At 40.0% G+C, this 64692-nt stretch overlaps 3 protein-coding genes and 1 non-coding gene across 10 annotated transcripts; 3 read left to right on the forward strand and 1 right to left on the reverse strand.

Annotated features, from left to right (window-relative positions):
• Positions 1–5324: 5324 nt before the first annotated feature.
• Positions 5325–33991, reverse strand: XPOT (exportin for tRNA). Of its 6 annotated transcripts, none has more exons than XM_048301111.1 (26): positions 33521–33990; positions 30415–30523; positions 29328–29461; positions 27431–27513; positions 26320–26376; positions 24795–24864; positions 23500–23718; positions 22725–22909; positions 22199–22367; positions 20716–20952; positions 20357–20395; positions 17681–17743; positions 16573–16697; positions 15553–15697; positions 15281–15400; positions 15009–15103; positions 14176–14245; positions 13638–13876; positions 12868–13153; positions 10926–11115; positions 9603–9719; positions 9402–9517; positions 8853–8900; positions 6971–7042; positions 6376–6432; positions 5325–5905 (listed from the first exon to the last, which is right to left on the reverse strand). In XM_048301111.1, exons 3-26 carry the CDS (start codon positions 29385–29387, stop codon positions 5879–5881), a joined length of 2889 nt encoding a protein of 962 aa, XP_048157068.1. In that variant the 5' UTR covers positions 29388–29461; positions 30415–30523; positions 33521–33990; the 3' UTR covers positions 5325–5878. The 6 variants fall into 6 exon arrangements, with proteins under 6 accessions (XP_048157068.1, XP_048157073.1, XP_048157070.1 ...); XM_048301116.1 differs by lacking the exon at positions 33521–33990 and adding an exon at positions 32904–33489; XM_048301113.1 differs by lacking the exon at positions 30415–30523.
• Positions 33992–34197: 206 nt separating this feature from the next.
• Positions 34198–37791, forward strand: RPL18A (ribosomal protein L18a). The gene is made up of 5 exons (XM_048302344.1): positions 34198–34302; positions 34702–34881; positions 35468–35597; positions 37111–37220; positions 37643–37791. The coding sequence occupies exons 1-5, from the start codon at positions 34285–34287 to the stop codon at positions 37733–37735; spliced, it is 531 nt and encodes a 176-aa protein (XP_048158301.1). The 5' UTR covers positions 34198–34284; the 3' UTR covers positions 37736–37791.
• On the forward strand, positions 36203–36334 carry LOC125325611. The gene has a single exon (XR_007203438.1). It is a non-coding gene; the product is annotated as a small nucleolar RNA SNORA68 (small nucleolar RNA).
• Positions 37792–38627: 836 nt separating the features above from the next.
• KICS2 (KICSTOR subunit 2) lies at positions 38628–48257 on the forward strand. Of its 2 annotated transcripts, XM_048301845.1 has the most exons (4): positions 38628–38917; positions 40979–41052; positions 41131–41267; positions 45551–48257. In XM_048301845.1, the coding sequence occupies exons 1-4, from the start codon at positions 38683–38685 to the stop codon at positions 46365–46367; spliced, it is 1263 nt and encodes a 420-aa protein (XP_048157802.1). In that variant the 5' UTR covers positions 38628–38682; the 3' UTR covers positions 46368–48257. The 2 variants fall into 2 exon arrangements, with proteins under 2 accessions (XP_048157802.1, XP_048157801.1); XM_048301844.1 differs by having other exon boundaries at positions 40979–41267.
• The last annotated feature ends 16435 nt before the right edge of the window (positions 48258–64692 follow it).

The raw sequence follows: 64692 nt of genomic DNA on the forward strand, positions 1-64692 counted from the left end.
TCCGGGAGGGTGCCGTGGTGATTTTTTTGCTGCGTAATGGGTCCGGCGGAGGTTTCGCTTCCTCGGCTCCCCGAGACAGAGCTGCCTCTGTCCCTGCCCCGGGCCACTGGGCCCGAGCTGTGGGACCCCCGCCTCCCCACGGCGCGCTCAGCGGATACCCGGGAGAAGTGTTTTCCTGCCCCGTGTAATTGCTCTCTGTTCCACCTTGTTTAAACCTCACGAAATACTGGTAGTTCTCACATCCCTGATCCCGCTCAGTTGTTACTGATACGTTTTAAACCAAAGTTCCCGGCTGATTTATCCCTTGCTATGTGGTTTTTTGTCTGCCCTATAATGTTGCTGTTCCAATAAGCGATCTTTATAATGAAAAATATTGATAATTTTATAATATATACATAATGTAATCTGATCATAATTATAGCGGGAAAATAGTGAAAAGATTTTTTTTTTTTTTCATCCCACGGCGATCCCGGTTTTGATCCTCTATATTTCCTGTTTGCAGTTGCCATCTTCCCAAATCTTGGAAGCCTAGTGTCTTGAGGAACTGACAGCAGCCTCTTGCTCACAGGCTTTGTTTATTGTCATTATCTTACCTATCGGTCACATTTGTAATTTTTATCACAAGTTCAAACTTTCTCTGCTTCACTTGTTACAGGGCACTAAGCTTTTTCCAAAGTTCTCCATAGTGAAACTGATAAATTGACTTTGATGCATTTATGGTCTTAATTTAAATGCTTAATTTATTTCCCCCATTTGTTGGCATCTGAACTTTGCTTTATAATGCTATATTGTAGAGGGAATAATTCCCTACTACATTTCTGTTCTGTCCTTGCATCTTTCAAAACACTGCAGTGTTACATGGTTTATTTCTGTTACCCTTTCCTCTGTACCCAGCTTTGCAAGCCGTATTTTTCTATCAGGTGGATACCCATGAGCCAGCTTTGTCTTCTTCAGAAATATTCATCAGATTGTTAATAAGGATTTTAGCAAGGGCCCCCACAAAATCAGGAAAACGCCTGTGAACTTCTCTTTGTGAATATGTATTTGCTTCCACTTTTGAATAAAATGAAACTGTTGGCTAAGTATGATGATGCTTTGTAAAACTGATGTTTTAAATTACAGTCTCATTCACAATGGATGAGGTCTCTGGTTCAGTCACCTGCTCAAAGCAGTGTCAGTGCTGACTTCAGACCGGGTTCCCCAGGACTTTGTTTATTTAATACCTAGAGTATCTCAGATGCAGTGTCATCCAGCCCCTGGGGCTGGCCACTGACTGCTCTCACTGCAGTTACCATCCATGTGCTTTCCCCCGTTCATGAAGCAATGAGAAAGATTCATACAGTTCACATGATCCAAACGGTTCATTTTTTGGGTATGTCTGCAAGATAATCAGTGATCCTTATGCACCGAAGATCTTCTCTAACCTTTAAATGTTTAACAGCATGAATCAGAGGAAAATGTTATGCCCAATTTAAGAATAGGAAAAAACAGACACCAAAAAGGAAAGTGCCATTGCAGGTTTTTTCTAGATTTTTTTTACCTTGCTTGTTTCCATTTCTTTTTAACATAAAAGTAAAACTTTTGCTATTTCTCACCTCTCTGGTATTTGGATTCTCATTCATGTTCCAAATTCAGCAGTCTGTAGCTGTACACTGTTGGAACTCCAGCCTAACAATATGTCTATGGGAATTGCAGCTAAAGCTGGCATGTTGCAAACAGTCTTCACACTTGTAGCTGTGAATGCCAGAATTCCAAAAGAAAAAATGCTAGGGAGACAAAAAAAAAGTCAAGCTGAACATAGTTAATTAGAGCTGAAGGCACTAAAACAGGCAAAATACAGTATGTTCTTCTAATATTTTTCCTGGGACCCTCTGGGGAACCTAGCAAAAATGAGGTAAGAACAGGGGAGAGTGGAAATCATACTAGATATTTGCCAAGAAAGAATGAACATCTGATTGAATTATTTAACTTTTAAAAATTTTGAGTGAGAAATTGCATTTTACCAACCTTACCAAAAGGACAACCACTAACTTTACCAGTAAGTGGGTGAGAACAGTAACACTTGAAACTCATAAGCAAGTTAATAATTGTTTTTCCTGTATTACAAATTCTCTAAAGAAAATCAAATATTTTGACCCATTTATGCTTGTAATCTATTCGCTTTCTATATTTGATTTAAGTACTTAAGGGGCATCACAGCTGAAGCAGAATAAGCAAAGCTGTTTAGCAGCCAACTTCACTTCTGCTGGAACTGCCTTTCATAGTTCCATTTTCTTCTGTAGTTTTGCAGAGGGAAGAGGTGCAATTCCATGATGTAAGACAGCTCTTTCCATCTTGCCACGAGAGAATTCATTCCAAATCTGTTTACAACATATACAGATTAATGTTCCCAAGCAAACCTCCTCACACTAATTATACTCTTCCTCTTGTTGCATAGATACAAAGCCATCTAGGAGAATTCAGTGGAATAGTTGCTTGCATTGACAAAAAAACCCGTTCTTAGATAAAAAACTCTTGCTCTGGAACCTAGTATTTCCTGCTTTTCTGAAATGCCTGGAATCTTGAACAACCATTTTATGAAGGAAGAAAATTTCTTTGCCAAAAAGGTGGTAAAGCAGTGGAACAGGCTGCCCAGGGAAGTGGTTGAGTCTCCGTCCCTGGAAGTACTTAACAGATGTGTTGGATATGGCACTTGGGGTCATGGTTGAGTGGTGGGATTGGCAGTGCTGGCTTAGTGGTTGGACTTGAAGGTCTTAGAGGTCCTTTCCAATCTAAATGATTCTGTGATTATCATACTGTATGTCTGTATAACTTGTGTAATTCACATCCCACACAGGTACCCAACCCCACAGCTAGTCAGAAACACTGTGTACAACCACCCAAGACAAATTACAGCCAAATACAACTGCCCATGCATCTGTCATGCCATGAACATGAGCAGCCAGTGAAGAACAGAAAGATACACTGGAGGAAGAAAACATTTCCTATTTACAAGAGGAAATTTGCGTTATATGCTAAAGGAGTTACCACATGATGATGATTTTAAACATCTTCAGTCTAGATCTAGGGGCATTTTGACCACAACAATGTTAAGTCATAGAGAAAGGCTGCAGGTGTTGTGTTTGGTGCAGCTTTTAAATGCGATCATTAACCTTTGTCTGGAAAAGGATATTTTGTGATTGTCAACCTAAATGAGAGCACTCCTTGGAGAGATTACCTCTTATCTTCTTCCCCTTCTTCTACCCCACAAGAAATATCACAGTCAGAATAGGCTGAGTCAGAAGGGACCCATGAGGATCATTGGGTTGCAACTCCTGGCCCTGCATAAGACCCTCCCTGAGAGTCATACCACGTGCTTGAGTAGTTTTCATATTATGTTCCAAGTATCTAAACATTGCCTGAAGAATCTAGTTCACACTCTTGATTATGTGGTGCATCACTAGATTTCTCTTTGGATGTAGGTAGTGAACTTCTTAGTTCAGATGCTAAGAAAGACCATGCACAGCAGGAATCCACTTATTCGAAGTAAAATGTAGAAACCCAGCCATTGCCTTTCTAAACCTTGATTCTTTGCAAACATAGTTACTAGGTGCTGCCTACTCACCACATAACACAACTGTCATAAAGCAGCTGCAGACTTGCCATCTCTGCACCACTGAAGGAAATTACCAAAAAAAAAAAAAAAAACCTGCTAGTAGCCAGAATCAGTAACTACATGTTAATCTAAAGATACAGAAATTACCACCGAGGTGCTGCTTTAGAGGTCAGGTTGCATAAGCCTGATTGAACAAAGCATACAAAAACAAAAAATCCTTTTTTACTTCTTCAGGCTGAACCAACTTACACTCTCTGAAGATCCAGACCACTCATCCTACAAGATACTCATTCAGTTACGGATGGGAGGGCAGGGTACAACTTCATAATAGAAGCAGGCTAATGGGTGCCACACGCGGCTTGCTCCTACACTTGGTGCTCTCTGCTTTATATCCATTCTCACCTGCCACTACCAAAGCAGGCAACACACTGTGAGGGGGAAGTGTTTCTGCTGCTTCAGCTTCCTGGATAGCTGATTATGGGCATAGATGAGCTCCAGACTTGGCACAAAGGGACCTGTGGGATGGGTGAAGGATGGTGGGATTGAGGAAGGAAAAGGGTCTCTTTTGGCAGTGGCCAGTTTAAAGAATTTGCTCATAAGGCTCTAATTTAATAATAGCTAAATCATCCTCTTAGCAGTAAAACCCTACATCATATATAAAAACTAAGAGTTACTCCATTACACTGTGACTTAAACCCAAAAAGCTTTGCTAAAGATGGAAGCTTTATTGTTCGCTTCATAATCTGCCTAGTGAAAGCTCTGCCCTCTGTGTGGTAAAACTTCCATAAGGAAGGAGGCCAAGCCTGACACAGAAGACTGGCAGCAAATGCTCAGCCACAGCTACAGTGTCAGGGGTGCAGCCTTTGTGCTGGGGAGGTGCAGGAGAATGGCAACACCGGGAAAGCACCAAGTCAGAGAGGGAAGGTTTCTAGTACTATGGGAGAAAATGAAATGGAGCATTGGTATGGCAGCAAAGGGAGGGAAACAGGACTGTGAAACTAGGAAATATGAAAAGCACCACAAGCACTCATTCTGTGATACCACTAATCGAATAACAAGAAACTTTTGATTAAACACATATAAATAAGGAACAAAATCTTACAGAAGTGATACTGTCTTATTGAAGGTAGTAAAGGTATTTTCTTCCCTGACTGAAAAATGAAAATGGCAGTATCCTCAAAACATCACCACACTCTTGATTCCAGATGCTGCTTCTGACCCACCTTCCCATTTATTTTCCAATTAAAGTGAATGAGGAACACAGCACCACAGAGTCTAGGAAAAATGCTCATCCGATTATGCTAGAGGTAAGTCAGCTTTTTACTATGGACATCAGTTCATGAGGAAAGGATTATAAATCCCGTGCATGGCAAGACTCGAACCTTCCTCTGCCCCTATGAAATAGTTACAAAAACTTGTCATTTTAGAGAATTAAAAAAATAAAACTAGCAGCATTCTACTAAAAATCACTGTATAGACCACTGACGCTACTGAAATATTGCAGTGAATGCAATTCTTTCTTTCTGCCAGCATCTTCCACATGCAAGGGAGCAACACAATTTATTATCTAAGCATCAGAAAAATTGCCAGGTTCTACTCAAATATAACAGCCAGTAGGTTCAAGAATGCTGTAGCTTCTAAAGATTCAGCCAAAATGATTCAGAGAGACTTACACATTTCACTGGATAAAATTTTATTGTTTTTATAAAAAAAAGATAGAACCAGATGCTACTTTTAAATGAAATCATTTATTACACCAATCTGTTTTATAGGAGGTATATATATATTTTATCATTAAGACAACTTCAATAAAATGACTATCTACAAGAAGGACTTTGATTGTTTTATTTTCATGTCACCATACAGGAACAAATGAATTTTATGTCTTATTAAAACATTTTACTCCGTATCAAAAATGTACACATTTTAATAACCATTGCTATGGTCTGAAGGTATTTTTACATTTAATTCATTTAATTTAAAAAATAAGTGTAATTTCATTGCTGTATGTGTTACAGTGTAAGCTTAAATCATCCTATACATAATAAAAGTTTGTGTATACAGATAATTTTTCATGTTGTCACATACCTTCATGTCTGAGACACAGGTGGGGAATTTGCATTTCTTTTTTGCAGAAGGTTAAAGTACATACTGATGTGAGCACAAAGCAACATTTCTTAAAAACAAAACCAGTTTGAATGGCACAAGAGTTAGCGTTTTTTATAAATTAACAACCAGAGTTCTGCTTTATGGAAACAGGTACATGAGATTCCAGTACTTTCCTTAGGGCTTGGCTCGCTGGAAAAATACCTGTGAAGAATTATTTTTAAAAAATTAAAGGAAATATAAGACATGGAATGCTTGAGGTATAACAGAATTAGTTTGAAAGAGCTAACTTCTGGGTTTAACATACAGGTTAACACATTAAGTTTAGGGATGCGACATGCTATTTGGTTACACTCACACCCTCAAAAATGATGCAATCTGACATTCTCTACAATTAGGCACCACATTTTTGCTTTTTCAGATATTAAACAAAAGCCACAAGAGTATCAAACTACTGAGACAGCAAGCTGCTAAGAACGAGTGACAATTTTGTAGATTTATGGCTGTTTGCTCTGTCTTTCCAATTAACTGCTTTACTACTTGGAGATTCCCAATAGCTAAAAACTACTAAATAATTCAGTATTTTGATTTTACTTCAAGTCACTACTATGACTGAATTGTATGGTAAACTTCAAATGGAACTAAAAGCTATTCAAAGAAAAAAACCTTTATACCTTTAAGTAATTTTTAAAAACTTTAGCATCAGGCTGCTGAAGTGCTTGACAGAACTCCTGTGAGAACAAAGAAATACAAAGTAACTAACTGAAGCAATAAAACAACCTGAGATATATTCATATGCAAAGCCATTGATGTTAGCTTCTGTTTTCCCTAATGTACAACCGAAGAAAAGTGTGTTATGGAAAAAAACTTGTAGAAGGCTATGACAGCCCAAGTGCATTCTAGGGTGAAAAGCAATTTGTTTGGTTGGTTTTTTTTTTTTTTTTCAAATACAGGATATCTGATTCACTTTTAGCTGAGGAGAAAGAAACATGACTATCTACAAGGAGATCTTCAAGTTAAAATTTGAATTAAAGTAGGAAGATTGCTTAGCCAGTTACATACACTGGACTCTTTCTTTTTTTTTTTTTTACAAGGTACCTTTACAGTGTCTTTATTCCTTATGATAAATTAATCCTACTCTCATATGCAATAACTGAGTAAATTTTACTGTGGGATAAAAGGAGGTTAAATTTGTAAATATCCATTTCTCCCCATTTAACATTTATGGTTGTTAAAGAGTTTTCCAAGTATTTGTTTAGGAGTTCCTACCTGGATTATCTCAGGAGCTACTTGCAGAGAAGGCAAATACTCTTGCTGAAGATACTGAATGCACTCAGGACCCTAAAGAAAAGCAGTACACAATTTTTTCAAGCTTACTTTTTTACAAATGGAAAAATCACAGCCTTATACTGTATGGTGGTCTACATGACCATTTTACACAGAAGTAATGCTTTTCAAATGTTTATGCTATTCTCAGCTGTTAGCAAATAAAAAGATTTCTCAATCTTGGTATTAAAGGTTTGACTGCAATTTGGTTGGTACCTTTTGTTACACAGAAGAAAAATGCACTAAAAATTGCACTGAAATAAGAATTACTATAGAGTTAAACAGTTTGTTACATGTGAACTATAAGAGTCAATTAATTATAGAGGCAGCTCTAATTTCACTGACATTTGGAAGAAATAAAAAAATTAGGTATTAGTATCTGCCTACTGATCCCATTGCAAAATTCAGTAGCCAAGTGCAGATGAACACAGTATTTCTCCTCTTGTAACACTATGTAATCTGCAGTGAACTAAGCAGTAATAAAATGGACTGTCCAAACCTTTGAGCAAAACAAACATTTTGATTAACACTTCAGTATTTGTTTTCTTTACCTATATTTATCAGATAACTTTCATCACAGAAGGGATCACTGCACAAGCTGGCAGAATACCAACATAACCCAATAGATCTACCAAGGGAAAGTGAACCAACTCTATTAATTCACAAAAGTGACCCTGGAACTAGAACATGGTATACACCTCACATGAGGGGAGAAGACTTATGATCATTTTTTAGCAGTAGTGTTTGTCCTGGTTCTGGCCCGAACAAGGAAAATTTCTGCAGTAGCCAGGAGGGGTGCTTATTCTGTACCACCTCTCCAGGGCAGCGTGGCAGCAGTTTGAGTATAACTGGTTTTCTGTGTGGAGCACTTTTTTTTCACATGTAAATAGTTTGCTTTTCTTGTAGCCCTTTATTTATATTGGTGCTGTTATGCCTCTTATTTCACTGCTGTTCCCAGTAAATTGTTATCTCAACCCATAATCTTCATCTTTTGTGCCTCCAATTCTCCTCTCCAGTCTGACACTGGGAAAGGGAATGGAATGGGAGGGGGGAGTGAGCAAGCAGCACGTAGTTTGGATTATTGCAGTGGGAACACTAAATTGGGGAACATTGGTCCTAAACCATGAGAGAGCTAAAAGAAACAGTATTTGCACTAGTAAGTTACTTCCTTTACCAAAGCTTGTTTTCCTACAGATTTGTCTCTTCCTTGCTTTTGGGGAAAAAGGACTCCTCAGTTAAAACACAATCTCTTTTCTACCAGTTCAAAATTTCTTACAGTTTTCTGTAGTTGTGACTTTTACTTGCATTTGACAGAAAAGATAGCCTGTAAGTTAAATGATGTAACAAAAACAAACATGAACATAGAAACTATTTCATCTCCTATTAAAACCAGAATACACTACACTCTTTTAGGCATTAGACAATGCCACATTTATTTTTTCCATAAATGTTTTTCATCTAGTCTCCTACACATCAACATATACTTTATTCTTCACACAGAAGTGCTCTACAGTACATCATTAATTGCTCTTTTATGTCAGTTTAATTATACACTGGAAAGTGAAAGAATGCCAACTGATTCGTTTAACACAGCAAAAAAGTGAGCAAATTTTTTCCTTAATGAAGAATCAATATTTTGCATTAATTTACCAAGAGGTAGAACTACTGGATCATGTATCCATGAACAGAATTATGATCATCCTTTTATTTTATATAACAGTAGAGTAGGAATTCACCCTAGTAAGTATCTAACTTTTAGAAATTGATAAAACCACTAGAAAGAAACCTGTGACAGTTATTCTCTGTAAAGTATCATGACGCTTACCCTTTTGAGATGAATTGTTTTTAACGTCACTGCACATTCTGATAAAGCCTGAAATGTAATACAGAGCATTAGACTGTTGCACTGGTCTACTGGTTCACTATTCAAAGCTAAAGAACCTAATGAGACCCAAAACAAGGGCTAGTTCATGCCATTATCCCTTCATTTTCCCCTCACACAATGCCAAGTCTTGACCTTCAAGGTTTTGTTCCACTCTAATCAGAAAAATTTCTGCACAGCTGAATCCAAAATGAACTAGAGAACAGCCAACTCTGTATGTTCGCTTTCACTGAACATTAGTTAATAAGTAATGCAGGTCAATGTTAAATACTTAGATCTCCAGTTGATTTTGAGCCTAGGTAAACGACAGAATACACTACCCCAGTATTTAATAATTAATCATACAGATATCTAAATTTTAAAAAATCTCACAAAACCTAAGAGATTTTATTTCTGAGATGACAATCTTTAATACCACATGGCTACTGTAGGTTTGTTAGCTTGAATCTGCACCACAAGAATGAATGCAAAAAAACCATCCATAATACATACCAGTACTGTCTGGGCATCTGCTAAATCAAATGTTTGCTTCAAAGGTGCTAAGAAACATGCAGGAACAATGTGCTTGTAGACAAAGTCTGCAAAACCTACTGGTCCATCTTTACCTCCTAAAAATAAAAATAATATTTCAGGTTCTATTATTGCTTCATGGGTAGTAGCAGATGGAAAGGAATTCTGGAAAGACATTCTTACCCCAAAGCTCCACCAACTTAGAAAGAATAATAAAACAAGTCTTCTGTGCAATAGGATCTGGGTAATCCACTGCTCCTTGAATGACAGTGAACAACACACGTTCCACATTCTCTGCACCTTAAACACATTAAAATGAGCTTGTCACTTCAAATTGCAGCCTAAAATGTTTTGGTACTCTTACACTATTTTATATAAATACTGACCTGGAAGACATGCTTCAACTTCAAAATAGCTCTTTTTTGCACAAATCTCAATTATTTTTGGGAAGTTTCCCCTACGATGCAAGACAACTCTTATTTAGGTTATATTTTTTTTTTTATGTTGGAAATTTAAATTGCTCTTCTGGCCTTTAACACACACAAAGGTGAGGGCAGTACTTTGACCTGTTTACAAATACAGATTTTCTCCTCCCTACCTAAACTTGGAAGAGTTAATTAAAACTCAGCAGCACTGAAGTAGTTATCTTGCAACATATGGCAAGATATTTTTCACACATTTAAAATTTCTGTGCTGCATCTTTGTTTATTTGTTTGATCCCTTTAAAAATTTCTTGGCCCATCGCAACTACCAAGTGTGTCTTTCAAGAAAGCTCTCATCACTAAATGCTACGTTTTCCTTTCCCAGCAGTATTACCACCATTTTAAGACAGGGGAAAGGAATTCTGAGCTCCACTTACCGGATGAGTGACCTTAAACTTTCTGAAGTCCCTAACCATTTTGGTGGAATTCAAATAGAAAGAATCACTTAAAGTATCAAGCGACTAGATATCTGACTTCAAATTCCCACTATGAAAAGAACTAATTTGCATCTGGCCAGTAAAGGTGAGGAAAACCTGGTAACTACATACATACTAAGTCACATGATGCCTTCTACCATAGGTAACAAGACCAGGCAACAGTGATAAAAGTTTACAGGATTTACTGATGTGTCCTTCCAAAAACAGACACAATGAATAGTGGCAGCTGTGAGTGGTCTTGCCCAGCAGTCTGAACACTGCTATACATTGTATAATCTCCAATTCACCAAACAAATACAATGACACATGAAGATGTGTTGTCACTGTTCTTGTCCTAATAGACATGGTGATCACATAAAGCTGAAAAGATCAATAGGAAGAATATGCCTATTATAGCTGGATTTCACAACCCCAAATTCTTGTACAACAGGTAATTTGAATCAGCAAGTTCAACACAGTACTTCCATTAATCCATTCTGCTGTAAGATAGTTAATAGTACTTGCCAGGAACTAGGCTAATAATTTTAGTAGATAAAATGTAGGTAAGAATAACCATAGTATTATCCTTGAGAAACTGAATTTCTTACCTTGATTAGCTATGACTTCACTCATTCCACTGCCAGTTACTGTCTGCAGAAAAGCAAAGTAACTCCTCCGTAACATTTGTTTTTCTAAAGCAGCAGACTGGTCATTTTCTTCTGCTGGAAGGAGCAACACCTCAAAAATAGCATGAAGTAGTGGCATAAACATCTGTTGCAGAAAAGGTGAAACCTGTGTCTGTGAAGATCAGAAGAGGGTGTCAGCTCAAAAAGAGAACTTCAACATTTAGAAGTTAAAACTTGAAGGCTCACTACAATTCTCAGCTTGGATTCACTTTTAATGTTAGTAATTTCATATAATTACTTACAACAAAGCAAGTTGCATCAGGGTCACCATAAACATTACTGTACCTTGACTTACACATCACCTATTTTAAGCCTTTTGCACAAAAATAACTAGTCTGGTCTAGCCTCATTTTGAGTAGGAAAAGGTTTTTCAGGATTTTTCATCCTTCTGTTCAGACAGGCAATTTCAAATTTCCTGGAATATCATCTCTAAGATGTTAAAACTGGCAACAGGCCAGCTTTTATAGAACTTTGCTTTAAGGATTACTAAAGAAAAAGTTTTCCCACTGGCATGACAGAATAAACTTGTCACTTACAACACTTTTAGTGAGAAATATACGTAAGGGCACTAAATTAATTATGAATTGAAAAACTGAAGGTGCATGCTATTCAGTCACACCCTAGAATTCCACAAAGAGGCAACTCATACGTTTATTTCTTAATGCTTAAGGGAAGATTTTATCTTTTATCTTCTCTTTCTTATGCCTCTGAAGTATTAAAGGTGAGACTATAGAAGCTAGGATCTTTATTTTACCATGTTATAGTAAGAATAGTACTGTATCACACAAACTTAAATATTACACCTGAACACGGTATGTGTCCAGTCTTGCCTCTGTGACTTTTATCTTCCACATCTTTCACAGACTAATTATCTACTGTTATCCCAGATTGCCTTTAGCATAACTTGCTAAAAGGACTAAAGTAGTAAGAGTCTTCCTCCCTAGTCTCTTAAATACTTGATTTTTCAAAATTCCCTCTCTGCTCTGAAGATTAGCTACTCCAGCAGTCCATCCACACGCTATCACAAAATGCACTTCTCTTCACTTGCAGCAATTTTAATTTTGCATTCTGCTGGGAAGTTTATTTAAGCTTATTTAAGTGGCTTCTTAACCTTTTCATACAGCAATGAATTTCCCAGACCATTCACAGCAGTGCAATATCCTTGTGGCAGCTCCAGGGAATGGACATGGGTAACACGTTTGTAGCTTCATCTGTTTTGCTGGCTTTACATTAGAGCCGTTTGAAACTGGAAGGCTCTCAAAGGTTACACTTCAAGAGCCTTTGCTAGATTATCAATTGACAGTCCTACTGCTACTTAACGCACATCTCGTGTGCAATTTCCAAACCTCAGTGTTTGTCAATCTACTCTGAATAACAGTACTTGAAGTCTCAGTGTTTATTTTTATGCACCACCACCCAGAATAGAGATCTTGTAAATCTATATTCCTCCCTATACACATATTTGATATTTCTGTATATCTATCTTCTGGAAATCACATTGTAAGAGATGAGAAAGTTCACTTCAGATTTGTGTATTTTGTAACATTAGCTTAAAACTTCAGTGGAAGGCATGAAGTTAATTGTGTCAATAAAAAAAATTTGCACTGCAAGTAGTATTTTAATATCAAATCCAAAAAATTAAACAATATAAAATTTTAAGATTAATCAAAGAAAAAAACCACTCATTTAATCACTGTGAGTCCAGCAATGTATGACTGTGATCAAAGACAATGTTTCCCAATAGTAGTCTTCAAAATACACTCATTTATTAATTCTTAGAGTTCTAACATAGTTCTGTTTTTCTGGAACTAGAAAAGATCTCTCAGCAACACTTTGACCCTGAAAAGCTTATGCAATATCATACCTTAAACTTAGCTGTTATTTGGTTTATAAGAGGAATGAATTCTTGAAGATCTTTTGCTTCACAATCTTTAAGCATGTGTTCAGAGGCAGAAGGAATGAATGGAAGAACTTCTTCCTCTAGGCAAATAATCATGCGGTGAAGGAAAGTGCGGACACCACTTCTCAGAACTTCCTTTTGTAATGGACAACTGAGAGCTGGCAGAAATGTTTGTAAGCAGTCCAGATAAACCTCTGAGCATCCACACTGTTTTACAGTTTGCTTATTGCTGAAAGCCTTGCTGGTTCGGCTGTGGAAGCACACATCAAGTTTTACATAAGCTCATGTTCCAGTACAATGAAGAAGCAGTAAAACTGAGAAAAAATGCTTTCCAACCCAGGCGCTAAACTGCAATACTCCATTTCATGAATTGGGAGCCAGACAGTGGAAGTAATGAACAGAATATTTTGATATGAAATAGAATCACTTTGGCAGTTTTTGAGAATTAAATCCTAACAATTTACCAAAAACATATGATTAGATTAGCTCCATACAATCCTTTGAACAAAGAAATAGATGCTGGTTCGTTATAAACTTGCTCAATATTCTCTGTATCTAGATCCAAAACAGACTCTAAGGGGACTTATTTTCTCAGCTATCACAAGAAATTCTACAACCACTGATGATTTTCTAGGTTAATAAAGTAGAAAACTCAGTCCCTTCTTCCCAGTAAATCCTTTGTATTTCCCTTTTACTCAAACCAGAAACAGACAGTGTTACTGTGCTGTACCTACCTAGCAAACCCAACAGCATGATTGAGGCAGTCAGCCAGTGCCATCTGTCTGTCCTCATCTTGTGCCATCATCAGTTTTTCTAACAATACTTTGAACTTCTCCATCAGCGGAGTCAACAAATTCCTCATCAGAACCTGTTTTCTTTCTGCAGAGTATTCGCTGTTAACTATTAACACTCCAGCTGTTTCATAAATGAAAAGTTGATCATCACTGCTTAACAGTGCCTGGTAGCCATTTTCCTAAAATGGAAGATAACAGGCATAATTCACTAAGTGTCCTCTATCAAGGCTGTCTTCTCAAAGTTCATAGCCTTTTATATATACCCATCTCTATGCTATACTCCCAGAAACCCACATAAACAAGATTATTGCAGTTAGGTACAAAAGTAAGATGTGCAAGTGATCTCACACCAGAAAAGCAGGATAACTACTTGTGCTTAAATGTTTGCATGCTAAGCTTACAATTCAGCAAGTACCCAGGCACACTGATGAGTAAGTGCAAGCCTCATTCATTACAAAAACCTGCTGCAAATACTCACAGGAGGAGAAAGTTCCATCAGGTCTTGTATTCTGTTCAGAACATCTTCAATAAAGGGATTCATTTGCTTACTGAAGTAAAACACAAGTACATAACACTACTTAGAAGCACATGCATTTAGGTTTCAAGACATTTTGTTTAAGCTGTGAAGTTAAATGCTAAACTATCTTCTCCATATAGGAATCCCCTTTAAATATCAAAGCACTGCCACAGAAAAATCTGGCTTATGGGTATGATGCTAGTGGTAGGCCAAATAAATACATGGCACAGTGGGAAATAACCATTTCTTTCTTTCCCTCATTTTTATAAACATGCATCTAAGTGAAATATTTTGATTAACAGTTGAAAAATAAAAGCATGCTGAAATCTGAGCCATCTCTGAGCTTATTCCATCTCTATGTTAAATACATGCCTGTGAAACAAGACCAACAGGAAAAGATTGTTCAAAGGACTCATACACTGAGTAAACTTCATCAGTATAAATTCTAAAACTATTCAAAATTTAGTTAGGAACAGGGAAGAGTTACTCTTGAAAGTCTCCAGATCCACTCACACTCAGCTCTGCTTACTGAGAACAGACGTTTATATTGTTCATCAGCTTTAACATCTGATCAAAATATACTAGGCATATGTATTCCACTTCTGTGTTCTGTGACAAATATTTTCACTGCTACATTAGTATTGCACAATAGAACAACCCTGCTAGAGCACTGTTTTGATATTTTACTTCACTGCAGTCCATCTGAAGCCCAGCCTGTTTCAATGACAACTGTGACATACAGAAGTGTTACGTATAGTAAATTCAGTGCCACTTGGATATATTTATTTACTCACTTAAGAGACTTGACAAATCTGGAAAAGAGGTAAGCTGTTCGACTTCGTACTTTGGGACTGGTATGACGAAGACCACGGTGATCTAAAAATGCCATCTGCAATCAATAAAGCATTTCAGTCTTAGAATCCCTAAACAAGGCAGGGGGGAAATCTAATCATCCAATGAGTTAAGAAACCCAGCCTAGTGACCTTCAGAGAACAAGAAAATTTCCTAAGTCTTAAGAACTTATCTAGTCTTACCTAGTTAAAAATGTAAATGAGATGACACTTACTAGTACAGTTGGAATGTGCTGAGGTTCAACAGCAAAGAATTTTTCATATCTAACCACTGTTTCAAAAAATTCCAGGGTCACTGATGTGTGTTGATAGGCACTAACACCAGAAGTCACCAGCTACAAATAAAAGCATTAGCAAGTTAGTATTTTAGCTGTTTATAAAACCTAACTGCAACATAAGTGACATGCTAGTAATTAAGATGAGCCATTTGAACTGAAACATTCCAGTCTTTACTGGCACTTTCAAACAGCTCTCAGAACATGCTTACCGTTCTCATCATGTCTTGTAAAGCTGTAGCTTTAGTAACATCACCAGAGAAGTGAGCACCGTGAGATACAGGAAGAGCCTCAGCCAACATATACAGCAGCCTTATTGCTACTTCCACTTCCATAAATCGTGTAGTCTGCCAGTTCCTAGAGAAAGAATATGAAGATCATGTTAGTCTTTAGTACCTTATGAAATAATTACAGTTCTATCATGTTAATATTTCCTTTTGAGCCTTCTTCAGATGTACAGCATAAATAGAACAGATTTAAATTAAGGAAAACACTGGAAGGCCCAGGCAGTAATTCAGGATGCTTCTGAAAGACTTTATCCTCTAAAATAGCACATCCTCATCAGATCATCACCAACTTTCTTTCATCAGTTTCAGCTTGAAAGCTACAGATTTCTTATGTGCTTATTTAGGTACAAACCCGCTTACTATGACATATGGACAAGCCATTCAGCTTCACATAAGTAAGAGGCTCAGTTAAGGTACAAGGTACCCACAAACAATACTGGATTCCTATTTGTACACACATAACTGTCCTTCTAGCCAGGGAACTAGTAACGTTTCTTTGCTTGCATGCAGTTTCCAGGACTGGATCTACTTTTTTTTTTTTTCTTTTACAAAAATACTTCACTTAGATTTTTCCCCCCATCCAAGCTTGTTTTCCTCATAAAAGTAATGCATAATATTTACACCTCAAGGAAAGTCTTATGAGATGTGTCAAAGTGAACACCTGTCCAAACAGCTGTGTAGGTAAGTGACAAAGATCAAGAAACATCTCTAGGAAAGAAAAGCTACCATTTAAGGTTACAAAATGAAAGCTTTTTCTTTCTGAGGAGCTGAATAACTGATTATACAAAGTCATATTTATCATTAAGTTGTAACGAGCTCATTCTGTCAATTGACTTCACTTTGCTGCATCACACATTTCACTACAAACTGATGGTTTACAAAAGGAAAATAAAAACCAAACCCCAAAAAGGCATCATACAAAACAAGTTATAAACCCCAACTTACTGAAGCGTAGTGTTAAAAACTCTGCGGACAGATGCCAACAGTAATTCTGGTGAAACCTGAGCAAGCCTGTCCAGCAACAGTTTCAACTGTTTTCTGTACTCCACAAACATTGCTTCATCTTCACCCTACCAAAAAAAAAACCCCATTCACATCAGTTAAGTCCTTATTTTCATGTTTAAATTCATCTGCAACCGTTTTAGACAATTACACCTAAAGCAAAAACATGTACATACAAAACCAGTTTAGTACACTCAGAGAATTCAATAATGCTCATCCAGTGCTCTTGCAGCATAACAGCAAGCTCCTTTTATGGCTGGTTATAAGATGTTGAGATCCACTGCATTCAGTCCAGAAACATACTAAAAAGGCTTTCCAAAATGAAAACCAGCCAAAAGTACAAGAAAATGCTCTTGGCAAAGCCTTATTGACCCAATTCTTAAAAATTGACTCACTCCTCAAAGACATGCTTTCTCAGCATCTAGCTTAGTTTTAAAATTGGACTGACAAGATTTGTAATGGACTGGATATAGTTAAAGTTAACCCTTTTAAGATTATAGCTCTCTGAATAGCCCGGGGCAAAGTAAGTCTGTCGCACATACTCCATCATTGCTGTTGGCTGACAGAGATGTTAAGCATGGAAGGAAAATGAAATCAAAGACCTTACCCCACCTTTAGCTTATTTTTGCAGAGCTTTGACCATCTCCAGTAGCTCAAGCAGCATGTCTTTTGAGACTTTCATTACACAATACTTCTCAAGTATTTTTGCAAGATAGAACTGACATGCAGAAACATGCAAATTTGCACTGTACAAGCCACCTCAACAGCTATGTTTAGTTATCAGCACAGCTGTATTTGCCTAGGAATAGCTCTGTACAACCACAACCACAAATACTGTTAACTCAGCTGGCTTGGATATACCTTTACTATGTTGTTTTGTTCTATGCAGGCATGCCTAGAAGCTTTCCAGCTAGGAAAAAATCTCAGCCTATGGACTCTTGCTTCCTACCTTTAAATATTTAGTCTATGAAAAATACATATTTTAGAAGTGTGATCAAGTTTTACTACATATAATTAAGTTGCACATGTGTTTATTCCGATAACACAATACCTCATTTTCAAAATTATATTCTTCATCGTATGTCAACTTCTTCATAACAGCCAACATGATTGCCTAAGATAAAAACAGAACAGTAAGCACAGAAGCAAACAAATTATAAGAAATAACAGTTAAAAATACTAGAGTAAAGAAAACATTAAAGCTAGTGTTATGTGTTTACAAACATTTTTAATCCCTTTCAAACTGTTATTTTCAGAGATTTAGCAGAAGTTAACAGTCCAAATCAAAACAGATGGATTACATCCAAACAATACACAGATGTTATTCCAGACAGACAGCATAAATGCTCTGGACCTCTCAGTCTCTGATAGTATTATCTAGCTTTATTTCCTGCTTGTAATTTGTGCTGTTCAGTTCACACTGAAAATGATCAAGATGACTGATCTAGGCAGAGGAAACAAAATAGGCTGTCCAAGATACTATTTTAAAGGGATAAGTCAGCTTAGCTATAACATCAACTTCTCTAATAGTTCATAGTAATTGGTGTGGGTAACATCAATGTCTATTCAATAAGTGTTTTGCTATCTTTAATATTGCTGTTTCAACACTGCTTCAAGAAACAGTGCACTTTACTGTAGTACTTATAACTACTATCCATTGCATGTGGTAAATACTTCTGATTCAAGTCTTTTAGTCTAGTCATTGTCATCGATGTCAATAAAATAAATCATTTATATATTTGGGTTGCCATCCTTAATCCTGCAGAACAAAGTTGCAAAAAGCTTCAATTACGCTTACACAATCCTTTATACATAAACCATTGACTAAGTCTGGGAGAAGGACTGGATCCAGCTGCACCTAGACTCCTCTCTGAGAAGTTCAGAAGGCAAGGGGGCCTTTTCTGCACCTTGTCTCTCAGTGGGAGGGTCTCTCTACACCTTGCCCATGACTTGCAGCAGCAAGCTGTCTGAATAATTAGAGCAATGAAGTGCAACATAACCTTAGTAGTGACTGTTGATACATCCTAAAGCCGATATAAAGGCTTGATCTTAGCTCTACTTAAGTCTGAATGAAACCAAATTTAAAAAAAAAAACCTTTTGACAAATAAATAATGACTACTATTTTTCATTTTAACTGCAAAACCTGAAATTCATCAACACCGAAATGGACCAGTGAATTAAATCTAAGTTACTGAGGTGAAATTCTTGGTCATCTTGCAGAAATAGATACTTTGACACCTTGTGTCAAAGTGTCACCTTGACCTGTGAGAATTGTCTGCTTCTCTGTAACAAGTGATATTAAAGAATTAGAATAATTGCAAAACATTAACACAATATAGTTGTAGCTGAAAATGTTTAGAAGGGCCTGTCATTCTAAGAATTAAAAATGTGATCCTGCTGATGAGAAAAAGCTTTGCAACTTCAGAGGCACAAGAAACAAGCCCCCCCTTTTTCCTGTTCAAATAACGAACAAGTTGGAAGTGTAAACTTTAATATGCAAAACTTTAAAGGAATGCTGCTAAGCACAAAATTTAAAGCTTAAGACAAACAACAATAAGATTTAGACTATTTCGCATTATTTTATTATGAGTTGGATGAAAGAAAAAAAATTGTTATGATTACTTCTCAGTTTAACAAAAATCCTCAAGAAGTGCTCAGTAAAATTAAGAAATAATTGCAACATGAAAATCTCCATTATGAAAGCAACTTAAACCAACATATTTCAGGGCAGTAACTTATTCCAACTTTTAGTATCTTAAGTGTACTGCAGTAGTAATATCATTTGATGTAGCTGTCAGAACAAAAGACAGTCACAAAAATAAAAAGATTCAGTGTTATTATCAAAGTTCTCTTATTGTGTTACCTAATCCAATTTAAACAGACATCAGACAAAAGGACATCAAGATAGTCTACACCATAATTACCCAAATTCAACTTTTCATGTTACAACAGGTACAGAATTCAGTTTTCTTTGTAAAGGAAAAGGAATCACACCCGTTAGCTGTATGAACTTACGAAATAACTGCACCAATCTAACCAGTTCAACATCCAAATTAGTACATCTACATTGGTGCAGAACAGTCAAAGAATGGAAATAGAAGGACTGGGCTGACAAATTCATGTAAGTTTACTACTTCCAAAGCTTTACTTATTAAACTTAATGTTTTACATATAAACGTAAGATTATCTAAACTCAAGCACATAAACTTGAGCTTAATGTATATTTGATATAATGTTTAACATATAATTGCTCATAATTACAACTGTTATCTCTCAATTGTTGCTTCTTTCTTAAGCTTAACTTCTATTATTAAGGGTTATATTTATGACAACCCTTCCTAGATTTCTTCCAATCCTTTGGAATTAAGGCAGGTTTTAATAAAAATAAAAAAACTTCAAGAAAACAACTCTTCCCTGTTGATTTAAGAGTATTCTGTGAACAGTGTAGCCTGCAGAGGAGTTTGCCAACATATGCATTAGGGTTGTTTGGGAAGACCAGCTCTAAAATAGCTTTCATCTTCATACACAATTCAATATAGGTTTACTATTTAAAGAAACAAGTGCAGTTACTTAGCAGAAGATGGAACATACCGTCCTTACTTTTAATTACTGTCACATACACATTGAGGCATATAAATGAAATGTGATTTGTTTCAGCAAAATGAAATATACCGATCCAATGTGTCCTTGAAGTACAGAATCTGTAGTAAAAAAAGAAATACCTACCTCTACATTAGCTTTTTGTTGGTCTGAAAGTGCAGAAAGCTGTAAAATAAAATTCAAGTGTTATTTTTTTGTATTCTAACTCGGTCATTACTGTCTAATAGGAAAAGAAAGACTTGCTTTTTTAACAGCCATATGATCTGCAAGCCTTCTTTCCCCTTAACACAAGATTTAACTAAACTCCTTCAGATCTCTAAACAATACTACGGAAATAGCATGACCACAGGCATTAAAGCTACTGAATACTAATTAGTCAAAAAACCTATTTTTCAAGCCTGTTTGCACATAGTATGAGACATTCACACAAAAATCAAATAAAATCATGTCAGAATGGGTGTTAAATTGAAGCCAGACATATTTACTTGTTTCAGGATGTGAAGGTAGTCGTAACAAAAGCCAATGATGTTAGAAGAGATGTCATCATCTTCATGAATTAGAAGTTGCAACATTAGGGCCACTTTTGCTTCAATAGCTTGCAGAGTGTCTTGAGCACTCTTCATATCACCATTTTTTATCAGTTTAGTCCAACTAGCTATTAATGCTTGCCCCATCCCATTGACCAGCTTAGAAAATCTGGCCAGAAAATCCACATCATCTTCCTGCAAGAAAAGACACCTGATTAAAAATACTATCAGAGCTTATGTTTAAATAACATGAGATTACATACAGACTGTACTACCCATATCTAGTATGTAGAATTAAATCAACGCTTGTCTCCTAGCCGGAAGCTACAATTGCCTGGTTCATTTTCCCCTGGGAATGGAGAGAGGAAAAAGTTAAAGCAATGCCAGATTTGACTGTCCTTCATTACACAACAGTAGCTTGCTTCATCTCTTCAGATTTGTTTCTCTCTTTACAGCAAGAGCAGGATCAAAATAAAAGCGGTAGCACATGCCTACCATAAATTTTAGGCTGTATAAGAGGAAAACCTTTCTATGGGAAAACGTCAAAGAATTAACAGCTGTAGGTCACTTCAGAAATACTGATAATGAGTACCTTTCAGTACTGCCTGTAAGAGAGAGTTAATATTAAATACTTCTGGCTTGTTTTTGCAGAAATACATTGATCAGAATTGAGACATACCCCTAAAGCAGTCACCTCAAAGAGATGCTTTGGTCTCTGCCATAACTGTACAAAAGTGAAAGAATAACAAGTCTCCCTAAGAAAGACTGAGGTAAGATTTTTATTAGTAGGAATACAAATTTGACAAAGGTTTCAAAATTAAGAGGTAAAAGCCTTGCAATCTAAGAACTACAGCTTCATAAGGACTGGTTGTTCTTTCTCCACAGGAGGTAGTGAACAGCTGTTCCTTAAACATGGCAACTGACAGGGAATGTGTGCTTAGTTAGCAGGTATACTTTTCCAGCTTACAGATAAGCATTTCAAGCCTCACGTTTGATGGTGCACACATGCAAAACAGTATACGTGTCCTTAAGAAAGTTCTTTCTCCTAATTATGCATAGAATTTTTTAGGGTGAGACATTAGATCAGCTATCTTGGCTACAATACCTATTACAGAATCATTCAGGAGGGCAGATTCAAGACAAGGAAACACACAAGCAGTATTAACAGTAGGCACAACATGCTTTAGGAGAGGAACAGAGGAGTTACATAATACCTTGTTTCTAGAATGAAACACAATGTGTTCAAATTAATAATGAACATTAACAACAAGCTCTTACATTTAAATGTGAGAAAACTGTAAGAAGTGTTCAGCTTTGATGCAAAAGCACAAGTACTTCCCTCTAACCTATGGACTGTTTTATAATTTTCTGTGCATCTGCTTATTTAAGAACTGTCAGAAACCTATGACTCATTCCTATTGTTAAAAATCAATACACAAACCTGATCAATACTGAAGAGGCCAGCAGACTGCAACACTTGACATAAAGACTCAACCAATTTTGTTTTATCAATTGGGTCCATTCCCTTATTTACAATTTCAAACAAACAATCACAGGCTTCTTCCCGGAGAACTTCCACAGACATGTGACCTAGCAGCATATTTATAAACCTTCAGAGAAAAAAAAGTTTAGCTTTATATGTACAAAGTAACATTGTATAGAAGCTTTATATTATTTGTGTGCTTATTTACAATGGTATGTTTTTATAAAACAGTGTCAAAGTCTATTGTACTGACAAAACTCAACATTTTATACATTTTAAAGAGAACACAGCAAACTGAGTAGTGTTCAGTTTAGCCATTATACCAGCTTAGCTTGCAAAAACAAATCACTCTCCTAAAATTCCTAAAACTCCAAAGATAAAATATACAAGTCCTTCAAAGATGATTTTTAATTCTATTTCATTCTATATAGTCAGCACACTACCAAGGTTATTTTGCAAACCTTTTCCATCAAAACCTTCTTACCTTTCATTGGCTATCAGGCTCAAATCTATCCAGGATACATAAGCTCCAACTACTTCAAGGCACTGGCATGTCAACTCTGAGTTATTATATTGATAATTTTGTAAGATTTGGTACCACGATTCCACCAAACTTGGAATGCACTGTTCCCTCATAGTATCTTTTAATAAGGTGTTCCTACGAGCCTCCTATCAATACAGAAAAAGTATAAATCAGTCTTGTCACAGATTAGCATCTTGTCAGATTAGTAGCATTTTTGTATCCACTGACAGACATCATATGTCATAGCAAGATAAATAAATCAGAAACCCAGAGAGAATGCTTTTTTTCCCTTTCCAACAAATAAAACCAAAATATCCTAGGTTTTCCCTTTTTTTAACCACAATGCCCAAACACTGAAAAAAAAGGCAGAAAAAGAAGAGCACCTCTCTAGATCATTAAATGGACTTTTCATGTTAGGACCCCTTAAAACATGCACTAGAAAAAAATTAACATTTTAAAATGAGTCAGTCTAGCATTACATTGGCAAACTCGGTTGATTAATTTTTGCTTGCAAGCTTTCAAGCAAAACAAAAAATTAACTGAAAAGTATGAAATCACAAAAAGCATTAAACAACATATGGCTTTTGGATTTAAACTACCTAATGTGTCTAAGGCAGAGCTGCCACAGGAAAAAAGCATATCTATTATTAGAGCATATTAGAGCATTCTGCTCTAATTAAAGTAAGAGAACTTCTTAAAAATTTAAAACAAGTGTTAATGCAAAATAATAACTTGCCTCTGATGTATGAACAACATCCCGGTCCACCAGCTCAGCATCGACAGCCATCAGGATTCTGAGGTACATATCCACACCTCGTGGATTAAGGTCAACTACTGACAGAATGTCAAAAAAAAACTTGGGCCATTTTGTGAGATACTCAGTAACAAAAAGCAATGCAAAGACTTGTGCTGCTTTGTTGCGAATAAAAGTCTTCTCAGGCTGGGGATTCAGCATCTGGCAGAAACAAGACATTTCATCCGTATGTTCTTAATAAATTAGAGAAGAGTCGTATGGGTTTGTTGAACTCTCTGTAGTGGTTAATGTAGTACCTCTCTTCCTGGCTGAGACCAATAAATAAACCCTTACCTTTCCAAGGAATTTGAAGAAAATTTGGCTAAATGGTCATGCAATACGGAAAACGTTCTCTATGGGCAATACAGTCCTAAGCCTTTCATTCAGTACCAAGACATCAAGTGTACTACTCAAAGACTAAAAGGTCACTTGTCAGTTTGGTGAAAGTTACAGTCCTCCTGCAGCTAGCTTGTGCCTGTGTTAGATGTTAGTGCTAAGAAGAGTAAGGCAAGTTCCTAAATCTAAGGGGAAAAAATAAAATCTGTCACTACCAATCTCCTCTCCTTTCCCTTTTATAAACTCCTAAATGGAACAGTTTGGTACAAAGCAAAAACCAATTATATTCCATTTCCTATTGTTAAGTTTTCTACACAGCAACTATGTTAATCTTCAGTGCAGAAGTCAAATGACAACTATATAATGACAGGTATGGGCAAAGACTTGTATAAGCCCAGTGGATGGTTCTGCTGACTGCAAACCCCTGGGTGGAGCTGATAATACAAGTTTGGCTACAGTAATTAATTCCACAAGAAAGAGTATTCCATACTCTGCCATGGCACTAAGCAGAGGAGTGATAAACATATGCCAGCATTCTAAGTAGACAGGAGTTCTCTCAGGAGGGTCTTAGAAACAGAATTACTGCTCCTCCTCCAGACACTCAGACCATCAGGAATCTGTATGATACCTCTCTAAAGGGAACCTTATTTCACACATAATTGATTAAACCACAATCATTATGTGATGCAAGAGTTATGTATTTAGTAATAAGTTCAGGCATGGACTTTTCTACAACACTTGATTTAAAAAAATTTCTCACAAACCTGTAACCATCAGATACCGAATATCTTCAGGAAGCCATCTTTAAACTCAAATGACAGATTAAACATTTAGTCCACACTCAGTGCCCTATGTCAGCCTAAAAGCCTAACATGTAAGACTGCTGTGAAGGACATACGTACCTGTGCTTGCAGCCATGTTATGAGCGTTTCCCTAATTAGCTGCTGCTGGACTTCAGTAAGTTCAGAGTATCTGAAACAAAAAATATTGAGGTCAAAATGGAAGGGTGCTTCATGACAAAGACCAACACTCAGTAAAGCAAAAACTCTTATATGGTATATAATGTTCCACATTCATGTAAATGGACAGCAATTTACAAAGCTATTTGCGCGTTAAAATTTTGACTCAAAGGCAAAAAAAATGAAAAACATTTTACCCACAGTAATGGATCACATTTTGAGGCATTACTGCCTCCTGTGTTGGAATAGAAGCTTGAAATTTTGCAGGAAGGCTGCTCTATCAGGGACATGACCTACGACCCTGATAAAAATACACATTTGACCATAAGCCAAGGGGGGAAGGAAGAGACATCTGTATATGCTTGAACTTGTTTACTACACATTGAAGACTAACACTAGTGAGTACAAGAAGTCCTTCACTGATCTGACCTACACTACATTTATTATCAGACTTGTGTCAAAAAACCCAAGGAAGTAATTCTGATTTATGTCATACACAAAGTCCCAGCAAATTTTGACATTATATGCAGCCCACCTCAAATACTACCCATACCTCTGCCAGGACTAGCGAAGCTGAGAATACTCTGCTGCAAAGAGAGTTAGCTATATGCTTGTAGAGTCCTTAATAGGAATGACTGCTGAATGGGACTCCAGTGTTCCTGTCACAGCCAACTATTCATTAGAGAGGAAAAAAGCACCCCACCAAAAATGTTGGAAGAAAATAAGCAGCAGGAAAGCAAGAGAAAACATACTGCAAGAAGCAGGTGACAGTAATGGAACAAGCAGAGGAAAGTGGACAGTGAAGTAAAATTAGATAAATAAAGTCTTTAACATTTGCACTCATACCTAGCTAAAAATCAGCCAAAAAAATACATCTTACTCTGATCTAAACTCCTGACCCACACGTTTGGTGTACTACAAGCATTCACAATGACATTCAAAGATTCCATGTTGCTCAATTCCAGACCAAAGGAGCCCAAAGTGATAAAAAAATACAGTTATGCGCAGTGAAATTTATATTATTAGAAAGTATTTTTCCCTAGAATTATGGTTCTATGAAACCACCAGTCAGTGAAAAAACTTTCTCAACTTCTCTGCCATGGTTATAGAATAGGGAGGGCTCTGTCTGAAGTCCAGGACGCTGTACAGAGGACGGTTGCAAAAATCATTGAGAGTAGAGAGTAAAGCTTGAACCTCCAGACAGGAACAGCTAAGTCTCAAGCAGTCCTTGCTAACTAGCTCTGCACTGGGCCATACCCAGGTTTTAGACTAGTTGAGAGCAGAGCATGCTGATCAAAACCTCTCCAAGGAAAAGGTAAAGAAATACAAGAAAGCTCTCTGGACCAGACTACAGACACCTCATCAACCACAACTAAGCAACAGATACCATAATAAGTTTATTTGCAAGCAGAATAAAAAGGGAAAATTAAATGGATGTATATGGGCGGTGTCAAGAAAAATTACTCACTTGAACTTAACTTGATGTTCCAGAACTTGAAAGCAGAAGAACTTGATGTGATCATCACTAGAAAAGAAAATTCTGTTACTGGAAGCAATATGGTACACATTTCTGTGAAGAAAAAAAATCCTCAAATATTACAACCAGATTGCCCCTCTGGCACCAGAAAAAACCAAAATTGCTGCTACTGTTACATCAAAGCAAAATGAGCAACTGTTACACTAATATTTATGTTTGATACTAGTCTTTTTTTTTTATAGCCACCTAGTTGTTATGGTTTGATTTCAGTATTGAACAAACAAAACTACAATACCTACTGTATCCCGCCCTCACAAAAATCTGTCACGCTTCAATAGTATGTTCAAGGCCCACTACTACACTAAGTGCAAGTTGTACACTGCATCTTAAAAACCGAAGGTAAAAAATTGAGGTATAGATTAAGAATAGACATTCCACATGCTCCATCATCCACACCACTTTTTCATCTTATTATCTACAACTTACAACAACCATAATGTACATTTTAAAGATTATAATTTCTAATATTATGTGGTTTTAATTACTACACATTCTCCTGGAGTCAGTAGTTTTGATAAATCATTTACAAAAAAGCATTCACTATAAACTACTGCTGTTATTCAGGAGATATGCACCCCTCAACTTCCTTCCAATTTGAATTATTCTGTAAAACAGTGACAACCTAGTATTTTTGATGTAAATACATAACTATGTGCAAAAATAGTGGCGGTTACACACTCTTTGCATCTTGAAAAATGGGATGGCCTACTCCATAGAACAGGGGCAAGGAACTACTTATGAGATTACTGCATATAAAGTCTATAATCTCACAGTGGGCAACTTTTAGCGCTTCTTTTCCCCTGGATTTCAAACACCAGCAGTCTTTAGGCTACTAAACTATCATGGAGTTTAATTTATACATTGTTCTTCCTTGAAAGGCATTATACAGAGGCCAGAGATCAACTATGATACTAAAAATAGTATGAAGATCATATTAGCTTTCAACAATTTTTTGTCTATTATGCTGCACCGCTAAATCAGACCCACATATATTACTAAAAAATAAGAAAAATAAGAAAGTAAGAAATTACAGTTACATTACCTGTATATACTCTGAGCTAATGCTTCTGCACAGACTTGCCAAGCATCCTGAGATATCTTGAGCTGCTCAAAGTAGGCTAGTGCCTGCAAAAATTGAGGTAAGTTTTGCTTAAAAAAGAGCAAAGCACATAGCAATACATCTCATTCACACTTGCCCTCATATTCAAACAGCTCTTCTTCAAAAAACCAACACTATTTGGATACATTTCAGTGGCTCCCTAATCACCTTAACACTGAGTGGGTTTTTTCCAAATGCTAATATCATAGGTACCCATTTCATATTCAATACAAAGATTTTTGTTACTTGAATACAGAAGTCATAGAATCAGAAGTGTTGAGGTTAGATGGAACCTCCAGAGATATAGTTGACTAGAGCAGCTTGCTCAGGGCCTTTCCATTTAGGTGGAAGTTCACATCCAAGTTAAAAGTCCTTCCAAACTCTGAAGATGTGGTGATTTAGATTTTTCACTGAAAACAACTCACTATTTTTGTTGCACCACTTTGCATGTATTCAACACCCCAAACTCAAAAAACACTCGAACACTGACCACCTGGACAACTGTCAGTTTATGAATCTTCTACAGAAATTGAGAAAACATCTAGCAAATTTTAGATAATCGAGTTACTTATCAGGACTTCTAAACAGTTTTGACAACAGTTAATTTGATTTAATTGCTTTAAGACTCAGTGTGGCCTGTAATACAGAACAGTAAAGCAAGTTTCGAAGCAGAGATTAGATTAACAACATTATTTCAATTCTATGAATGCCTGTATTTCAAGGTGGAGGTTTGATTGTTGGACATTTTTAGGGGCTGCTTTTTGCATTAGTTCATAAAGGTTTCCATTCACCAAAGTCATCTCCCAAAGTAATTATTCAGAAGTAAGTTCTAAAATAAGAATTCACTTCCTGTAGTTAGTACTAGTGATTTTTTTATCCTTAATATATTGTTTTACTAGAAATGGTTTGATACTTCCCTTATGTTACATCTTACATGATAGTGGAAAAGGCAGGTCCCCTTCTGCTATGAAATATTTCAAAACTGGGCAGACTGCATAGTTAAAAGGTCAATAAATATAAAAGCTTCCAGTTTTAGTGATATTCTATTAACAGATCACTAAAGATTAGCTATATCCGTCCTTTTAAAAAGGACAAATACCCAGAACCAACATATTTCACAGGCTGCTTAGCAAATCAAACCACATTTGTAACTGTTTTAAACATTCTAGGATTTGTTTTACAAACATAAAACCATGGTATTAACATCCTTGTTACTGAAAGATTTTACTAGAAGTTACTTTGTAGACAGTTAAATCAACATGGTAATCAGTAAGCGGAGATAATTACTCAATAAATAGTTATATAAATAATAATTTCTTTTCATAAGAGCATCTCTTATGCAGTAAATGTTACCCACATACCATGATTACTTTCTTAACCTAAAGTAACACAAGCTTCACTACAATTAAACCCACACATTGCATTAAAAAGACACTAAAGCTAGGTAATCCATTAAAATTATAGTTAAAAAAATTATCTAAGAATCAACAGGCCAATTTCAAGCAAATTGTTTTCTGTGGCTGATTTTCATTCCATGAGAACCTATGTAAGGAGTTGAGCAACAGCTACAAAGAATTGAAAAAACTTAAATAGTCAAAGTCCAGAAAAATAAATTCTATGCATGTTAAGTGCAATTAAACTGAAATGCAACAGAATTGATAATACACAACCCTCAGCCTACAAGTTTGCAACATGGCTTTGTTTCGTACTTGCCACCACAAACCCTATGCACTGACTTACAAAATAAACCCACCAAACCCCCTCAGCCCATGAAGACATGAGAATTTTGCACTGCAATACCACCTCCAGTTATTAGAGGGAAAAGGAATTAATTACATACTCTTTGTCTGAAGTCTGCATCAGCATTTGGGTTTAGCCCTAAAAGGGCTTGTTCATCCATCTCTATTGCTATACTCGTTGTTTCCTGTTCCTAACTGCTTTGCCCACTTCTTCTAGAGGAGAAAATACAATCATCTGCAAATAAAGAAAGTTTATTTGCTCAGCAGAACTAGAAAAATTAAAACCAGGACAGCAACAATGACACAAGTTGGCCCACAAACCTCAAACAATGTACTCCAACTAAACATGAATGCACACACTTCTGATACAGCTATCAGAATTCTAAATCCTTTAATCAACTTCTCACAGTACTATATTTTGTACTGAATAAGGAAATTTTAAAGTCTTCATATATTTCAGTTCTCTTGAAAACTTAGTTAACAGAAAGATGGCATTATGTATTCAACTGAAAGGCTTGAATTTCAAGCACGCAGGAGTTTCAGCCAGATATGACATACGCATAAATATACTCCTTCAGTGAAAAACCACAGGTTGTTTCCCCCCGCCACAAAACTGAAAAAAGAACCAAACCAACAAAAAACCACTACTAAACTCCAATATAGTTAAGATGCTTCATAAACCCACTCACAAAGTATTTCCCAAGGAGGGGGCAAAGTCATTAGGAGGTCTTTCTTCTAAGGCAAGCACATACAAGCATCTTAGAAATTAACCACAAAATACACCATACTGAGTTGTTAACAAAAGCTTTCTGTTCCTACTGATGGGTGCTGATTTACTAGCAATGATTTTTATTTAGGAAATTCAGTGTAAAATTAACAAGTGAGCTAGACAACTGTTCTAAAGATGGCTTGCCTCTATAGGTTGTTCCACAATGCACTAGCAAAACACAGAGAATTAAAAAAAAATTAAAACTTCTCTGTCAAATACTAGGATGCTGTTAAACAACAAGAGGGGACAAAAATCCATCTATCCCTTCACATCTCTGCCCCACCTCCCCCCCATGGTAACATAGTTAATTAGGCTGAAATCAGGCCTTGTTACATAAGTATGTAGGAGGTAGCGGAAAGGAAGAGACAAGAGGAAGAGATGAAATACAAAGGAGCTGTGGTTTGAAGCTGCCTACATACCCATGGGTAGAACTTCGAATTTCTTAGTATTGCATCTCATGCATGCTCTACTGTTCACCCTCCCCCACGGGAAGAAAGGTGGCACAGTGACAAGCAACAGCAAGCAGAACTGAAAAGGAGAGCCCAGAATTTAATGTGGTTAGAGACCTTTATAGAAGAGTCAAGACAGAATACACTACGCCAAAGTGGATAATGAAAAGCAATTTAATAAGTAAAACTGAGTTCATACAAAAAAATTTGCAGGTTTCGGCAGTATAGAAACCAGAAAGTCTGGAACAAAGCGATGACTCGTGGCAAAAGAAGCCTCACAGACTGCCTTAGTCACAGTGATCCCCCTCAGGGGCAGAATCTTTAGGGATTAAACTTGCTGTGCTGAGTCTTCCCCCTCTGCATTCCCAGCCCCCAACCTGTTTTCTGCATAATCAGTATCCAGAAGAGCCAGATTAAAAAAAAATAATAAAATGCTCTAGGGAAAATGATTTTTTTTTAATAGCATCTTTTGATTAGAGTCTGGTCCATAGTTACACAACTATTTAATATACAGAAGCATTTTTTTCGCATATTTGCCTGCTGATATCAGCACATTACTATCTTTTTGGCGGATGATTTATACCTGGGTGACAAATTTTGCTATTAAAAATAATATGACTCAAACATGTATTCTCTCCACTTGTCATTGCTAACAGCAATGCCAGTCAGTTCTACTCATTTTCTAAATGCCTCATGAGTGTATTTAAAATTTCAACTTCTATCATATAGCCTTTGCTCAGTTTCATCTTGACTAGCCAACTTTAAAAGACAATCAATGAGATGAAATATTTGAATAAGCCTCTTGCAAAAGCTAATAAAATAGCTTTTCATGCCTCATGGTTTTACTTAAGCAGGTAGCTTTTCTACCACGAATCTATTTAACCAGCCAGTTACACTTCAAAAGCAAAACTGAACTGTGATTTCAATAATACTAATAATTCACAAAATGCATTGCAAAATGCACTTAGCTATAGCATCAAGTATGTCATTAAACCAAGTTTTATTTATAAAACCAATTGATAACATCAATAGTTAATATGCAGATGTGCAGAAAGTATTGTCTTATTTACTTAGAGATTTTTTTGTTGTTGTTAAGCAGTACACCATGTCGGGTGGCAAACTCATCTTACAGTAATTAGGAGGATGCAGCTCCTTACCAGTGAAGTCATATAGGTATGTCTCATCTTTATTCCCTTTCCCCTACTAAATACTTAAAAATGCATTTAATAGTAAAGATTGTTTTCATAGTGAAGAGGAGGAGGAAAAAAAAAGTTAACCCACTTCAAGTGGGGAAGACTGCCCAATTAACAATACAAATGTTGTCAAAGTGTGTAACTTCGATCCAGATATACCCCAATAGTGGAAGAATGAAAGCATTCAGGGCATTTTAACTACAGATGCTAACCACGGGAACAATGTGCAATTAAAGAAAGCTTCATGTGCAGCAGTCATTTTAAGTATTTACAAGATGTGATAGCACAGGGGGAGCCAGTGGCGTGCCTCATTTGAATTTCCTCAAGTTGTCTCTCTAATAAAACAAAGACATTAAAATTCATCTTCTACCATCTTTTTTGCGGTTTTGCTTGCTGCAAACCTTGGGCACATTTACAGCCTCTGGGCTCTAGACCCTTTACACTGACCCAACACGCGGTTAAAGCCAACAGCTGTGTAACTTACTCCTACTTCGACAACTTTTCAACTGGACTAGAAAAGTTTTTCTTTCTGAAAGTAAGATTAGGCACAGTTTTACTGGCAGGAATTCCCCGTAAGGAGTAAGGCCTCCTTGCCCCCGACCCAGACTCGGTCAGAGCCCGGTCTCCTGTGGCTGGGAAGAGCCAACGCCGCTCCGCAGCGCAGCCGGGGCAGGCGTCGGGAATTCACAGCCCCCCGCGTCCAGCTCGGCGGCGTAGCTGCCCGCTTGTCCTTAAACCTCTCCAACGCCGTCCCAGGCCTCTGGGAGCGACCCAGCCCTCCCACCCGCGGCGGGGACCCACCGCTCCGACCACGCCGGGACCAGCGGAATATGGAGGTGCGGGGAGGTCCCTCCCTCCCCTCACGCTGGCGTCCTACGATTTCTTCCTTCCCCCACCGGAACCACAGCGGATGGACAGCCACCGAGGCGGCAGCTCCCGCAAACAGAACCTCACCACAGACTGCAGCGTGTATTACAGAGAAAAACAGATATTTTTCGTGGCACCCACGTGGCGGGACCGGCGGGGCCCGGCCGGCTGCGGCCCCCGCTGTCCCCCAGCAGCGGGGCCAGGCGGACACGGAGGTGCCTCCCCCTCTTCCCCGGAGCCCCTCGGCTGCTGGGGAGGCGGCCCCAGGCTGAGGAAACCGGCCGGGGGACTCGCAGGAGCCCGCGGGCGCCGCCAGCTCAGCCCACACTGCCCCTTCCCCCCCCGGGCTGAGTCAGCCGCATCGCGTGTCGCATCCTGCCCGCGCCCCCCCGCCGGTACCTTCCCGGTCAGTGCTCCATCCCCGCCGTCAGTGCTCCCGCCCACCCCAACGGCTCCGCAGCCGCCACGAGCACAGGGAGCGGAGCAGAGCGGAGCCGGCCGCGCCGCCTCGGCTGGCGGCGGGAGGAGGAGAAAGAGGGGGAGAAACAGAACCGCCCCTCTCCGCCAAGCCGGCCGGCCGCGGGGCACGCCGGGATGTGCCCCGGCCGCGGGGCAACCTGGGAGCCGTAGTCCCACCCCCCACCTCGGTACGGCCGACACCGCTGTAAAACCGACAGCACCGGCGGAATAAACTGCGGCTGTCCCAGCCCGTCCCCGAACTGCCTCCAGCATCTGGAAATCATGCTATGTTGGCGGGGCGGGGCTGGGCCGCTGGTGCGAGCTCCGCAGTAGCGGCCGCAGCGACCTGCTTGGGGACGCGCACAGGGCAGGGCCCGCGCTGGCGGGGGCTTGTCCGTGAGGAGCGATCTAGTTATGTCTGCACATGTGGCACTGGGCTCCTGCGCACAGGGCTCCGCAACGCAGCGCCGTGTACGGGGATTTGCGTCATCACACGCCCGCGTGGCCGTCGGGCCAGACTTAAAACCGACCTAAACGCGAACAACTGCATTACAAACCCGTCCCAGCCGCGCTGCAGTTGCACTATCTTTCAAGGCAAAACCCACTCCTGTCCCGTGGCTACGACAGCGCAGCTCTCAATGGCGTGAGGCGCCCAAAGCTCGAGAGACGCTTGCTTGTCCTGCCAGCAGAGCCGCTGCCCGCTCACGGTGCACCGGGGAGCGATGGCCCGGCGGGACCAGCCGCAAAACAGAGGGATCCCATGGAACTGAGTGCGTGGGGGCGATCCGCAGGAGCAACCTCACGGTAGTCAGCGACCTCGCTCTCCCAGGGGACGACGGGCGAGAGAGGTTCCCCCGACAGCCCTCCGCTCCCGGCTACTGCCCCGAGGGGAATGCGGTGCCTCCGCCTGGAGCCTCCCTGCCACGTCCTCCGCGCCAGTGCCAGCAGGGCTGGCGGGAGACGGAGTCACGCACAGCCAGCTCTCCTATCGGGACCATGCAGGCCCGCAGCGTCGGCGATGGGAACAGGGGGCGGGGGCGGGGGCGGGGGCCGGGGCCGGGGCCGGGGCCGGGGCCGGGGCCGGGGCGGGGCTGCGGGCAGAGCACGGGGCAGGACGGGCGCCGGCCGGGCCGGGCCACGCGCCGCCGCCAGCCCGGAAGCCAGGCCGCGCGCGGAGACTGACAGCAGCGTCCTCCAATCGTGCGCTGCTCGCAGCCAATCGCCGCACGGGCCGCCGGGGGCGGGGCCGGGTGACTGACGTGAGGCGGCGGAGCACGCGGCCATCCCTTTCCTTTCCTGCGGGCCGCGGCGGAGGAGCGCCATGAAGGCTTCGGGCACCGTGAGTAGGGGCCGGGGCCCGGCGAGCGCAGCCGGGGCCGGGAGTGGGGCCGACGTGGCCGTCGGCAGGGTGGCGATGGTGCGTTGTAGCGCTCGAGAGCGGCCCATGCGTGCCCGAACGGCGCCGCCTGGCTCGTGAGGTGCCGAGGGGCCAACATGGCGGCGGCGCCGCTCCCGCCTGGTGCGGGCCCAGATTGGCGGGCGGCATCGCGGGGAGATCCACGGGGAGATCGACCCGCCCGGCGCAAGGGGCTCTCTCCGCTTCTGGATTGAGTTCCTCTCGTCGCGCTGTTCGTTTCTGGAGCCGCGGAACCTGCGGCGGGTTCGGCGCGGGGTGGGCGCGATGGTGGCTCCGCGGCTCGCTCACTCTGCAGGCCGCCTGTGTTTCGTGTTCCTTCAGCTGCGGGAATACAAGGTGGTCGGGCGCTGCCTGCCCACGCCGAAATGTACGACGCCTCCTCTGTACCGCATGCGGATCTTCGCTCCGAACCATGTCGTCGCCAAGTCCCGGTTCTGGTACTTTGTTTCTCAGCTGAAGAAGATGAAGAAGTCTTCTGGAGAGATTGTGTACTGTGGCCAGGTGAAGGATTAAAAACCTAAAAACGTGGGAGGGTCTTATGGAATTCCAGCAGGTTTATGTGGAAGGATTTTATAGGAATCACAGTTATTGGGTGTGAGGTTGAAAGCCATTCATCTTCCAGTTGCTGTGAAAAGGAGTGACAAGTTTGATTTTTGAATGTAGTGGTACCTGTCCTGTAAACTAAATAGAAACTTATTTACTGCTTCAGAATTATGAGCCATGTTTCGCTCAGTGTTGCTCTCTTGTTCTTAGACTTCGTTCATTGTGCCATATACCTTTTAACAAGCATCTGGATATCCATAACCCTGGGAAAGTGGATGTTTATATGCTTACGCTCCTGTATCTTGATACTTAAAGAACACTCTTTAGAGCTGAAATCTTGTATTTTTCTTTGAATTACTATAGTTTTCCACTCTGAATTACCAAAACTTAAATCCAGCTATGTTGGTAAGGGGAAGGAGTTGTTTTTTGACAGTAAGACTTAAAACAGTGGTTTTGTTAGAGCTCTGGAATATTTATTATTAAAATTGTGAAATGGTGATAGTACATCATCTCTAACTACTGCCATGTTCTTGTGTAATTCCAGGTGTATGAGAAGTCCCCTCTGCGGGTAAAAAATTTTGGTATTTGGTTGCGCTATGATTCTCGTAGTGGAACCCACAACATGTACAGGGAGTACAGAGATTTGACCACTGCGGGTGCTGTCACTCAGTGCTGTGAGTATATGTAACTGTTGAGTTATAAAATATAAGCAGAAGATTAAATCTCAAACTAGGCGTAAAGCATGCTGACTTAATCCATGGTAAAATAGCTGAAACACTTGGAAAAACTAAAGGAGGAAGTTGCCAGCTATTCCATAGATGTTTATCTGTTACCCATGTGGTATCTGACTTGTTACCTCTCTTTATACAGTTTCTCTGACTGGAAAGTATTCCCACTTCTTTTTGGTGTGTCTTTCTACAATTCTAGTAATGAGTTTTGCTATACAAACTGAAAATTTAATGACTTTTTAGGTGCTGTATTTCCTGCACTGTGTTGATTTAAGGTAGTCATCTTCCCAAGTCTTGTGAAGAGAGTATTTCAGAGATCGTGTGGAACATACTAGCATCTGTCCTTTGGAGAACAAGTTAAAAAAAAATCAGGAAATTTTTTTTTTAACAGGAAAAAAACCCAATTGTTACTCCAAGATCTCATTGTCTCATTTCAGGGAGAATTAATGTTTGTCCTGATTTCAGTCTGTTTTGTGAAGTACTTGAGGGATAGACTATTTGTATAGTTGATGCTGTTGATATTTGACTCCAAGGTGTTAGAAGCACTATAGATTGCACATAAAAACCCAAAGAATATTGTTCTTAATAATGATATTCTTGTCATGTGTGCAAATATTAAATGTATCTTGTCGCCTTTCAAAAGCTGAAGTGCTGTTGAAAGTGAAATTTAAGGTTCTACATTAACGTATGATAATCCCTGTTAATTAACATACCGAAAGATTGCTTAAGAGACCCAGGAACCTTATTTTTCATGGTATAATGGTTGATGCTTTTATATTTGAGAATAGTCGTGACAGGTAAGTTTTTAATAGGTGTGTTAGATCTTCATGGGAAACACTGTAGTATTTCAGCAGACATACCTTATGGAACTAGCAATGGATGTGATTTGAAGCCAGTGATTTGCACTGCTGAATCGAGGAATTTTCAGGTAGCCCAGGTACAGATGCTTCCTCCTATTCTGAAAGTCTGATTATGTGGGATGAACATCAATTCATGGTTCTATTGCTGGTCAATTTCAATAAAAGTAAAGATAACCTCAGGTCATACCTTTACTTGCACCTTGCTGCTGGAAGGGAAATTGTTTTGGAGTTCATGTGTCTTTCCAGTAATTGTATTTCAGTGTTCATTCTGAATCACAGGATTTTTTTCTCTTGGAAGAGATTAAGTAGTCCTAGGTATCTCATGTCTGTGTGTACTTGAAATTGGACAAGAAAAGTAAGATAGCCCTTCCTGTTGAGGAGCTTACTTAGAACTTACAGGAAGAATTTGCTGCTGCTTGTTGGTTTTGTGATATTTTTGCCATCACTTCAATATATTAGAAACTGTGATTTTAATTACAGCTGATCAGAAATTTTAAAAGTTGTAGATGGCACTATGAACATTTCTTAAACAAAAGGCTGTCAGATTCTTAAACTGAAAATGTCATGAAATTTATTTTTAATGAGTTCTGTTGTTCCAGACCGTGATATGGGAGCCCGTCATCGTGCCCGTGCTCACTCTATTCAGATCATGAAGGTTGAGGAAATTGCTGCCAGCAAGTGCCGCAGACCAGCAGTCAAGCAGTTCCATGTAAGTGAGCCAACACTGCAGTGGCCAGCGGGTCCTGGTCTAATGCTGGACTCAAGAGGGGATCTCTCTTGTGTGGTATAGGTTTGCTTTGCAGCCAGAAATATGGCAGGAACCAAACTTGGGTGCATATGTTTATGGTATATTATGATCAAAGCTTCTACTGCTAGAAGTATTTGGAAGGAAGTCACAATAAAGCAAATGCATGTTATGGTGCAGAAAACATGCCTCTTACTGGCATTACTTTGAAAAAAAGGATGCAGAATTAAGGTGTTTGTTAAGTCCTCTGAAGTATATATTAATTTGTGGATGGATTACTTTTCTAAGCATAAGTTAGTTACTGAATGCAACTTGGCTATTTATTGCAAACTGTTTTCTGTTGTTTATCTAATACCTCAATTAACATAGAAACACTTTTCTTGCAGGATTCTAAGATCAAGTTCCCGCTGCCACACAGAGTTCTGCGTCGTCAGCACAAACCACGTTTCACTACCAAGAGACCAAATACTTTCTATTAAATACAAAAACGTGTTGTCAACTCTGTGTTGCAATAAAGGTCTTACTGGCACCTTTCTTTCCCAGTTGTCTTTTGGAGACGGTGTTCTGATTGTCTAGGAGTCCCCCTTCTTACTCTTTTATTTTCTGTAAACCATTGGCAATCTACTATTTACAGCTGTGATTGCCTTGAACAGGTGAGTGTTTCAGGTGCTGACTTAAATTACCAAAATATCCCATCAATAAATCAAATTTTAATAACCAACTTTCCAGGTCAGAGAAGTCTGTTGTCGAGCAGCTGTAAAATCCTACATCCATTTTGTTCTTTTGGCACACAAAGTGAACAGTTGAATTCAGGAAGAAGGCAGCTTCTGGTGCATGCAGAACTCGGACTTGTCAGCTGTAGGAATAAAGACCTCATAAATTCAGTTAAGCTGCTTCAAATTTCAAGCATTTAAATCCAAAATTTTATTTCTAAACTGAATCTTTTCAGGGATGTTGCACACTGTACTTAATAAGCTCACAAGTATGCATACGGAGGTGCCTGTGTTTAGAAAAGTGATGAAGGGCTTGGCAGATTTATCCTTTTATTAGACTAGTGAATGAAAATGATGACAATTTTTATATCCAAGCCCAAATCCTCAGGCTACTTTGTTTACAGTAAGAAGCTTGCAGACACTGTGTAGTTAGGGTTTATTTAAAAAGCTGCAGCTTTAAGCTTGCAGCATGAAACGCAGGGCGGCAGGGCGGAGGCGAGCGGCCGGCGCGCCCGAACGCGCGGTGTGGGCGGGCGGTCCCACGGCCCGGCGCTCCCGGGCCCTTCCGCTGCCCGCCCGCCAGCAGCGCGAGCCCCGGCCCGTCACGTGACCCCGAGCAGGCCGCTCCCCGCCCCGCGGGTCACGTGTTCCCTCGCGCGGGCGGGCGGGCGCCGGACACGGAAGTCGCGGCCGCTGCGGAGGCGCCGGGCGGGATGGGGGAGTCGATCCCGCTGGGAGCGCCGGTGCCGGTGGAGCAGGCCGTGCTGGAGACCTTCTTTTCCCACCTAGGCATCTTCTCCTACGACAAAGCCAAGGACAATGTGGAGAAGGAGCGGGAGGCCAACAAGAGCGCGGGGTCCAGCTGGCTGGCGCTGCTGGCCGGGCTGGCGCACCTGGCGGCGGCCGAGAAGGCCTATCACAGCATGACCTTCCTGGGACAGAAGCTAGGTACCGCTCCGGGGAGGGAGGGACCGGCTCTCCCAACCCGCGCCGCGCCGGCCTCAGGCTGGGGGCCTGCCCCGCGCTGGGCTCCGCGGGTGCGGAGCGGGCGGCTGGGAGGTCACCTGGCAGCCGGTGTTTGCACGGTGCTGCGTACTCGAGGTCCCTGGGGGCCCTGCCTCGGCGGGTGCGTGCATGTGCGCCTGAAAGACGAGTGCTGGGTTAGTGAGTGTCCGTGGGCCCGCTGAGAAATCGGCTGTGCCATTTGTGCTACCCTTAAAGAATGAACGAGAGGACAGGTGCCGTGCAGGTGGCACACTGGCTGTTGTGCCAGTCGATGCATCTCTTCGTTGGCGGGCAGGGTACCTACCCGCCCTTCCCCAGATTTAGGCAGAGGTGTTTCTGTGTTGAGATGCTCTGGCTTAGATATCGGTAAAGATGAGCTTACTGGGGTAACCAAAGCGTTAAAGCTTTTTCACCTTATATTAGAGGTGTGGATATGTAAGTACTCGGGGCTGGAGATAGCGTCCTAGGAGTTGTTATCTATGCAGATACTGCAGGATCTCAGAAAGCTTTGGCCACGGTCTCAGCTGCTTTGTGTTCTGTCAGTAAGTGAACAGAAAAATCCCAAACTGGCACAGAACAAGCTTCCATGACGTTACCCTTTGGGCAAAGCTGCTTATTTTCTTTTTGAACTGCAGATGGGCATGGGAAATGGATCAAAGGATATCAGTCTCATGCATAGCTCATTAAACCATCAAGAAAATCCGGCTTTGTTGTTTAAGTGGTGACTTGGAACTATTTATAAGATCTTTACAGCCAAAACTCTGTCTATAAGGCTGACTTTAAAGGGTGAATTTGGTGCTTGCAGAAAGGATAAAGGTGACAACAGAAAGGACAAAGTTTTGTTTGTTTATTTATTTACTTTATGAACAACTACAGTAGGTTATTCTTTCTCTTGCCCGTGTCCAGGGGGCTATTCATGTCTTACAATGGGAGCTGTTTCACTATGATAGCCAATTCTCTACCTTTCTACCTCAAATGTCAGTGGTCACCTTTGAACACTGTGTGTGTAAAAGGAATGTAGAAAGAGCTATCCACCATTACAAAATTTATAAGTGGTTTCAAAGTGGAACCTAAATTTGGAATCTTTAAAAGATTCAGACTCAATCCCTGTGGTCTTTGCTCCGCTGCAGCTGTTGAGTGCCAGAATGGCACATTAGGTCTTCTGCAAATAGAAACTATGAAATAAGGCTAGTACATTTGTACAGCCTTTCCATAATGTCAAAGTTAAATATCTTTTATTTTGACCTTTTGCTCCTTTTCTTTTTTAAATTCCTCATAGTGTTGAGCAGGTAGAATGGGGCACAGATGACTTCTTGTTCTCCCTCCCTCCCTTCGGGTTTTAGTTATGGATTAATCTGCACTGTGGTCTCACTGGGATAAAGCGTGATTGTTTTCCCTTTGAATTCTGGTTTATAGTGAGATTGGATAGGGACATTAAGAAACATTTGATTTGTACGCACAGATGTCACATGGTTCCCATTTAAAGGTTGCTTCGTGAATTTAAGTGCTTCGCGATTGAAGAGGGATTGTTAAGGGAATTCTCTGGAAAAGATCTAGAGTTATTATAGGAGTGGAGGCTATTAAGATTTGATCAGTCAAGTCATGATGACTTAATTCTTCTGACTTACATAGATAACAGTATTTCTAGGTCATATATCATAGTAGTAAATTTAACTGAACCCTGGGTTTCTTAAAAGTCATGTCGTAACTGAGGCAGCTGTGAAGGAGTTGTTGTTTTGAAGCAGCCATTGGCTGCTGAGACATGAAGTGGGACAAGTGTAGCTTGCATGAAATTATATGAAGTTTTTCTGAGCATATGCTCTGTAATTCAGTTACTTGCAGAATAAAACACTGAATTTTGTTTCTTTGTTAAAAGAAGTACTGTAATTAAACCATACTTACAAACAACTAGATATATAATCACAAGTACAAGACTTTTCCAGTATTGCTGTCTATCTTTGCTGTCCCTGGATTTTGGTAATACCTCCATATTTATCTGAACAGGTGGTCAGTCATTCTTCAGCCGAAAGGACTCCATCCGAACCATCTACACATCTCTGCATAATGAGCTGAAGAAGGTGGTGGCGACGGGTCACAATGCACTAGGAGGAACAGCTCCTCACTTGGAAGAGCTGCTTTCTCACCTGTCTGAACAGCTCTGTTTTTTTGTTCAGGCTCGGATGGAAATTGCTGACTTCTATGAAAAAATGTACACGCTCAGCACCCAAAAGTTCATTAACTCTGAGGAACTGGTAAACATTTTGGAATCCATCTTAAAGAAATACAGTTCAAGGTCAGTGCTTCTTTGCTGGCAGTATGTACTCAGACACGTGATCTGTAATACCTGATGTTGACGTTCAAAGCAAACCTAAAGACTTTGCTGTCCTTTGACTGCTGAACAGCACAGTCCCTTCACGAATTCATGTGTGAAGTCTGTGTTGGCCAGCAGCATCAGATGCATGAAGTTTCTTCAAAAGAAGAAAAATAACAAAGGGAGTCTGCTCATGGTGTACTAGGAGCCTTCCTCCCTATGCCTTAATTAAAGCTCAGCATGTTCATTTTAAGAAGAGAGGAAGAGTGATTTTCCTTTTATAAGATGCAAGGCTTCTTGCACTTTTTCTTTGGCAGGTGAGCAGAAACAAGCCTTAATTTCATGTGGACTTCAGTAAAAGTGACATAAATAAAGCAAATACTTGTGTGACAGTTATACTTTTTAGGCTAGAATATATGTTTGCTTAGATCTAAAAGCTACACCACAACTCTCTGGCCTACCTGGGAGGGCTTTAGGGTGCTCTGTTACCACTTCTCTTGAGGGGTCTTGGAGCCACTAGGAGGAGCACCTCTGAGCCTTTGGTCTCTGCCAATATGGTTGCTTGAAGTTAAGATTTAATAGTTCCTGTTAAAAAATCCCAGGAGGTTTCTAGATGAGGGTAGGAGGGGTATTTCACATCTAACTTATATGCCTTGAAAATGATGGCAGTTTAAAAGAGAGTTTTTGAATGCTTGTCAACACACCCAAATTCTACCTGTTCATTTTAAACCAAAAAAGGTAGCCATTGTAGGAAGTTAACTGTCAGATGTGGTTGCATTTTTTAAAATCTTTGTTAGTGAAATAGTGTTTAAGAAGACTTTTGGGGAAAATATTCACAGGTCTTACTTTTTTCAGTTATGATTTTTAAAGTGTTCACCTAGGAAAAATCAAAATAATTCAGTGCTGCTTTCTCGTATTTCAAATTGAAGCACTGCAGCTGATTCCCTTATATTTTTAGGGATAACTTTGGCAAATTGCTACATAATTTTGCAACCTGCAAATCAAAACTAGTCTATATGATCTTACTAATGATGTTTTGCAATTCTTGGCTTGTGACCACTTAAAATATCAGGGCTGTTAGTCCAATAAAAACCTGAAACTTAGATATATTTTCCTTGATGTGATAAACATTATGGAGTAAAGGGAAGTAAGTTTAGGGGTTTGGATGGTTTTTTGTTGGCATTTTTTTGTTCGGGTGTTTTTTTGAGAAGTTGATTTCTGTTGTACAGTAACCACTGCCATCTGTTCTGAGCATGTGCTAAATCAACAGAACTGTTAAAAAATCTGAAAACTGAAATTTGTACTTTGATGAAGTGATTGGAGACTATACGTGCATACAAAATGTTTTACTATGCTATTTAAATAAATTTCACTGATACATTTGTACTTCTAAGGCATTATATGTTATATAATATGTTTATATAATATATATTATGTAACTATATGTATTATAACATTTTTAAAAAAATAAGTAATGTCTCCCTGGAAAAAATACTGATGATCATGCTTTGGGTTAACAAGCAATCTTTAAGATGGAGACAATCTAAGATGCTGTCAGAGCTAATTCAGTACCTGCAATGTGCTCCTCCCCAGTGGCCTACAGAATATTTCTGAAACAGTGGGTAAAATGATATATTCCTTTAGTCCTTCCTTTTAGTTTCTTCATAGCTCAGATCAGTTTCTGGGGTGTGTTATGTTGATATGTACTGGCTCCAAGGCATTTCTGCTTTACAGGTGAAACATCAAATAAACGCATCCTTACACAGCCTCTTCCCTCTGTCAGTATATTCCTCACTCGTAGCTGAGGATTTGTGCCATTATTTCAGCCAGCTGTGCTAAGGCCAGACAGGATGTGTGTTTTTTAGATAGGTTCTGGCCTTGGTTTCTTTCCTTTATATGTGAAAATAGCTGGTCAGATAATGTAGAGGAAATACCTGTTTGCTGGTGAAGGAACAGCAGAATTGACTGTTAACGAGACATATTGTTTGTATCTGAAATGCCATCTGAAAAGCTATTTTGTTATGATTTTATTACTACTTATTGCTGACTTGTACATGGCCAATACTAGATATTTTCCTTTCCATTTTTCTCTAGAATACATCTGGAGAAGTAACTTCTCCTGAAATTTTTAACTGTTGGTTTGGGTGGGATCTTCAATAATTAAAGCAGCATCAGAAGCAGGATCATTTAAAAGCTTACTATAAAATGAATAAGTAACTATAACACCTATTTTGATAAAATTTTTTTTAAGTGTTTAATGTTTTTTATCTAGTCAGCATTGGGTAATATGTGCATGAATGTGTGATCTGTGGAAGGAAAAAGAAAATGTGGCTTCTTCACAGTCTGCAAAACACAACTACCATCCCTCTGCTTTCAAGAATGGTTAGGAGGAAAAAATCAATTTTCCAACATGTTTTTAAACTTTAACACTCTGGCTTATGAAATATTGTAAAAACTTGTCTGTTTTACGTGACACAGCTCAGTTGGATGCTTCTACGTTATAAAACTCAATTACAGCAGATACACGTAGTACATAACTTGTCAGTTTACTCTGCAATCATATCAAGCTTCTCAGCTGTGGCTAAGGTGTGTATTTTTGGATTAAAACAGTTTAGCAAATCCTGCTGGACAATGAAACATTAAGAAAGCCATGAAGCGAAGTAGAAGTGGGAAGCTGTACATCAGAACGTTAATCTAGGAGACTTTGGCAGTGCTGCCTTAGTAAGGATTTTTAAATTGCTTTTAAGATTGGAGAAAACTTTCTTGGTCTGACTGCAAATGTGTTTAAACCACTGTGCTGTGTGTCATTTGATGGGACTGTCTGCAACAAATAATGTTGCATAATGCTTTTTGTACTGTCTTAAAATACACAGCAGCAAAACTGGTTTTGGTGAATGCCAAAACCATTGGAGATACTTAATGACTGTTAGAAATTATTTTTAGTTGACTCTTGTTTGTTCAAAGGAATGTAAATATGCTCTGGACTTCTCAGCCCAATTTGGACTTGCATCTTAATAACAAATCCTTGCAAGATACAAATTGTGGCTTCCAAAAAAAAGAGATGGTTACAGATAGTGATAAAATTGGCAGACATTTTTCACAAGCCAAGGAGTTAATGTTTCGACAAGAACTTGAGGAAAAGTCAAAGAAAAAGTCATGAAGGGAGAGGGGATGAAAAGCCTGAAATTTTCATTCTCTCTTCTGGTCCACAACAAAATGAAGTTGTTTTGGTTTTGAACCAGCTATTTCCAAAACAGATGTTATTTGTTGTGTCCTGGAAGCTGATGGGAATAATGACTTTGCTTTAGTTTTGGCTGAAGATGAGCTGTTAAATGTTCGAAAAATTCTGTGTAAACTTTATTGTTTTAAACCAATAACAAGACCCAAGATATTTTTCTGAAGTGAGAAGATAAATCTGTCTTTACTTAAATGGAAACCTCATCAAGTCTTGTCCTTGAACTTTTCATTGTTCTTTATTAGAGACCTCTTTAAGAGTCCTAAATGCCAATGAGGGAGCACATTTACTAAAAAGGCCACTTCTGTATTTGCTGAAGGCTCATTTTTTCTAAAGTTAGAAATTTTACATTACAGTTTTCATGGTTCCAGTTAAGTATGTTATTATTGATGATGTTTGCAAATAATATGAGTATCATGGGAAGAGAGGTAGACTGCATCTGTATTATTTTTTCTAAATGTCTGGGGAAAAAAAGTGAGAAGATAAAGAGTTGGTTATGGTTCCAGTGACTATTTTTTCTTGGCAATTTTATTGTGATTTACTAAAAAAGCAAAACCAAGCTCAGCTTGACTTCCTCATAGCTTCCCTATATGAACAAGAGATTCATAACATAATTCTTTGATTTAACTTATTATCTTACTGCTATTCCAGAACCATCAAGACATATATTACTGCCGGAAGACATTTTAAATTGGAACAAGATCACCTGAATTTAAAAAGAAATGGTGTTATATAGTAGTTCATGGATTAAGATAAACAGTGTTCTTGAACTGATGAAATACAACTCCCTTACTTTGATAGAGAAATGTCTGGCAGGTGGTGTTTTTTGTGAGATGTGAAGCAGTTCATGAAAATATTTACCGTAATTATGTAGACAGAACTGTTATTTAAATAAGGAATATTATTGTTTGTTTACACTTTGCTCTGCTTTGATATTTGATATTTTGTCTGTTAACTGGCAAATACTATCTGATGATTTCACCATTGTGTACAGCAGTTCTCATGTCTTGACTAATGTTATGTTTTCTAGATTTCATCATCCAATCCTCAGTCCTCTTGAAAGCAGTTTCCAGCTGGAGGTAGATGTGCTTGCACACCTCTTAAAGGCTCAGGCTCAGATCTCAGAGTGGAAGTTCCTTCCATCCCTGGTCAACTTGCACAGTGCTCACACAAAGCTACAGACTTGGGGCCAAATTTTTGAGAAACAGCGGGAGACCAAGAAGCACCTGTTTGGAGGGCAGTCTCAGAAGGCTGTGCAACCTCCACACCTCTTCCTCTGGCTGATGAAGCTCAAAAACATTCTCCTTGCCAAGTTTAGCTTTTACTTTCACGAGGCCCTTAGTCGACAGACAACAGCATCTGAAATGAAAACTTTGACTGCTAAAACAAATCCTGATTACTTTGGGAAAATTTCCAGTTTCATCCGGAAGTATGATGCTGTCAATGTTTCCTTAATTTTTGACAATCGTGGATCAGAGAGTTTTCAGGGACATGGTTATCATCACCCCCATTCATACAGGGAAGCCCCAAAAGGAGTGGATCAGTATCCTGCAGTGGTGTCCCTGCCCAGTGACAGGCCTGTTATGCACTGGCCCAATGTGATCATGATTATGACTGATAGAACCTCTGACCTCAACAGTTTGGAGAAGGTTGTTCACTTCTACGATGATAAAGTCCAAAGCACCTACTTTCTGACTCGCCCTGAACCTCACTTTACCATTGTAGTTATTTTTGAGTCCAAGAAGTCAGAAAGGGACTATCATTTTATCTCTTTTCTCAATGAAATTTCACATTCCCTTAAGAACTCCAAAGCTTTTGCAAGCTTGAAACCTGGATCCAAAGGGTGAAATACAAACTACTTACAAGTTGTCAAGGCAGTATGCCAGCCTTGAGGGAGCTGTAGTTTCTCAGAGTCTAATTGAAAAGGAACCATTTTTTAAAATGTTGTAAGTTCCTTTTTTTTTTTAAGCTAACAGACACTTGAAGAAAAGTATTTTTGGGCAGTACGCAGTGGGGAAACTTAATCGGGGGGTGCTGAAGGGCCACTGTGGGTTTTTTTGGTGTGGTTTTCAGTTTTCAGTATGATTAATTTTTTCAGTCCACAATTTTGTTGCCTGTATCAGAAAGGAATATATGCACTTTATCTTAGTCTGATCATTGACTGTCTTCTACAGAGTTTATTGAAAATGTGGTGAGGATGGAAGATACTATCTTTTCAGAAAACTGTATTGCCTGACAGGAATGATTTCTGGGAACTAAACACTGATGCAAGGGAATATTAAAAAAAGTGGACCTGCAAAGACACATTTTAAATAAAAATATGAGAATCAGAAAAGTGATTATTGTTAATTATAATTTAGTTTTCAAATGGTTTAAAATGCTAATTGAGCTCTCTGACACTGTTAAGCACTGGTGTCTTTTCTAAAGGCCCTGTGTTGTAAAGCTTGGTCATTGCTCCAGGACTTGGGCTGGAAAAGAAAAGCTGCAGCATGTCTTGAAAGGCTGGTATTCACTGGAGTGCTGTGACGGTGTCAGCCCAGTCCTGGCTCAGACTAACTGAAGCAGACAAGCTGAATTTGAGCAGGTGTTCTAGAAGGAACAGCTCCATGGAAAAAGCACCAAGGCTCTTTTCAATTTGTGCTTTTTTCTGGCTGACTTAAAAAATAAGAAAAAAAAGGCAGTAGGAAATGCCCTTTCTAAATGATTTATTGTCTAATTTGCAGTTAATGTCAACCTAGATTTGTTTTCAGATTTTTATTTTTTTTTTTTCTCTCTGTTCAGTTTTAAATAATTTCATAATTAAGCCAAAACACTTTGGGGATTTGGATTTAAATATATAGCCTATGCAGTATGTTTACCTCATTCTTTCACCACTTTTAGGCTGCAGGGTTGGAAAAAGTATATTTTCTAGTTACCCTGAAAGTGCTTTAATTTGGAAATCAGGGTTTCCAAATACAATAAGGGAGTCAAATTGGCTGTACCTCTAGCCTTACATTGCAGGATTCTTCTGACTGTTAGCTATGCAGTTGTGCACGCACTTTCACGGGGGTTCAGGGGAACGGATGTATATATAAGTGTAGTAAAGCAAGGTCATTAGTTGACACTGTAATGTATAACATCATCAGGTTTGTTTTAAAAGGGAGTTTAAGTCAAAATGTTGGTTTCTGTTAAGATTGAACTATGAAAGATACCTTTGCGAATGTGTCTTTTAATGATTCCCTTTCTCTCCCACAGAAGGTTGTAGTAACTTGTCTTGCCTCTCTGCAAATGCTAATTTTTTACAATCATATAAGCACATTCTGTTCTTGAAATACAAGCTCTGACTTCCACTTTGTGCCAACTGGAGCCTTCCATGCTTTGCTCTAACTATGTATTAGTCTGTTGCAAGTATCTGTGCTACTGCCTTTCACCTGAGGTCTTGGTCTGTCTGCAGAACCACTTGCAAAAGCTCAGTGTGCTCTTTGCCACTGGAAAATAACAGGGGTTGCAAATATACCAGCAGCTGGAAGGCACCTGTTTTTTGTAAGAGTGTTACCCTTTGCAGCTCGAATTCCATTTTAACAGGACAAAGTTGCAAATGACAGTATTCAGAGAGTTGGTGTGCTTCCTTCTGTGGGACAGTGACCTTGTAATAACATGTAATTTTTACTTCCTCAGCCTGAGTAACACAAAAGAAACTGTTGCCAGAACTGGTTCCCGGTCTTCAGCAGTGTAAATAAAGTGTTGTACAAAATCTATCTGCCTGTGCAGTATTTCCCTGTCATAGTATGTGTGGGAAAGGGGACAGAAAACTGGAGGAAGAAGGTGTGTGGTATAGACACGTTTGTTTCTGAGTTGCAAGGGAGGAGTTGGAAGAGGTGGAAAGGAAATCTGCCCTTCGGAGCAGATCAGCAGCTTTTACCAGTTGCTGAAGGGGCTAGAGGCTGTTCCCAGTGGTTTTTGTGGGAAGAGGAAAAGGAGGTGACTGTTCAGCAGACCTGGTAGCTCGCATCACTCTCCTGTCATTGTCCTTGGCAAATGGTGTTTCAGAAGGGAAGGGAAGGGATGCTAGGTCATATTTCTGTGCAGGAGAAGGTGGTTTGCTGCAGTTTTTTCTTCAGAGGGTCTTGGGGAAGCAATCACAGGAGCCTTATGACTTGTAAGAATTTCTGGATATTTCAGTTGATGAAGAACCAAAGGGAGCCATAACCATTGCCATCGTGGTGTGGGAAGGGAGGGAATGGGAGAGACTTGCAGGCAAATGATAGAATTGGGTGCTGGAGAAACTTGTGGGGCTGTCTCAGAGTCCTGTCCCTGTGGCTCTCCTTGTAAGATCTCAGCCTTAAATTAATACAACATGGGGAGCAGAAAACTCAGGCCGTAGGAAGTGGCTTGGATGAAGACAGGTGAAGGTGAAGAGAGGTGACATACAATCAAAATGAAATAGTGCTGCAGAGTTGAGGTGTGCTGGTACCAAAAACAAAGTGTGGGGAGTGTGAGTGTGTGGGATGAATGAATATTTATAGGTTTGTCAGATCCATGAAGACTCACGGCACAGTTTCTTACTTGATGCTTTTTGGAGTTTACATTTTAAATTACAAATGAGGTAATGGGGGGACTGTTGGGTTCAAACTGAAAGATTAGATATGTGGAAGAAATTCTTTGCTACAAACATGGTGAGATGCTGGAACAGGCTGCCCAGAGAAGCTATGGTTGCCCCACCCCTGGCCAGGTTGGATGCAGCTTGGAGCAACCTGGTCTAGTGGAATGTGTCTCCAGCCATGGCAGGGGCTCAATTGAAAGTAGATGGTCTTTAAGATCCCTGTCAGCCCCAACCATTCTGTGGTTCTGTATCTATAATATAAAACTGGCTAGGCCAGAAATGAAAACCTGTATAATTAAGCAAGGGGAGGGAATGTATCTGTGGAGTAAGTAAAGGTGACCAGAAACTCAGTAACTGGAAAAAAAAAATTCATTACTAACTTCAGTACTGGAAAGATTGATCAGTGTCTTTGCTATAAGAACTGGAAAACAAATAGACACTTGCTGAACTGGGTGATACCCCCCCCCCATCCGCCAGCTTTTCCTCTACACCAATTTAGCTAAGCAAGACTTAATGTGCTAATGTACATTGAAGGTCACGTATAAATGACTGCTTTAAATGCAAGATGTAAAGATATTTATGATAGCATACTGAAAGGCATTGCTTCCAGACATATTTAAACATTTTTAAAACAGGTACTGAGATTTGATATTCCCAGTGCCATTCAGATTGCTTAGAATAGCAGTGTTGAAGCTTATTTTGTAGCAAATTTCATGGACCTCATCACTTGCTTGAGTCCATGAGGATACAGGCAGAATATTTAATTTAGTATCCTTTGCCTGCAGTGTGATTTTGACAGCAAATGTATTCTAAGAAGTCTTAGATATTTTATATTTATTTCTTGTAAGCTGTTTTCTTTTGCATGTGGTATTCAGGTTTTTCTTGAATAAGACATTTTTCCATTTCTCCTCCCTTTGCATAAAGACAGTGCAGGGAATGAAAACGAATGTATTTTGTATTGTGCTATGAAGGACTGCAACATATGCATAATGCACGTAATATTCAGGCTTTAATGACCTAAAAGTAATGGAAGCTCCTGGTATCGGTTTGAATGCTAACACCTAGTGTTTATCTAATCCACTTTAAAAAAAATATTTGCACTATAGCAGAAAGTAATTTTATGGCACTCATGCAGTTAATCATTGCTCTGGTCCTGTCTTCTTCATATAGGAGCCTTTTGAGACATTTGTGATCATTCTGGTGGTAGTTCTTTGATACCATATATCTGAGTATTCTTTGTGTATGTGCTTCAGGTCAGCCTGCTGCTGCCTTTGCACTGGGTCCCAGTCTTCTCATGACTAATCTTTGCTTGAGAAAATCAGCGGTGTGCTATACTTCATTCCTCAAGTCCTGTTTTTTGGCCCAGTGCCTACAACCCCTCATCTTGCAGAAAGCAGGATGTCACGCAGCATGGCTGGTCCTGGGCTTCTGGTGAGCTCTGTGGTTGCTTCCAGAAGTGCTGGCACTAAGCTAACTTAGTTGGCTGAAACCTTTGGTAGCCAGAAGTCCTGTTTTCAGACTCCCAGAGATGTAAGCCGGCCCTGCCCAGGTGGATGCAGCAGAGGCCAAGCACTCCTTACTTGCTTGGGCTCTGCCCGAGCCTCAAGAGCAGTAGGTCAGTGTTGCACCCACAGGAACAGCTATTGAGTGGCCCAGCAGGGATGGCCTTTGGGCTGCAATTGTGCAAAGGAGGGAGCTGTTTATTGGGAAAAGCAGAAGAGGCTCTGGAAATGAGAATGCTGACAAAGTAAAGCAATAGCATAATGCTTTGCAGACCTGACAAGAACAATACACAAGTCAAATGCAAGATGGAGCTGGACTCTGACTTCATGTTAGCAAAGGACTGATTTAAACATGAAGTCTGCTTTGGAGGATAAAGGTAACAGGTTTTTGCCATGACATTGCTTTAAGAACTCAATCATTTTCTACAGGAACTGGTCCTTTCCCTCTCTTGTGCATGCATGCGCTTAACACATAGCCTGACTTATTTTGGTAATTTTGGTAATGGAGCTTTTCTGGGAGAATTTGCCTGTTTGAGTTCAGTTTCTCCTAACTTTCAACCTGGTGTTGCAGCCACTGGGTCTGTGGTAGGGTAAGAGAGTTCTCCACCTTTCAGCTGGGACCTGGCTGTGCCCCAGCTGTACAGGGCAGTGGCAAGAAGAGCAAAATGCAGAAGGGGAGACAAGTCACTACAAGATGGGCTTGGGCAGATGGCAGCTCTGGGAAAGACAGGCAGGGAGAAAACAGATGCAGAATGACTGCACTGCAGAGGGACCATGAGCAGAAGATTTTTGTTGGCCTCTCTGCATTGCTGGCCTAATTTCACAGGAATCTATGTAAATTTTATTTGCTCAAAAAGCTGTGCTAAACCCCACCTGTAGTTGCAGCTGCTTGTTTTATGTGACTACTTTAAAATAACTATACTCTTTCTAGGAGGGTGGTGTTCCATCTTTAGGTACCAGCAGGCTTGGCAAAGCAGCTGATTTTGGGTAGATGATTGAGACAAGCTTTGTGGTATCCTGTTATTAGCTGGGATATGCTTCTACAATGCTACATGCTAACATCTGAAGCTTCAGAGCAGTGAAATGTAGTGCTTTATTTGTGCAGCTCGCTGCTGATAAGATAAAATATTTAGTGGCACTAAGTTTTTGGCTCTGAGGTATGCATCATTTGCTGCAAAGGTCTTGAGAGGCTTTTTAGTGTGTGCAAATTGAATTCCTCAGATCAGAGCCATAAAGAGCCAGCGTCACCATGGTCTTGTACTGGGATGCACAACCTTGAACCAAGAATTGTAAGTTTCCTGTGGGAAGGATGATGTGATCCTGGGCAAAATGAGGGCCAGTGAGAGATGCTGAGGTTAGGCTGGGGGTGTCCCTATTAAAGTGAATTCCCAGCCTCTGATTTTGTCTTGGAGTTAGTTCTCTCTGGGAACACAAGCAGAGGAAATTGCCTCCCACAGTCTGGAATAGCCTGATGGTCTCTTAAACATTTACTTAGTAAAATGTCATTCCCAAGATCAGTGTTGGCTTTGAGCAGGGGAATCCAAGTCAACCTCTCCCTCTTCTGTGTGGTTATGCAGATGCTTGGCAGAGCCTCCAGGTATTTCCTCTGCTTTCTCAGGTGAGGAACAAGCTTCCTCTCCCTGGCTCTGAAAAATTCTCTTGGCATATGGGGGAGGAGAGGTTAAATTGTCTGAAGAGGAGAAACTCATCTGCTTTCTGGGTGGGTGCAGCCCAGAACTGGTTCACAGTCATCACTGTGAAGAGTGAAGAGTAGCCAAAGGGCCGCCCCGCTTTCAGCAGGATCAGGGGTGGCTGCTGCAGCCTGAAGCTACATGTTCTCCCAGTGCTGTTGTTGGGTCCGGTTCTTCAGGAACTGGGAGTGATGCTTTACCAAGGACTGCCTATGACTGCCTGAGACCTCCATATCACCTAGAGGTAAAACTCTAGGAAGACAACACTTAAAGAGTGAAAACTTGGGTTATAATGCCATGCCTTTCATGTGAGGGCTCTGCATCAGACTTCTAGCGGGAGAGCTGAGGCTGCTTTTGCCTCCAGCAGTACAACTGGCTCCTGTCCTCAGTCTGAGAGATGCCAGCACTTGTCAGAGGGATGGGGTGAGAGATAGGGAGTATTAACAGGTTTAGCTTTCTGCTTTTTATCCAGTGATGCAAATCTGCCCAACTATTTTGAAAAGTTGGTAGATTAAATCCCATTCTAGGTGTAGAGCTCGTCTCTGAGTAGAGTGCCTGGAGCTCTGCTGAAAGCAAGATGTGTAGGCCAAATAAAAGCTCCCTTTCCTTCCTCTTCATGCATCCCTGTCTGGAAAGAGCAAGAGCAAATTACTTTCAAGTGTCATTGGATAATAGCTTTTTGGGAAAAACCTGATCCTCATTTATCGTTACAGAAGCAGGGAATTAGTGCAATGAATCAAGTCCTAAGCAACTTATCTGCAATTTTGCCTGCAAATTCACTAGAATTGGATGTAGCTGATCAGCCGTCTCCACGATGAGGTTGCACTGCACGCTCAAGCTGGCTTTGCTTGGAGGACTTCAAACTTCTGTACGCTGAGTTTTCCCAGCATAGGAGATGCCTCAAGCTGGCTGACCTGCTGGCAGTACCTCGCAGTGAGAAAAGCAGGAGGCAAATTTCTAAAGTTGTGTGTTACTCACTATCAAGTATAAAAATAAATGGGTATAAATCTTGGTCCAACCTAGTGGGATTTGTGGCGCTATCTAATTTTTCTTGCTGTCCCTGTAGACTGAAATGGTATCCCAGATCCTTATCCTGAAAATGTAAGGGTCTCAATATCTAAATATGCTGTGGGTGCCTCAGGCTCATCTCTGCTAGGGACTGATTTGTTAAAATAATGGCTTCTAAGTTAGGAATGGCTCATTCTTATAGTTATTTCTTATAGTTATTTCTTATAGTTGTTTCTCATTCATAGTTATTTCTTTCTGAAATTGTAAAAGAATGGTAAAAAAATCCCACTACCACCTTACTGATGAATTTGGAGTGTGTCCAAGAAGGAAATGCAAGTCAACAGGTGGAACAATCACAAGCTCTTGCTATATCTACCTTTAAAGCTGTCAAGGAAAATATCTTTAGGGGGCTAAGATAATAATATATTGAAGCTATAAGGCTCCTATTTCAGAGTGTAATTTACTCACCAAACACTGAGGAATTAATCCATCTGGAATGTTATTCTGCAACTGTGCCTTAAAGGGACTTCATTGTTTTATGCTTCTCATGGTAGCATTTTCTTAAGCACTTACTTTTATAAATTATGTTTGAAATGAGCCAGATACAGCTTTTTCCAAAGTTGCAGAGATTCAGAGACTGCAGAGTGTGGGCTTGAAATTCAGTGTAGGCCAATAGATTCCTGTTTGCAATTTTTGTACCATTTCTTAATGTGTATGATTCATACCCTAAACAACATTTTTGCTTCAGTAAAGCAGAAAAAGTGCCACTAGAGGGTGGTATTATTACAAAAAGAAAAAAAGCAATTAGGAATCTCTTTCCAGAATAAATTAATTTATATTCTCCTCCTACACATTTATAAACATGGGATAGATTTTACTGCTCTAGTCAGATTTATTTGAGTCTTGTTGGCTTTTTTCCCCATAGAGTGATTTGTAGTTCTGTTTCAGCTGTAAACAGCAATACTGGGTATCTAGTTTCATACCTTAATGTATATATGAATACCAAAACGATGTTGTTTCATCTTCTCTGCGAGAAACTTTTTTATTGATTGCAAAAAAAAGCTGTAAAAGAGCTTTTATGATTTTTTTTTTTGTCTTGAAAACTACCCATTCACTTAAACTTGCATTCCAGCTTAGAAAAGATAAGCGGGTTTTTTCCTTCTTTTTTTTCTTTCTTCCTAAACAGTGAGAAAACAAAAAAATTACTGTTTACCAAGGCAGTGCAGTATGATCTGTTACAGACCACATAGGGAGCATCAAGCTGGGGTTTAAGCCTAATGCAAAGCAATAGGATTTTGATAGTCTAATGTGGGCAGAGCTACTGTGGTATCTAAGTATATAAGGTATATAACAGTGTGTGTATATATGTGTGTGTGCATGGCATGTGGTATAATCATATATATGTGTCTGGTATCACCACATACGTCTGATAAATGGTTGTGCTGTACCAGCCAAAGCATGGCCAGACCACTGGGCAGTGGAGGCCAAGGGGAGGGACGGGGCAGTCCAGGGGCTGGGTGGCTCATGCCCTGGGACCAATGTCCTTGTGCTACTTTGGGTCACCACAGAATTGTTTGGATTTTTGGGCTGAGAGGGAGATTAAACATCATCTAGTTCCAACCCCCTTCCATGGGCAGAGACATCTTTCACCTTTCACAAGCTCCACAAGATGCTGCTGGGTTTGTGTTGGGCACAAGGGCTGTGGGTGGGTGCCTGTGCCACCCCACTGCTGCCCTTGGCATGGAGGTGGAGGAGTTTTGCCAAGGCTACAGCCTGCACCAACCCCAAGGAGAACCTCCAGGAGGCAGAGGAGGAGTGTGAGAAATGGAGGGAAAGCGGAAGGGACACAAGGGTCAAAAGAGAAGCCAGCCTTCTCTTCTCTCATCTGTCCTCCAACAGGAGAGCAAGCCAATTTCATGGCACTTTCAGCATGGTTGAAACACCTGCAGCACCTGGGAGTGTGGGCTTGCTGTGCCCGGGATTCAGGTGGGGATGGTGTCCCTCGGCAGTGACAAACTCCTCCAAACCTGTTGCATCCTTTTGTGGTGACAGCCAAGTGTGTGCTTTACCCTCTGCCCCCTGACTGGGTCACACCCCGCAATAACTGTATTTATTTTTCCTTCTTTTGTATTGGAAGGTAGCTGGATGTAAGACATTATCTAGCCACAACCTTTTGGGCTTTGATGTGATCAGAGAAGCATTCGTGTGTGTTTCCCTGCTGCTGTTTTACATCACTGCACTCGACGATTGCACTGCCGGGGCGCAGCGTCACAGCCTGAGCTGGAGTATTAAAATGAAGATCTCACAGGGTTTGGTGTTGCACAGTAAATGCATTTCTGCGCCATGACAATGTTGAAATCCTGGCTCTTCCGGGGACAGGATGGTGCCTTTGAACTGATATTGCGAGTGCGTGCGTAGGATGCAAATGCAGCATGCAAAGCCACCCCGTGGTGCACGAGATTAATAGAACAGATTTTCAGTGAATCATTGGGAAGATGAAATTTTCTACTTGCGTTTAATCTTAGCCTGATAAATCACTCGGGGGGAAAAAGACCACAAAGGCAACAGTAAAATACATGAAATTAGCGCTGCAATGATGAGACAGACTTGGGTTTGGAGAGCTGGCAGCGGTGGGGAGCTTGGCTGACAGTGTGGGGCTGGGGGAACATGGAAGGAGGTTGGATTACCCTGCAAAGACAGGTTGGGGTGGGAGCAGCAGCAGGGCAGAGCTATGTGCCCTGGGGCTCCTCCTCATTTGCATGCTGGCCACTGAGTGTATGGTTAAAAACTAATAATGTTCAGCCAGTTACTATAGCAATGGTGTGGCACGAGTTGTCATGGTGATGGAGAAGAATTTTCATCACGTTCCTTCAGGAGGGTGATGGGTGCCATTCTGGGGGGCTCTGAGCTGGACCATTTGCCTCATATGTACAGATACACTTGCACCTGCTGCGGTGAACATGTCCTTCCAGTGTCATTATTACCTGGTTTTCCATGTCCTGATGCTAAATTTTTCTTTCACATTTATGAAGTTAAGAACACTCTGATAAGCCATAAATTGCGAAGCCAAACCTAATTATGTGCACCATTATTATACAAGGTGTGTTAATAAAACATAGTTCTGGCACCAGGGCTGTTCCCAGACACTTAGTGTGTTCTCTTCACCTCTGCCAATGACACAACTCAATAGAACATTAGGTCCCCAGTTGAAAAAAGTAACTTTAAGCTGATCTGAAGTAAATGTGCTTCGAATATTCCCATTTAACACAGAAAAACGTGTGTTCTGCCTTGGAAATGCATCTTTTTTTCCAGTTTTATTTAAATTGCCTTTGCTTTATCTTACTTCTTGGGCTTTAAGAACAATACACTGTCTTTTGCCCTTACTCACGAGCTAGGCATGAGTTCATCCTCATGGATGACCTTTTTCCATATAGGTGATCAACAGGTGCACTGTATGCAAATGATACTGCTTTTGATGGTTCATTTTTTAGGAGATTGGGTGTAATGCCTATTTTACCCCTGTAGCAACCATGAGCATGCCTATCAACTATGTTTCTGCAGTTGCGCAAGAAGGTAATCTCCTAGACTGCAGAGCACATCCAGCAATTTGGTTTTGCAAGGATAAAAATGCTTTCAGCTTGGCTCAGGGTGATGGCTATTTTAAAAGAACATAATATTCTGTTCATCAGCTACTTTTCAAAATCCCTAATCCCTTCACTACATGTAAGTTTCTGTGCTAAACCCTACACTTCAAAATGAAGCCTGAGAAATGGCAGTAGTGGTGTTTCACAACAGGGCTTACATGTTACTTTCATAAACACTGATTTGTAGGGACCAGGGAGTCCAAGAAAGGGAAAATCTGACTTTGGAGTGCACAACTTAATAGCACTGATATTTCATAAGTGTCTCCAATTTCATTTTGTCCTGTGCTTTTTTGCAGGTAAGTTTTGGGTGTGCCAGCAGAACTGTATTAAGTGCCAAGGAGCGTAGGAACAATATTGGCTCAGAAACATCCTGGGATTTGGACCTGTATAGTGCTGGGTAGGAATCTAGGCTATGCTCAAGGCTGTGTCGCTTTGGATTTAGGAAAGTAACCACAGACATGTTTTAAGTCCTTTTTCCTTTAAAAAGATCTGATTACTGTGTGCTTCAGCATTCTACTGACGTGAGGAGCACCACTGGCTGCATGTCCTGGAGTGCTTGTTCTAGTTCCTCTAAACAAAGTCCAGCTCTTACAGCACCACTGTTGGCATCTACAGAAGCAAGGAGCCTTTTTTCTTTTACTTTTCCCCTTGTTTGGAGCTTTATAACTACTCCTAAAGTAAAGATGTTAAACTCCTTAACCCAAAGAACTAAGTTTTCAGAAATTCACGGAGCTGTGTGGTTTCCATGTACTAATTTAAGAAAAAAAAAAAAAAAAAAAACAAGTGGGGAAAAAAAAGAAAAAACCCAAGTAAGTGAGGCCTCTGGGCAAGGTAAACTCTAAGGTGCAGGTTACTGAGCTACCACTGCATGCTAGTTCTGGTTTTCCAAAATTTCCTGGATACATTTAAGAGTCCCTGTTAGTGATGAGATGCAGAGCTACATCGACTGGTTCTCAAGCATGGTGCAGCCCTCCTTGATTGACTTCTTAGGCTTCTCAGAGCCATTAGTTTTATAAGGAGCTGTGTAAAATATTGGGAAAATGTTGTTCTATCTCATTAAAGATCTGGCAGGTGTGCCACCTCTGTTGTATCATTTCATTGTCCTACCATTTGTTTGCTTTTCATACAAAATATTCCAAGCTTTTGCTCAATTGAATGTTTCAAGTGCTGGACTTAAATCCAGAGTGTCCTTGGGTTGTCCCATCAACACTAAAAAATCATCACCAAGTGGGAGGCTTGTGCAGTGCCCATCTTATTCTTCTGATGTTGCATCAGCCCTGGAAGCCTTTCAAAGCCTCCTCAGATCGTCCCTGCTCTCTGCTATTATCTGCTCATTTTACTTTTGTTTGGGTTAATGCAAGTCTGTGGTCATGGGGCAATTACAAATAAATGAAGTATGAAAGACTTCACAGGATCTTTATTTGGATATCTAGTCAGGCATAAACTGTGATGTCAGTGCAGCTGTGTCCCAGATCGGATGACGCCAGTGAATAAAGATTTGTAAACTGTGCTATTGTTCTGCAGGTATATTATTGTATATGATTTTTGGCAAGTGACCTCAAGAAATCTCATACCAGGGTGATTTTTTTTCTACCTTATCAGTCTTTCTGATGATAAAAGAAAACTGGCTTTGAAATCATGAATAACTCTGGCATTACACTGGTACAGATTAGAAGATTTATGCCCAGACTTGTTGAGTGCTCCCACCCCTCTTCCTCCCAAATGAAGGGCATGGCTTCTGTCACTGTATTTTGAGAGAGGTGGATTTAACTGTGTTCAGCTGCTGAAAAACTTTGAAGCTCAATGAGATGAAGGATCCTGTTGGAAGTCGCATGACTAACTTCTTACAGCAGAGACTGCTCACAAGATTGGAAGATGTGCAAGTCCACTAATGAGTAAATTTGGGTTTTATGAGCTCTGAGGTAACTTTTCAGTGATGTTAAACTAGCTCTACTAGATACAGTTAAACCCCTCATCTTTGGGGAAAATGTTTGTTTACAGGGACAGCATTGGTTCAAAAATTTGTTCTCTTGCTAGGAGGAATATTGCTACAAATAATAGGAAGCTCTGATGAGGGAATGTTTATCCTAGAGACTTTTCCAAGATGTTCAACAAACTATTGCAAATAGTAACTTAGTAGAGACAATTTTAAACAGAAGTGAAACTCCTCTGATATGTACATCACCGCTTCTTTACATGGCAAGGAGTGTTGATGAGGTGTTGCAGCATGCTACAAAGAACTACCAAAAGAAATTGGCCCAGTGTGGCCCAGTCTTTTTCCTTCTGTGAACAAAGTCAAGCAAGAGAATACAGGCTCTCGATGCCCTGCCATGAAAGGACTGCAGAACACTGCTTGTTAAAATGCCAAGTCCAAGAGGGAGGAGAAGCTGGAATTCACATGAAGGAAACTGGGATGCTCATTAACTGATTGTGATGGTGGAAAACACATGTGCTGCATCAAAGATGATTTCAGCGTGGGATATTGTCCCCTTTAGTGTTCCTAAATATGAAAATACATGTATATTCATAAAACACTTGAGGAATGTTATCCCTGTTTGATGGATCTGTTGGCTTAGGAAAGATGTTAGGGGAATTCGCGAAAGCCTTGGGAGTGGGAAACACCGGTCCTCAAGATTTGGAGTAGGGGTGTGAAACCTGTTTGCATGCGTGTGTTCATGTGTGTGTGTAATGGAGACTGGAAATAGAAACCAAAAGATATTGAATCTGTCCTTGCAGGGATCCAGAAGTAGTTGGTTGCACAATAAATGGGAGAAGTGAAAAATGATGTTGTAGCATTTTAATCAAGTGACTTCTAAAAAAAATAAATATGGGGATTATTTCTTTATAAAACACTCCAAGATCTCACCAAGGGACACTTGATGCTAACAGATACATTTAAAAGGAAGTAGTCTCAAAAAGACAGTGTTTCCGAAAAGTGAGTGGCTGCAGGACATTTGCAAACCATAAATTATTAACACATGGAGTTTAAAAGGCCACGAGTTTCCATCCCTTCCTGTGGTGCTCACAACTGAAGGAAACACATAGGAAGGATCTTTAGGTAGGTAAGAGCTGAGACTTGTGAGTATGGGGAAAGATGTGCCACTTATAAGAGTGTTAGGAAAACCTCAAATTATATGACTTGTAAATACACCTGAACTCCTCCTGGGGGTCCTGCTGAGCCATGGGCAGCACGCGCTGCTGGAGGAAGGAAGAGCAGTCGGGTTTCAGTGTCCTCAGATCACTGCACTGAAGTCCTTAAATAAAACACAAGGCTACTAAATTTTTCATCTGTCTCTCTCAAATAGAAGTTCTTAGTCTGACAGCTTTTCCTTTGCATTCTTAAGTCTTACTATTTTAATAGCAATATTTGGTCTCCAGCGCCCTGACTTGTACTTTGGGTTTTCTGTGTGTGCCCTTGGGGCTTTCTCTGCATGAGGGAGCTGAGACATCCCAAAGCTATTTGCCAGAACTGACCTGTAATTTTCCAGTAAGTCATTGTGCCATCAGGAAATGTTGCTTTGTGAAACCCAGGATATTTCCTGAAGACATATTTCACAGCAGTATTTCATTCTAGAAAGAGCAAAACAAACAAAAAAGCATTTTTCTTATGTTAAAGCAGAGTTGCTTTATATAAGATTTTACAATGCAATGCATTTATCCTATAAGGATGAAAAATGCAGCAAAGCATTTCAATAAAATATTTCTTTAGGAACAAGTTACAGAGATTCTTTTGTCCATTTTTATTATGGAAAATATATTTAAGCTTGCAGAATTTGCTGTGAAAGGGGAAATCCTATTAAAGCCAGCTTTGTTTTCTCTCTCTGTGCTGCTTTGCTTTGGTTTATGTCTTGTATTAATGAGGTGTTTGCCTGTGCAAGAAATAGCATTTTCTCAGTTTGGGGTTGACTTTCTGATTGCTTAGAATTATTTGCTGTATGATATCTTTACAGTCCAGGCTTTTGTAATTTATAACTTAGGTATACAATACTTCATAAAGATGCAATGTAGAGTTAATATTCTATATATGGAATGAGAGATGCAGTTGAATTTAACTCTTGAGTCTCTTAAAAGATGGCAGGACTCTCTGGTTTGGTGTTTGAATATGGAAGAGAGATGTCGCTTGTAAAATAGTCAGATTTAAACAGAAGCTACTCAGGGGCTCTTGGACAGTTCAGTTTAGGCCTTTTGGAGGGTTTTTCCTTTAAAAAATTCAGACATTTTTCTGTACGAGCCAGTAGAATAAGTCTTATGTTCCTGTATAGGTTAACTTGCTGGGGACTGGGATTTTGTTCAAGGCTAAATGCCAGTGCTCCCACCATGAAATGTGCATTCAGCTCCCCTTAAAGGGTAAACCCCATGGAAAACCCACACAAATTATGAGACTGCTATGAACTGAACCATGAATTTTTAATATTCAGTTACCCTGAGGTACAAGCTAGAGCTTAAAATAAATTGTTTTAAATTTCATACTCTGAGTAGTACATGCAATGGTACCTGAAGCGAAATGAAGTTTCCAAAGGACTCTCTGTTTTGGGTTAAACAGGACAATTTTATAAACAGTCGTCCTGGAGAGAGAATTGTACCAGATCTGTGTGTGGGCACAAAATCTGGTGGTGCCTTTCGTTGCCTGTCCGTGTCTGGTGTCTCACCTCCTGCATGATCCAGGCTCCTTGCATGGCCTCAGTGGCCAGCTCAGCTTGAGCTGCCACTCCTGCCTTCAACAGCATGGCAGTGGACACAAAATCACTTGTGGTGGATAGGAAGCTTGACAGGAATTCAAGCATCACTTTTCACCTGAATTACAATGACCTTTTATTTTCCTCCCTGATCTTCTAAGTGCTGAAACATCTGCAACTTCCCCCAGGCCCTGCTGCTTCCTTTCCCTGCACACCCTATCCTGGCAGGGAGGATACCCTGCAGCAAAATATCTCCTGGCACTTGGGTACATGAGAGTAAGTTGGACCCAGCTCATTGCCTCTTTGGCTGAATCTTTTGTCCCATATTTTTGCCACTCCAGCATAGAATCATCTTCTGCCCAGTTTAGGAGCATCCTGCAATCAGGTCCTTCCCCTGTCAAACTTTGCCCCCAGTAAAGTCCCCAGAGGTGCTGGGCAACATTTCCCAGAGACAGGAGTGAATTACAAATGCCCTGGAGAGAAGAGCACCGGTCCCACTTCAGCGCTATCTCCACAGAAGCTATGAACAAACCTGATTATCCCCCACTCTTACTCAGACTACTGCAAACAACACTGGAAAATATTCCTGCACATAAGCATAACCACAGAGTGATTTTTATTTCCTTTTGCAGAATTGCAGCACCTTGTTCTGGAAGCATTTCTGCCACTTACAAATGGGTTTTTTTCCCTGCTTGATGTGTTTTATTTGATACTGAAATCCTTCCTTTAGTCAGATGAGACATGACTGTTCCCAGTGCTTTGAAAAGTGGATGCAGTGGGGAAACTGGGCCACTGCAGGCACTGGAGGTACTTGTGTTGGCTTTAGCAAAGAGGGCAAAGACCCTCAGGAATGATGTCTGACACTCAGTAGCCTTGTAGGAACAGCACAGGTGACATATTTACCTCCAGTCCTCCTCCAAGAGAGCAAGGTGTGGACTGTCTCCTTCTGAGTTTGAGTGCTGCTTTACTTTTACCATGACACAAGGGATTCAGAGTGTATTAGAGGAGTTGTATAGATTTGAATGCTCTCACACTTGGTCTCCTTCAGGTTAACAGAGGGGAAAATGTCTCACTGATGTTGTGATGAGCAGGGGTGAGCCCTGGAGGTCGCAGTGCAGGGACCAGGGTAGTGCTGCCACCCTGCATGGGCACCCTCAAACGGGGCTCCTTCTGCAGCTATGTCTGGGGCAGATGCTGCTAAATATGTAAGCCCTGAGCAGAACTCTTTATTTATTTCACCAAGAAAAGAAAATATTGGGAAAAGTTAAATTATCTGCAGGAATTACCTTCCCATCAATTTTATTAGCTAAGAATGAAAAGCATGTTAAGCATAACTGAATTATTCTATGACTAGCGTTACTAATAGATCTCTGGAAAAATTGAGTTTGCTTTGAGGTAATAAAAAATGTACCTGGTACTGGAGATATGTACACAGAACTTGTATTGAAATGCTGGAGCCTGCTGGTATGCCTATAAAGCAGGAAAATGTTAACACAGTGAAATGGAAAACACCCAAGCTGATGGCATGCAAACAGAAAATCAAGTTATTTCTATAGAGGCCAAGCCAGACACCCAATGTTACAATTCAGGTAGAGAAGAAACTCAAGGTTTTACATAAAAGCTTGTAAATCAGCTGCTGCTTCCCTGAACATGCACATTTTCATGTGCACAACTCATGGATGTACATGGATACCAATGGCATTTAGGCCTACAGGACATAAGAAATTATATTAGTTCCAAACTTCCAGTGTTTGACAAAGTTAATTTTTAATACTGGGAGAATTTTGAAGGCCTGAGGTGCAGTGACAGCATTGCTCAGGGTCTGGTTGGAGAAAGCTGGGCAGAACCTGCTGTGCTGCCAGACTGGGGTGCAGGAGGAGGGTGGTCCTGTGGAGGTGTGAAAATGGGCATCCCTCCAATGGGGGTTCCCCACCTGCTGCCCAGGGATGGAGGGCTTTCCCCCTCCAAAACAGACCACATTACCATGTTTTCTTTAGCAGAAATAAAACATGCAGCAGGAACTTTGCAATGTACCTGTCCCAATGCTTTCAAGAGATGAAATGAGCATACATATATATTTATTTGTTTGTAATTTGGAAGGGGCATGGAGGAGTGTTCAGAATTAACTACATGATTTAGCAGCCCCAGATTAGCCACATTTCTATCTCTGATTGTAACCTTGTGTGTAAACTGATTTTGTTCAGAATAACTTTGACTTAGCCGTAAAATAAGCTTTATGATATGTGTGACAAATTATAAAATGGTCTTCCCAGTAGGTCTGAAATTAATTTTTGACATATTCTTGTAGTAGCTTTCAGGAAAAAAACCCATTTAAATAGCTGAGAAAACTGAGTGAAATTCATCTTAAATGTGTGAGTATTGACAAATAAACCTGTTACATTCACCTTGGTGCTGTTTGCTGGGGGTGCTGGAGTGTTACTGTAATGTCTGTCTCAGAAAAGATTGTAGGCAGGTAAAAAACCCAATTAAAATATATGTTGCAGTGAGTTATTAGGTACTCAGCAGTTCTGTGTCAAAGTTGTGAAGGATTTTATGCATTTTCCACCTTTAGCACATTTATATTCTCTACTCATGACTCTGGTAACAATATCCATGTTAATCCCACTTCTTTGCAATCAAAAACTCACTGCCAAAAGCCTGACCATTTCAATGAGCGTCTCACTCACCTCCAGAGGAGTGCCGGGCTCAGTGATTTGTCTCTCCATGAACGTAATTCATTCAAATAAATGTAATTCACTATTTTATGTTGTTTGGTCAGTGTTTATAGATGTCAGTGTACACTACTGAAAAGGCACATGGCAGATATTAAGGGAGGAATCGATGTACTTCACGGAGATGAGAACAGGCAGGGTTTGGTTTTGGTTTATCCACGGTGCTGCACTCAGTGCAGCTGTTATTGATTTTCATCCCGCAAGTATTTGACCTCCTTTGTACAGCATAACTTGTCTATATTTTACAGCTGAATTTTTTTTGCCTTGTGCTTCACATTCATATTCCATTACTATGCTAATTGAAAAAAAATCAATGCAGTTTGTTAATTAAGAAAAG

Source organism: Corvus hawaiiensis, chromosome 4 (genome assembly GCF_020740725.1).
Source record: "Corvus hawaiiensis isolate bCorHaw1 chromosome 4, bCorHaw1.pri.cur, whole genome shotgun sequence".
In the NCBI taxonomy this organism is placed as follows: domain Eukaryota; kingdom Metazoa; phylum Chordata; class Aves; order Passeriformes; family Corvidae; genus Corvus; species Corvus hawaiiensis.

Excerpts from the sequence above, each read along its gene's own strand:
- XPOT (XM_048301113.1), bottom strand. The coding sequence starts at position 29,387 with ATGGATGAACAAGCCCTTTTAGGGCTAAACCCAAATGCTGATGCAGAC. Across the intron at positions 20,953-22,198 it reads GCCTCTTCAGTATTGATCAG|GAAGATGATGTGGATTTTCT; the intron begins GTTTGTGTATTG and ends CTTTTCTTGCAG. Across the intron at positions 14,246-15,008 it reads AGATTTGTCAAGTCTCTTAA|TAAGCAAATGAATCCCTTTA; the intron begins GTGAGTAAATAA and ends GTTTTACTTCAG.
- RPL18A (XM_048302344.1), top strand. Across the intron at positions 34,882-35,467 it reads AGATTGTGTACTGTGGCCAG|GTGTATGAGAAGTCCCCTCT; the intron begins GTGAAGGATTAA and ends GTGTAATTCCAG. Across the intron at positions 35,598-37,110 it reads GGGTGCTGTCACTCAGTGCT|ACCGTGATATGGGAGCCCGT; the intron begins GTGAGTATATGT and ends CTGTTGTTCCAG.
- KICS2 (XM_048301844.1), top strand. The coding sequence starts at position 38,683 with ATGGGGGAGTCGATCCCGCTGGGAGCGCCGGTGCCGGTGGAGCAGGCC. Across the intron at positions 38,918-40,978 it reads CTTCCTGGGACAGAAGCTAG|GTGGTCAGTCATTCTTCAGC; the intron begins GTACCGCTCCGG and ends TTATCTGAACAG. Across the intron at positions 41,268-45,550 it reads TTAAAGAAATACAGTTCAAG|ATTTCATCATCCAATCCTCA; the intron begins GTCAGTGCTTCT and ends TATGTTTTCTAG.